Source organism: Mytilus trossulus, chromosome 11 (genome assembly GCF_036588685.1).
Source record: "Mytilus trossulus isolate FHL-02 chromosome 11, PNRI_Mtr1.1.1.hap1, whole genome shotgun sequence".
NCBI lineage: Eukaryota > Metazoa > Mollusca > Bivalvia > Mytilida > Mytilidae > Mytilus > Mytilus trossulus.
In genome coordinates, this window is record NC_086383.1 from 23,665,825 (window position 1) to 23,737,913 (window position 72,089).

The 72,089-nt window shown below is 31.7% G+C and overlaps 1 protein-coding gene across 1 annotated transcript; it reads left to right on the forward strand.

Annotated features, from left to right (window-relative positions):
• Nucleotides 1-15,286: 15,286 nt before the first annotated feature.
• On the forward strand, nucleotides 15,287-21,693 carry LOC134690898 (uncharacterized). The gene is made up of 4 exons (XM_063551060.1): nucleotides 15,287-15,410; nucleotides 18,394-18,884; nucleotides 19,754-19,906; nucleotides 21,268-21,693. The coding sequence occupies exons 1-4, from the start codon at nucleotides 15,302-15,304 to the stop codon at nucleotides 21,544-21,546; spliced, it is 1,032 nt and encodes a 343-aa protein (XP_063407130.1). The 5' UTR covers nucleotides 15,287-15,301; the 3' UTR covers nucleotides 21,547-21,693.
• Nucleotides 21,694-72,089: the final 50,396 nt, after the last annotated feature.

Below are 72,089 nucleotides of genomic sequence, written 5' to 3' on the forward strand. Positions count from 1 at the left end.
TATGTCTTACTTTTGACACCTAAGAGTGCGAAGGAGTTTATCAATTTTATCATGTACAGTGAAACCTGTTTAACCGAACATCTTCGGGACTTATGCTCTTGTTTGATTTTGACCGATGTTCGTTTTAAACAGATTGACAACGAATACAATTAAATATCACGGTGATAAAGAACATGTTTGGTTTATATAGGTTTTCGCTTTACGTAGGATTCGGTTTAGCCAGGTTTTACTCTATTTCAAAGTCATTGATAAAGACCAACATTCAGTAGGATAGTCAAATTCGAATTTCCCTCTCTAAACATATTTTTTAAAATTCAACACTATTTATTTCAGTTGTGATATAATATTACGATGATAATTAAAAGAATTTAAGACGTAATTTACTAAAATAAATTGATACACTGAGGTAAATTCAGTTCGCTACCTCTAGTCCAATATTTAGACCAAACTATTAGATATGGTAATTTGTTTTTGCAAACCCCAAAAAAAATTCTTTCCTCAGCGGATTTTAACCGATGCTTCTGGGATATCGTGACATTAAACATTCCACCAGATAGAAGAGGTGCCATATATAAATCTTAATAGTACTAATATAATTATATGGTCATGTTTTTTTTTAGTTTCGAGTTTCTTGTGTATAATTCGGAGTTTAGTATGACGTCCATTATCACTGAACTAGTATGCATATTTGTTTAGGGGTCAGCGGAAGGACGCCTCCAGGTGCAGGAGTTTCTCGCTACCTTGAAGACCCATTGGTGGCATTTGGCTGTTGTCTGCTCTATAGTCGGGTTGTTGTCTCTTTGACACATTCCCCATTTTCATTCTCAATTTTATTTTAAGTTAAAATATTGAAAACATTTTGGATAATATTTTTACTTGATTGCTTTTAAAAAAATATTTGCCCCTGTATGATATGTTTTAAGTTATAAAAATAATGTGTTTTGCTGTATTAAGAAATAAAATGTATGCATTAGAAGCAATTTGAAATTGTGTTCTTCATCAATAAAGGCAACAGTAGTACTATTGTATACCGCTGTTCAGAAGTCATAAATCGATTAAGAGAAAAAAAAAATCCGATTTACAAACTGAAACCGAGGGAAATGTATTAACTATAAGAAGAATACAACAACAAAAAATGAACGACAATGCAACACAGAGAAATTACCTATAAGAAAAAAGCTGCTATATTCCTAATTTGGTTACATGATATTTAAAAAAAAACATGGTGGGTTGAAGCCAAACCTCGCGCTTTATCATTTTTATGTCAATGTTTAATATACCGCTAAAATGAAAACATAACATGACAGGTATACAATACAAATAAATGCAAGAACACTCAGGACATAGAAATACATAAATTGATAATATTATTATACATTTTGACATGCTGACCACAGAATATCAAAGAATACATGACATGACTAAGGACAGTATACAAAAACAGAATAACAGAAGTACGAACTACGCGTCCCTGAAACAAATAATAAATTTTACAATTGTTTTGAATTTGTATTCATTTAAATGTAATAAAATAATACCGGGATGTTTTGATATAGAAATGCAGCATAAATAATATTATTCATTGACTGCATATTGAAATAAATGGGAAAAGCTTTAACGTCGGAAATTATCATTGGAGACATATGGTGTAATTTCCTATATGCAATAGTAATTTCGACAGATTTCGCTAACCTACATCTGTCGAGGAGGACCAAATTTCAGACAAGGACAAGATAAAATTAAAATTAATAACCAAGTACAAAAGCCTTAAGAATCCGAGGCTAGACAAAACTATCAAATTTTATTACACTTTTTCATTTTTTATGTTGTAATGATAACATGTAACGTCACTTGTAATACTTCTATTAATCATAACAGTTCAATAAATATTCATATTTCAATTAAGTTACTTGAGAACATACATACTTATTTTTCTTGTACTATAATACTTCGCCCCTGGTCCTTTATAAACACAATTCGGTATGAATAAACTGATTAACGTCAAGGTAAAGCGTTTCATGCTTATAATGACGAATCCTTGCAAAAGAGAAAAAAAAAACAATTTTAAAAAGATAGAGGCAATTTTTAAACGTTTTTTTTTTTATTAATTTTTACAACGAATGCTCAAAGGTTTCTACGGAAGCCCATTAAGGACCTCCCAAAATATAATTTGAATTCGTAATCACGATTTTAAATCGTGTGCGTCTGGCGTATAAAATTATAATCCTGGTACCTTTGAAAACTATTATCACGAATTGTATAATTCGTTATTACAAATTTAATTTGTGATAAAAAATTGATGAAAATCCTTATAACAGATTTTGTAATGCGTAATTACGAAGTAAATTTGTAATCACAGGATTTGGCAAATTGTTATAACGATTTAAAATTGTATGATTTGTTATAACGGATTATATTTGTGATAACGAATTTTGTGGGATTATTTATCACAGGTTTTTTTGTTATTTGTTATTTCGGATTAGAATTTATGATCACAGATTTATAGCTCACTTGACCTACAGGGTAAAGTGATCTTTATCTTCACTGTTTATTAACTTTTACGAACATTTTCTACACCTCTTCCTTGGCCGAAGTGAAAAAACCCTGACCACAAGCTATCTAATTTTAACGAATTCTTTTTGCAAAATTAGCAAAGAGGTTGTACATTTTTATAATAAAGGATATTATGTCTGTTTTTAGACCGAAAATGACATGAACATAATCACTACATCCATTGAAGCCGGGAGAGTTGCAACCTCAGTTGTTAGAATTATCAATGTGTGTTTCAACTGATCGAATGGAGCTCAATTTGCATATGAACAGTCTATTGGAATATGTACGTGAGTATGATGTGACCTATTAACTGTCATTTGGTATCTGGTTGGGAATTGTTTCATTGGCAACCATACCTGTTATCATCGTCTTTACTAACACGTTAAAATAAAAAAAAAATCTGGCTCACCGTATCGGTCTTGTACAATGCAGGATATATATATATTTATCTTACCTCCTATACATTTCTAGGAATATGATTGGTTAAAAGCGATCGCGTGGAGACCGTGTATATTTCATATTAGGTTTGTAGGGAGGCGGGGCTTATTTCATACACGGGAAGTAGTTGAGTTACGTTCCTTTCTATTCCATATTAGGTACTAAGGGTGGCGGGGCTTATTTCATACACGGTTAGTAGTGGTGTTAAGTCCCTTTATAAAAAAAGCGGTACTGAGAAAATATCTTTAAGGTTTCAACAGACGAAGAGACTGATGATTAAGATGGAAGTAAATTAATAAAACACATTTAAACATAACAAGTTGTTATTGTTGGCATCTGCTTTAGTAGGATCAATGGAAGTAGTTTCTTAATGCTAACAGTATTGAAGACTTTCTCATTTTTATAGGTTACTAGTCTAAATGTTAGACGTTAAGATAGTCGGTAAGATAAATTCGTAACATATTGTGCTAGTGACGTAATACGGTATACATGGTATCAGTAAATTTCACATGGGGAATCGAGCTTCGTTCTCATCCCATATGGAATTTACTAAGCCCAAAATATACTGTATTAAATAAATGAATAAGACAACAAATACACAGTCTTCCAATGTCGTTATATTCCTTGTCGAGTTCCAAATCCCCCTTCGACAACCGAAACTGTAGACAGTTAATGAAAACAGCAAGACTACGCAATAAATATAGAATTATATGTGCATTTGTGTGTATATACGTGGCATCTTTATTTAGTAATACCTTGTCTTTTGAAGCCTTACGTGAATTAAATTCTGCCAATCTTAATGATAATCCTTGTTACATTTACAACATTTAATATGTGCTCCAGAGGGTCTCTTGTTTTTTTTACGATTCTTTGTGATGACTTCTGTCCATTGACCAGATATAGATAGTTGTAATTATCATATGCCAACCGTCTACAGAGAGTACCAAAACAAATGAAATGGAATCATGGTTTTAATTTCTTCCGCCATTCTATGAGTTTGTCCTGCTATAAACGACTATTGTAACTATTACAAACATCGCAGACTTACTATGTAGTCTGGAAGAACATGATTTATTTACTTATTGTGATTAGCTTTAAAATAGTTTTCAGTCACTAAGAGTACATTTTGACTCTGGTGGATCGTTGTGTCACAAATGTGTCATTGGCATTCATACCTTTTATTTTCATATCGATCAATACAACTTTTAAATTATATGAAAATTCGTTTTCTTTGTCATTGTTTTTAATCATTAATATTTCATTTTTCTAGCAATGTGCAGTTTACTGTCTATATCCATACATAGGAGTCAAATAACCATTTGTCACTAATTCTCAACATCATTGAACATGTTGAACTCTTGAAGAAAGTGTTATCACTGGCAATCATATCAAATGAAAAGCAAAGAATGAAAAGTCGTCACGTCAAGTACAAGTTTCATTTCTTTACATTTTTTTAGCGTCACTTGTCGCATCTGGCGCATACATACAAATTCAATCCTGGAATCTATGATGAGTTTATTTACCTTGTTTCTACTTCGTATATTCATTTCAGTAGTAACTACTTTTATATTGGTTTGGTGGAAATCGAGAAAAGTTTATTAAACAACAACTGTTAAATGGTTTGTTTGAAACAGTTTCCATCCTAAATGACCAGTTATGTTTTTTTTGTCTTCGACTTGTGAGCGCTTATGATTTTAAAATGTCTCTTTTGGATTTTCTGTCGTTTGTTTTAATACCCACTGTGACAATTACTTAAACAAAACTAAGTTAACTTTAAGGATTCAATTGTTCCAATATACAAAAAAAAGTATAAGGCATGGACCTAATTAAAGAAACACATTCTTTAGGTGCAATATGTTTACATCGTTGTAATTTATAATTTACATAACAACAACAACAACAAAAGCAACGCTAGATAGTCTTTTTAATGTTAATTAAGCTTATTATCTTTTAATAGTAAAAAGCGCAAAGCGTGGAACTTATAAATGAACCTTATCAATGGATAATAAATCCTATATTATGAATTCAATCTGGATGACAAATCATGACCTTTGAATACCAGTTCACTTTTGATTCAGGAAGAATTTTAGAAGATTTCATCCGATTATTAACAAGAATATCTCATATTTACATGTCGGTAACACCTTTTTTAATTAGAGATTGCGTCTTAAAATATTGATCATATCAATTTACTCACTGAACTCATGCTGTTTTAAAACAAAAAGTAAAATAACAAAAACAAAAACGAACTTCGAAAACATTCAACTTTTTGTTATATAAGATATCAAAACTAAAACTTCGATAGTGATCCATGGAAGGTGACAATGCTGTTTATGATTAAGGTCATAATGTTGACTATATAGACATAAGAAGATGTGGTATGAGTGCCAAATGAGTAACTTTCTAATGTAAGTCACAATTTGTAAAAGTAAACCATTATAGAGTCTTCAACACGGAGCCTTTACTCACACCAAACATCAAGCTATAAAGGCCCCAAAGGTTATCAAAGGAACCAGGATTATCATTTAATACGCGCGTTTCGTCTACATTAGACTCATCAGTGAAGCTCAGATCAAACAAGTTTTAAAGCCAAACAAGTACAAAGTTTAAGAGCATTGAGGAACCCAAAAATGACATGTCTCAGCCATAAACTACATTGTCATTCTTCACGCATCTCAATCAAAATCTCTTTATGAATATAAAAAATGAATCTCGTAATCATGACCAATTGAAATTTTGAACATTTATTCTGATACCCCAAAAGTGGTACCTGCTGTAAAACTATCTTCTTAAAATTGTTAAGTATATAAGATAATACTGTTCACTATAAAGATTGTGATATAGAGTTATAATTAGTAATGTTAAAAATGTAAATAATGTAAAACAAATATACAAGGAAATTGAAAAAAAAAAGTAATTAATAAACAAAATTGTAATCTACTAATCGAGTCTTTAGCCTGTGTTTAAACTTATTCTTAAACGCAAACATAATTTTACATTTAAATGTAGATAGAAATTATAAAGTTGACTTGCAAGGAACAAACCATTAATCATTATATGTGTACATATAAATGTAAGGGTACAGCGAAGTTAACAAACCCAAGTCGTTTTCTTTGACAAATGCCCGTTTAAAGTTAGACATTTGATTAAATTTCAGTTGCACTTTTCTGTTTGATAACTATTGTTCCGGCGTTTTCTTGTCACTTTCATTTTTTTGCGAATATCTTTGAACTCTATTAAAAAAAATGTTATAATTCGGTTGCACCCCCCGTTAAGTATAAAATTATAGGAAAGGAATCGTGCTTCAAAAGACGTGACAAGATCTTTTTGAAAATTGACATACTAGTAGGTGTAATGGATGTCAATTTAAAGCCACGCCATTTTTGCAAGTTAAATAGAATAAAGATAATATATTTGATGGGACAACTTTGCAGTCTGACATACGTTTTCTCAAGGGATAGTATGATATCGTTTGTACAGAAAGTTCAATGGCCTAGTTGTTTCTTTACACGGTGGAAAGAAAGCCACATATCTAATCTTAAATGGCTTTACAAACTTTTGGTGTAGATCTTGATTGTTTAAAAGTTGACGCAAATGTCAAATTATTTTTTAGAGTCGAGTCATCTAACGGATGTTGTATTATAAATAATCTTGATTTATTTGTATTTTTTAAGAGGTGAAGAAGCAATTTCTCTTGATTTTATTTTTTATGACAAATCTTAAAAGTCTGTACTTAAGTTCACAGTACAACATACCCTCATGTTTGTTTCGATACTATTTTTACCTATTTTAAGACATGTTCAATTTGTAAATGCATAAAGACCACTACAAAATCGCCATTGTTGCAGATTTTTGCGGTATATGAGTATACAACTATACAATTGATAAATCGGAAAGTTTTCTATAAGTTGTAAATTTATTTATTCTGTCTGATAAGAGATGTCCTATGATGTATAAAAGGAATGAAAAAGCAACTTGAAAATTTAACTATTCGTATCAGGTTGCCTTTACCGACAGCTTTAGGAACTGAAACAGGTTTTTAATGGTAAAATTGAAACAAAAATGTTTAAAGTGGCTGATATTAACTTAACATTCCAATTGCAGTTTGATTTCAGGTTTTGAAACTGTAAACATGTTAATTAACCAAGAACATTGACCCTACACCTTTTTTCGAAAAAAAAATTCACCAAGAAGTACTGAACTCCAATGAAAATTCAAAACAGAAGTCAAATGGCAAAATCAAAAGCTCTAACAAATAAAACGAATGGATAAGAACAGTCATGTTCCTGACTTGGTACAGACATTTTCTTACGTAGAAACTAGTGGATTAAACCTCTTTTTATAGCTAACTAAACCACTCACTAGAAGTTGCATCAAATTAATGTTTCAAAAAATGTTTTCCCATCAGTTTATTCAGTATATGCGTTTATCTTTTGTAAGGACTTTTGTTTTTAAATATTTCATATAAAAAAATATGTGTTTCGACTGTTTTTCAATATGCAGGAACATTTTTTTTAAGTATACAGCTAATTTTCTCGGGAAACAAACTAATCTTTTTCAAATCTCTTCTTTAACTGTTGTTTACTCAATATATTTTCAATCAAACAATTAATTTAAACAAATATGCCCAACAAATTCACTGACACAATTCATGACCAATGAAAGCATGTGTATTTTGTCTTTCTAAACGACATCAAATTAATTAGATTGTAAGTTATACATCAAGAATGTCAACATGAATGAATTTGTATAGGTTGATATCAACGAGGACATATGAATAGTGAAACCAAATGCATACAAACCATTAAAAATAAGCAAGAAGCGGCATACAATCGATGTTTAAAATCCACAAGAAACTGCATTTAAAGTAAATATCAAATGGGAAGAAAGAGAATGAGAGTGTGCTATTTGAAAAACGACAAAGATATATTACAATTCAACAAAAGAATAAGGTGAATGTAATCTACTCTTCCAGACCAGCAGAAATCAGGTGGTGTTGCCCATCACAGTTATAAATAGTAAATAATTAATGTAAATGCAATTGGTCTTTTATTTTCAGTTTTATGCTTCATTTTTTTTTGTGTTTACAAATGTACCTCTTTCTTGTTGATCTAATATTTTGAAATCCACCCAGGATTGTTTTATGAATTTTCATTTGATTTAATTGAGGTCCAACATTCCAAATCGTTTGAATCCATATGTTCTTTCTGAACTTATTGCTAAACTACTTTTTTAATACAAATTGATTTTTCTGTTAAATAATTTGTAAATTGATTGGACAAATGGTACGACTTTTAGAAAAGTAAGCGTTATTTCTTTGTTTTATCAATGTCATTTTCTGATGAAATGACACAATCGAAATGAATGATTTTTTTTATATCTGTGTGTCATGACTTTATGATCGTTAGTCAAAATCATTATGACAAAGTCTTTTAAGAAGTCATAATTATTTGAACCACGTAAACATCAGCTTGCAGGTAAAATACACAGAACTAATTCAAGCCGACCAAGTTTGAATAAGTCAGTTGATCATAAGGAATCATGAGTGCCCAAGATAAACCGCTGCCCATCAATAAACATCAGCTGCTATCGTCTTCTTAAAGGTTCTGTTTTTGTTTGTTAATTTTAATTTGATAGAAGTTGCATAAACTGCACTGCCTGACCCTAGTGTGTTGTCAATGGTATTCTGTTTGAGTGCGATATATATCTGATCTAACAAAATTCATTTATAACCACCAATATGGATCTTAATTAAAAATTGAGTATTAGAAAAAAATACCTGTTGACTATATATTCGAAGATGACTGATACCTATGCATGAGATTTAACGCGGTGCTAATTGTGGTAATATTTTTAAACTTAGTTTTGATTATCACTTGGTATCACTTGATTTATTTTCTAAACTTAAGCGTCCAACACTGTACTTGATTACCCTTAACTTTTGTCAAAGGACATATATGTATGTCTGAAGACGACAAATCTTGAATGTAATACAATTTATTAATGTCAAAGAATGCGAATCTAATAAGGTATTGGTCGAATAACTGACATACATTCTGCGATGGATGATACCCATCGGGATTATCATAAATATTTTAGATGTGTACTATAATTGCACATTATTTCATTCAGATTACCATTTTATTGTATTAGAGTGTTTGTTTAAAATGATGGTTTGTGTCTGTAAGCTGTTCCTTGTCGCAAATATCTTCATCATGTACACCAGAGTAGTGCATGCAACTTTTAAAAACATTATAAATCGTTATCATATACCAATTTACATAAAAAAAATCTAAATCTAAAGGTTTGAAAAAAAAGATCTTCAGACGAAACTTTATTATATATTATGTGTACATCAACCTGGCTGAAAAATGCTTTGTTAAATTTTTATTTATACACCATTGATATTTCTGAAGACTGATTTAAAAAACACGTATTAGCGAAATTTTTTGATAAAAGAGGGGCGAAAGATACCAGAGAATCAAATACGTAGATTAAAACTTAAACTTTACAATGCCTTGGCTAAAAAAAGAAAATGACAAACAGTAGAACAAAATTACACAAAACACAACTTAGTCTTAGCAAAACGTACCCCACAAAACACCGGGGTGATATTAGATGGATAAAATTAACTCCGGCTACACATGTTGCGATCCGTCGTGTTGCTCATGTTATCACAAAGACGGTAAATAGTCTAATTTGGTAAAATATAAACTGACTAATATTACATGGTGTTTTTTCACACTATAAAAAAAGCTGTTGTTAAACAGTGCGAATACATGTATGATCCGTCATTTTATCAAATACCAGTTTTTAATATTTGATTTATATAATTGGTTTATATTCATGAAAAATATAAAACGGTCATTATCGACATCGATATCATCTAAAGTTAATTATTTCTTATTATACATGTGTTCACACTTTATCAAAAGCTGTTGTTAAATATTATGTACATGTATGCTTGTCCTTCTGTCATTTATCAGTCTGATAGAACGAAGCCATTTTAATGTTGGATTTTTAAAATTGGGTTAGATATAAGATAATGGAATACAATGATTTTCGAAATCGACAGAATCTCTATGGATTAATAAGTTTACTTATATAAAAATAATACATGTATTCAACACTAAATTGGTGATCTATATCGTTGAATAGGACGTACGTATATGTATATTTGTCCTTTTGTCATATATTAATCTGACGGAATCATGTTTTTTTAAATATCTGATTTATACAATTGGTTGATATATATGACAAATGTAAAATTATGATTTTCGAATTCGACATAAATAAAGGCAACAGTAGTATACCGCTGTTCAAAAATCATAAATCCATGGACAAAAAACAAAATCGGGGTAACAAACCAAAACCGAGGAAACGCATTAAATATAAGAGAACAACGACATAACACCGAAACGTAACACACACAGAAACGGATCAAGCATCAGACAAAACACCACGAGAATAACAAATATAACATGGAAACCAAATACATGAATTTGGGATAGACAAGTACCGTGCCACGTCTTATCTCAACCGTTATGGGTTGTTAAGTTGCCTCATACATGTAATACTTGTTTTTCAGACTTTCGCAAAAGCTGGTGTTAATTGGTACGTCACGTATGTTCGTCCTTTTATCGTATATCAGTCTGATAGATAAATCCAAATTGATTGATATTTATGACAAATGTAATACGATTAATATTAAACTCAGATACCTCTATGGGTTTATAAATTTCATAATCATACATATACATGTTTTTCACAGTTTAGAAAATATTGTTGAAAATCCCTTAGGTTGGTCTTTTTATCAATGACTAGCATCAATAGAAGATGTGTTCTCTTTGTTGAATACTTAATATTGTACTTGTTTGTGTATAATCCATTAGGGTTAGAACTCCCAACAATGAGTACATAACAGAAACACGTCATTCAAGCATGATCATGGTAGATCGTCTTTTGCAGTTAAATGAAAAGTTTCTACTTCAATAACAAACTGTTGACTTTACTTTACCCGTTGTTTCGTTTTTCCTTTCTATTATTTTTTATGTATATATGTGGAAAAATTACAAAATGAATTAATACGAATGATATGAAAGGATATGATATTAACCGATATTTACCGAATCCCTTCAAAAAAAATGAATACACGTTTGAATGCTATGTTTTCATATTCAGCAACATCGAACATTTTTAAAAAAGGTACTTGCATTTATTAAAAATATAGGCAGGTGTGTCTGTCCTGTAGCAAGAAACTAAAAATAGCATAGTTTATCTTCGAATGATATCGAAGTGTACCACAACACAATCTGAAGTTTTGACCATGGAACCCAACAGATGATTTAAGATATAGATTTTTTAATTATACAAAGAAAGCCTCAAAAGTTATAAGTTGACAGCACACGTATCAGCACTTGTCTTTTATTGTTTTTATTATTTTTCGAGCGTCACTAATGATGCTTTTATACCTCAGAAATAAATCACCTTAGCTGTATTTGGCAACCCTTTTAGGAAATAGTTGGTCATCAGTGCTCTCTGACCTTGTACTTTATTTTGTCTTTCATTGTTTTTTTTTATTCGAGCGTCATTAATGAGTCTTATGTAGACGAAATGTGCATCTGGCGCATATAAAAAAAATCGATCCTTGTTTCTATGATGAGTTTATACATGTACTACTTTAGAGCTGGTTGATTCCAATACATCAGATAATGTATTTTAAAACACCATAGAAGATAACTGTTTGAAAATTTAGCCCTGTTGCAAAACATCTGTACATTATTTAAGGTTTTTTTTATGAAATACGCCGCATATTTTTGCACCTATTTATAATACTAACTTTACACCAGAAATAATGTAAAGAATTGAGTTCCTGAAAACACTTTGCATTACTGTTAAGAAATATTCATCGAAATTACATTTGTAAATATACGTATCATTCATTATAGTAATTCAATTTTTCATATTTACTTATCTATACCAAAAAATATAAAATGAATTGGGTTAACTCTTTTTCTTTAAGCCGTTGTAGTTTATATATCGTCGTATTTCTGAAATACAAAGGAAAGAGAAGGTAAAATCATTAAAATTGATTGATACGATTTACATTATATGCATTTGCTTATTAATGTATTCACATATCTACGGTGAAGTAACACACAATGTAGGTTATACAGGAACTACTAACAATGAATTATCTACACTTTCGAACTAATTATTTACAATTTTAGTGTAAAAGGTTAATGCCTGAAACAAAAAGCTAAGTGCTCCCAATCAATTAGTGTCAACTCAATTTTGAAATTGTCTTTGTTTTCGGAAACAAAAATCAATTACCTAGTTGGATGGTGTCATGGTTATAATTACTAGAGTAAGAAAAAATGCAAATGAACTATTTTTAACGTAAAAACTGAAACTAATTCTTACAACATATTGTGTTTGAATCAATTTTTTAAAACCTTGGAAGCATTTTAAGAACGAAAAAAATACAAAGCTAGTTAACTGTTAAGGAAATGTGATGCTTGCCATTAGTTTGTACTAAAAAGATGTTTTTGTCAGATGTAAACCATTCCTTTGTGAGTGGGTAGCATGTTGTAGGTGGGAAATGGGAAAATATAGAGTAGCAATAGAAATGATATATAACAAATGAGAGGAAACATGAAAACACTTTACAGTTATACACTTAAATCACCAGCTACTGATAGAAAAGACGAAAGCATATTTTGGTAACAAATACTCAACGTTTAAAAAGCTTACGACCGAGAGTAACTCAATTACATGTTCTCTGTTAGGTCAGGTTATAATCTGTGTTGCAGCCGTATACATATGGATTTATCTTATAACCTTGTGGTCGTGTCATGGGATAAAAGAGGGGCGAAAAATACCAGACGGATAGTCAAACTCATAGATCGAAAATAAACTGACAACACCAATAGACCAATAATACTACATAAGACACAATATAGAAAACTAAAGACTAAGCAACACGAACCCCACCAAACCACAAACTAGGGGTGATCTCAGGTGCTCTGGAAGGGTAAACAGATCCTGCTCCACATATTGCACCCGTAAAAATCTTTCGACATTTTTTATCAAATGGTATATATGCAGTAAATAATGGTATAAGTAACCGTTAACAATTCTAAGGTTGTGGTGACATTTTAATCAAGCATCGTTTATTAGGCTCCTCAAGGTCCAAACTTAAAGGCATTTGTCAAATAAAGGCAATTATGACGAATTGGATAACATGATGGTGGAAAATCTACGTTGTGAAAAAAATCGAAGGTACTTATTAATTTTAACATGTTTAAGTAGGAGCGTCTTGTTTAGTAAAACTCAAAGTAAATTGAATCTCCGGTTGCCGATTGTCATAATTGCATACTTGTTTTATTTCAATCCAACTTGGTCGATTTATGGTGAATACTGGTGCATGGTTGTTGAGCCTTTCAAAGCTAACTTTGCGGTATGGGCTTTGCTTATTGTTTAAGACCATACTGTAACCTGCAGCTGTTAAGGTTTATGCTGTTTGGTCTGTTGTGGAGAGTTGTTCCACATGCAATCATTCCCGATTTTTGTAGTTTATATTCAAAATATACTAAATTGAAACTACCAGACCAATTATAACATTATGTCCACGTTCAATGACTTGATGATAAGCGATTGTTAATTCATTTTATGTTAAATGCTATTATCCAGATGAGTTCTCACGTTATTAGGATTTCAATCAGTTTCAGGAAATGCAAAACACGATCTCTTTTGGAAATACACCGTGGTATATATGATCATATTTGATAACCAATTGTAATAAACCGACAGGAAATGGTCAGAAAATTACAAATATCAAACTATCAGAATCGATGATACGTTAAGAATTTAATTATTTTGAAAACAAGTAAATATTTATCAAAAGGCAGAAATCTGCGAAATGTAAAAGTATCATGAATGTAACCTTAAAATCTGATGATTATTGCACATTTATATATATGAATAATGACAAAACAATAATTTGTCCCAAGTACACGGCTGCCCCACTCGCACGATCATTTTTTATGTTCAGTGGACCGTGAAGTCAGGATCAAAACTCTTATTTGGAATAAAAATTAGAAAGATCATATCATAGGGAATACGTGTACTAAAGTTCCAGTTGATTGGACTTCAACTTCATCAAAATCTACCTTGACCAAAAACTTTAACCTGAAGCGGGACAGACGGACGAACGAACGAACGGACCCACATACCAGAAATCATAATGCCCCTCTACTATTGTAGGTGGGACATAAACATATCTCGTGTTTGCGCAGGAAGTGTTCTACTTGTTAAGGACGAATAAGGGAAATAAGGAACATATACATCCATGAAACAGTAACCAGAATACATATACCCATCCTGCGAGGTCAACATTGTCTTCAATAATATTTGCAGTATTACAATATCATTTTGTCCTTTTTTAATAAAATTTCGGCATCTTTTGTCAAAAAAATATACGTCATTTAGTCTTTGAACAGAAAGTTCTATAAATGGTGAAAATAGGATTAAAAATGATAACGTTATGAAAAAATTAAATCTTCATCGTCTGAGGGACAGCCCCATATATGGCAAAATTAGTGGTACTTTGGTAATTTGTATAGCGGTTATTTTTCTTTATAATTAAAGCAGATATTACAGTAGGATTAAACATGCCCCTTAAATACAATTGCCAATATGCTAATTCCTATGTCGAATCAACGGTTTGTCGGCAAATAAGTGAATTGCACATTTTTTATGGCTTCTGCTGGCCATGGTATACAAATAAACATTGTCTGCTTTAAAAACTTACTGCCTTTTTAATTTGAAAACACTTCTTTTTTTTAATAAAGAGATACGACTTACAAAGATGCCTATGCATGGCGGTAACGGCGCGACTACAAACGTTAAATTAGTCTTCACGTATTTCACTCCAACGTTGAAGTACAAACAGCTAATGTGAGGGTACCTGAATTACGCCTACCTGATTTTGACAGTTGTTTCACCTACGTTTATTTATGAATCTAACAAAACTTTCCATACTGTTTTTATTTTGGTTTCCTTTAGAAGAGCAAACTGAAGTTAAAAAGTTGAAAAATTATGACATATCATGTACCAAGGTTTACAGTATTTTCTGTACTTTGTCTTTTAATTGATACACAAGATGATAATATTTGGAAAAAAATATAATTCTAGTGTTATACAAATTTAATAAATCATTTCGTATTTCCTTTCATTCATTAAGATATAAATAGAACTATTTATAGATATGATATAAAGTGTTTACGTTGAATATCAAAACGGAAACAAAATGGAGGCAAAAAGGAAAACAAATACAACTTCTTCCTTTAAATACTTAAAATTATGTTCTATTACCATTCTGGTGATGACAATATGTGTATATTCGTGGTCATTATATGGTAAGCACAAAAGATCTTATGAAAAACTAATATTAATTTCAATAATTAGATGACGGTGATGTCATGTCAGTGATTTTGTTTCTGATGTTAACATAAGGGATCTAAACGTTATAGATTTGGCATATATCTTCAAAAAGAATTGGAGCTTTAAAAAATTGTTCTAATAACGCAGGTATAGAAATTTAATTTGCTGTTATGACCATATCATATATGCCTACTTTCATTTTCATTTTGAATTCCATGTTATAAATACACTTTATCCATTTATCGCTATTTATAGTCTAGTTAATCTGTTCTAAATAAAGGTAAACTTCAAAACTTATTGAAACAATTAGTTATCAATTTAATGGTAAAATATGTAGATCATAATATAAAAATTTTACAGTAAAATATTTTGAGGAAAAGGGTCCTTATGTGGAGAAAATGAGATTTTCAATCGATTTGTCTATTTCTTGTCATGATTACAGAAAAATACATCATTAAATCCTGATAAAACTGGGGTTGAAAATCTATTTTTGAAATGTTATTTCTTTGTTTATTTTTTATATGAGGGCTAAATCGTAATGGTTGGCATATTGAAACATTATTAAACTTCTAAAACTGAATTTGAACGCATTATATCTTTCTTGTCAACTATGCAAGTCTATGTTTGGTTAAATAAACAATTACAGCCTTTGTATGAAGACGATACAAGAATATGTTAACCTGACAGTAGTATATTGACTGAGGACGAAGTCCGAAGTCGATTTACTTATTTGAGTCAGTATACATCCTGCATTGGCCTCATTCTATAATATTATTGTTATATTATTAATTTCCGACTGTATTTGTATCAAAATCGTCATTGCATAATATTCTCTTACTTTGATCATTTAATTTTGTTGGAATTCTATTGATATCATATTGTCTCTTTTACAGTCCATTTTATTTTTATGGTGTACATCTAATGTATTTGGAGAATATTTTCCAAATAATTGATCGGACATATACACCTTTTAAAAACTTTATCAATATCATACAATTCTTTAGTTGACGTCACAAAGTTTATCGAGTTTTAAACCTTAAAAAAATAGCGTGCAATATCACTTTAATTTGCTATCCACATTTTCTATCTACCTTCGAAAATATAGTTACTTGTTTGATATCCCTGAACGAATCAAATACGGCAGAATATACGAATTACTGATATTAATGTATATCGTGTTTTTTATTAATTGGTTATCTAAAAATAAATCTTGAAAAATCTATCAATTTGATATTTTGTTAATTCTTACAAAGAACAGTTTAGGTGTATGATTAAATTTGAGCAACATCAAAGTTTCTCAGACAAATGGTGGTCCTGTGTCCTCATTTTCTTTGACATCAAGGTAATTAAGTTAAAGTTTTCAGTTTGAACACGGAGACAAAAATTCTATTCTAGCGACAGGTACATTTACGATTGTCACAATCAGTCTTGCCGTTGCAATTAGAGTAAATCATCTCCAGGAAGGATTCAGGTGATGTCTGCTTTGTCATTTCAATCAGGAGTTTATCACTTTTGATAGTTCAACCCCATTACTGGGGGGCCATTTTCTCGGTAGTTTTTCCCCTCCAGTAATGTCAATGAAGAAAAACTCACATATAATGAAATTTCAAGAATGGGAAATTGGTGGGAGAGTCTGAATTTGCAAGACAGAAGATCTATTTAGTGCCATGACTTTTGTTGAGAAACTACTCCAACAAATTATATCCAGTCATTATCAGGACATGCCACCAGACAAGTTAACGAGTGCTTCCTCGCCAGCCTTGCAAACGTCATATTTTCTCATTGGATTCTGTAGAATAACTTCTCCTTGAGTATGAAGATAATGGTCTGGTTTTCTTTTCTTGAATATGTCAGGTTTGCTTTTTCAATGCAATCAGCTTATCATTTTACAACCAGAAATGTCACGGAACAACGCTAGTTGAAGGCACACATATTCACAAATAACTGGTATATATCCCAAACCTTTTTTTCTCCGAACTTGGCTTGTCAGTCGTAAAGAATATGCAATTGTACACATAATTAACAATAAGTCAGTGTCTTCTCAGTATACCACAAATTCTTGTCTGGTTGTTTTTTTCAACAGCTTTCTTAACTATAGGTAAATCGACATCTCGGATACAAATTATTGTCCATCGGCAAAAATATAATTTCTGTTGTAATGAGTGCTGCTGATGTTTTGAAAATGTTGTTGTCTTCGACTGATTTCTTTAGTTAAGATTCTTTTCAAAAATTGTGAAAAATAGTACCCGCAGCTTTTTGTTTTAGTTTTTATATTTTCCTTTCCATTGAGCTCTATGATTTAAATGAATATCTCATAAATTAAATTTCTTGTACCTTCCGTGTCATGTATGGTTCACTATGCTATACTAATCTTTCGTTCGGTTCATTATGTTAATTGTGTATTGTCATTTCCTTTTTGAACACCAAACTATATAAACAGGGGTTTTGTTTTCACTTTCGTTAGTATTAACTCAATTTACTCATTCGTCAGTCTTTGTAATTTATGTATATATGCATATTTTATCCTGCTCATTATTATCCCATGATGTGTGCTAAACACTCAAGCATTTTACTTAGCCATCAGTAAAAAAGGTGATGAATTATACTATATGCAGCCCCCTACATTTATAACAGATGCTTCCTTTAAAATTTAGATAAGAAATGGTATGCGTTACTTTACATAGGAGGCATTCTAATAAAAATTTAAAAACAAATGTGCGACGCTAATTCGATTCCACACAAGTGTATACATAGTTCTATTTTATTTTAATGCGTTCTTTTGTAAAGTTATCTGTTTTATTTTTCTATTTTTAGCTTTGAACACTGAAACATCATGCTGCTCATTTTATTTACGAATATTTTTCTTTAAAAAAAGTATCAAATATGATAAAGGAAATAACCAAATACGCTTTGCTAAATAATCACTAACAGGATGCCCTTATTTTGATATCTTTTCAGATAGATTATCTAAAAGACAACAGACCAATGAATCTTCAGTATGGAGTTTGTCGAGCCTGCCATGGATGTCGAAAGATACAAACAATTTAAAAAGTTTACTTGAAATAGTAAAAGAAGATCTACATACAATTTATTTCGTACTTTTTTCATCTGTTTGTTTTCTTGTTCCAAGGGAGACAACCTCAATTATATCAGCGGTGTTTATGACAGCGACAATTGTTACATTTTATTATACAAAACCAATAGCAAAAGACATTGATATTGAAAACGATTTTATTATCATTAAAGAAGAAACCAATGTCCTTAAACGTACCAGAACTAAAGTTACAAATGTGACATCAAACATATATCCTACAAAATTATATAGCTTATTATCATTTAAGAAAATTTTCTTTTTGATAGTATTTGTAATGTTTTTAATAAGTATTCCAATTGAATATGTTCGACTATTCCAAACGGAAGCAGCTAAAAGAATGGCAGTAATGGGGAAGGTAAGTTTAGATACTAGTACGTGTGCAAATATTTATTTTTTAAAGGCTTATAATTCGATATAGTTTTGACAATGTCCCTACTACAAAATATCATGATTAAGGAATTTGAAATGTTAATGTGAATGTTTTTTTTCCAATTTTAGATGTATCATTGCCAAAAATGACAAAATCAAGAACTCATCTGAGAAAATTTTTTGATATGAACCTTGTAATGGAGATATGTGCCCAAATTAGAAGTTATCTGCAATGTTGGATATCACATATAAAAATGTTATTTTTTATTAAGATTCAAATGGATAGTGCATTATATGAGAACTATGGTCTTATAAAAACATATCAGCAAGGTTGGACAACACTTAAACATGTAGAGACTTATATTCCCACATACATACATGTACCATGACACACTCATTACATTTTCCTGGGAAATCAAAATTACGGAAGTATTAATAAAGAATTGGTACTTTATTCATTCATCTATGACTTATATCATGTATATTCAATTCATCGTAGACATTTATAATCATGGTACCTTTGATAACTAATCATATTGTCATGACTATATTAGAAAAAAACAAAATCACAAAATTACTGAACTCCGTAGAAAATTCTAAAAGGAAATTCTCCAATCAAATGACAAAATCAAAATCTAAACATATTAAACGAACAGGTGACAACTGTCATATTCATGACTTGGTACAGACATTTTCTTATTTAGAAAATGGGGGATAAAATCTGGTTTTAAAGCTAGCTAAACCCTTCACTTGTATAACAGTTGCATCAAGTAATTATTCATTCAAATGTTTTTTATGATAATGAGTCAAATAAATAGAATACCACATCAAATACGTTTTTAAATTTTACTGCAGGGAGTTCCAAGTGAGTGTTATCCAGAACAAATGACGGTCACAGAAAGTGTTAGGTATTGGATGGTGTCACAGTTGTCATGGCAACATGATCCTTGTGAGAAATATCATACAGCTATATTAGTGGATCCATTATGGGAGATAACTCCGCTAATGGTAGGATATCTAGATAAATATTATCTGACTGCAATAACGTTTACAACGTTTTCTCAAATTAAAACAAAGTCACGCCTGTGTTTTCATGAAAAATCTTTGTAATGAGCAGGACAAGAGCCAAAATATATCCAAAATGTAGACCATAAAAAATGTATTAGAATCATATTAAAAACAGTGTGGTCCTGGCATTGATTGACGACCTAAATTATCCCATTGACTTGACAGATTATGTGAACGTTTGTCTGTAACGACCATTGCTCACTTCTTACTTATTATAGAAATTAAACTGTGGGGTCACCAAAGGTTCTTAACGCCTTTAATAATAAAATAATTCGAAAAATTATTCAGGAATAACCTTCATATTTTGATTTATATTATTGATATAAATCAACAAATTGTATTATTCCGGATTCGTTTTTCGAATTGCTTTATTTAGGTGTTGAAAACCTTTGGTGACCCCACAGATTCAGTGTCTTTAAAAAAGAACATAGTGAGCAGTGATTGTTACCGACAAACGTTCACCTAATCTGTCCCAGTCAATGGGATAATTTAGGTCGTCGATCAATGGCCAGGACCACACTGTTTTGAATATGATTCTATGTGCTATTCATTTGCTATTAAGATAATTTTTAAAATCTATTTTCAACTGTTTGCATATAGGATAATCTCTCATTCAATCAACCATATAGTTAAAATTAAACATAAAAACAATAATTACAAGAAAGAAGATAGTGATTAAAAGATATACTGGCAGTAGCAGATATTAACTTTCTAAGCTGATAGCATGGTCTGCAGATTTCATATCACAACATACCGTAACCAATAATCTCATCACAGATACCAGGACCAAATTTAGCATATACGCGCGTTTCGTCTACAAAAGGCTGATCAGTGACGCTCGAATCTAAAAGAGTTAAAAAGGCCAAAAAAAGTACGAAGTTGAAGAGCATTGAGGACCAATAGTCCTTAAAGTTTAGCCAAATACAGCTAAGGTAATCTTTGCCTAAGGTAGAAAATCCTTAGTATTTAAAGAAAATAATTATGTTGACTCATGGCCAATTCGTCTACACTTTAAAATCTAAAAGACCATTAGTAAAAACAAACAGCATGACATATTTGCACAAATCTTAAAAGTTACATACCTATCAACCTTAAAAAATTTTAAACTAAAGAGGCACTAGTTTTATTGGTTTACATTATAATAATTGGAACAGAAACTATAAAACAGGTTTTTGGTCGTACCAAGTGTACAAGTAAGTTGAATATATAATCCTTATCTTGTAAACGAAGCATAGACACCATTGGAGACAGGATCTGTATTTTAATTCTGTCAAGGCATAACATGTACTTTCTTTTTCCAGGTTCTGTCATCAGTGATAACAAGATCTCTCCTTCATCCAATAGAACTTTTCTTTGAAGGAATTGGAAAAAGTTTAAGACTTTTCTTCAATGAAATACCAGCACAGTGGCAGCCCGTTATGCTAATTATTATAGTTGTAGTATCTTTATTGACAATAGTAATTATGTGTGGATACAAAATAAAACTACCTTTTATATTACATATAGAACCAAATACTCCTTGCAAGACAAAAATTAAAAACGGTCATGATTCTATAGATGGCCATTCAAAGACAAAATAATGTTGATAGAATAGAGAGAATATTCGAAGTAAAAATCATGAACAAAATAAATTAGATAAAATATTGCGTTTTACCGAATTACATTGTACCGACAAAACAATAGTGTTGGATGGGAGGCTGCAAAACAATGTCTATGCAATAACTCTTTATAAAATCTTTGACGACATCTTTTTAAATATAGATACGCATCATATTGATTTATGTGACTTGATGAATGTAAAGTTTGATATTCACGATTTTGGCTTTTTTTGTTGAGATGTAGGTTTTAGTAGAAAGAAGCGATATTTACATTGATTGAATATTTATAGATTTACGTATTATTTATTCCAATATTATTATTGTATTCTATATTTTATATTTGTGTATATATATTGCTGTAAAGTGGAAGTAAAAAATAAAAAAGTCGTGCAGGAATATGACATTTGTTTGGTGAGTCTATTTGATTACGGACCGTACGTTTTGAATTTCATTGGAGTTGGTTTTGTTTTTGTTGTATTGCTTGTTTAGGAAGTAAATACTAGTAATCAAACATATATGTGTTTGATGACCATGTCTGTTAACAAACACGGCCAAAATGACAAAAAGTTTAAGACGAAATAAAGGCAATATAGTATACCACTGTTCAAAATATAGCTATAAAACGATTTAACAAAAACATATATGTGTTTGATGACCATGTCTGTTAACAAACACGGCCAAAATGACAAAAAGTTTAAGACGAAATAAAGGCAATATAGTATACCACTGTTCAAAATATAGCTATAAAACGATTTAACAAAAACATATATGTGTTTGATGACCATGTCTGTTAACAAACACGGCCAAAATGACAAAAAGTTTAAGACGAAATAAAGGCAATATAGTATACCACTGTTCAAAATATAGCTATAAAACGATTTAACAAAAACATATATGTGTTTGATGACCATGTCTGTTAACAAACACGGCCAAAATGACAAAAAGTTTAAGACGAAATAAAGGCAATATAGTATACCACTGTTCAAAATATAGCTATAAAACGATTTAACAAAAACATATATGTGTTTGATGACCATGTCTGTTAACAAACACGGCCAAAATGACAAAAAGTTTAAGACGAAATAAAGGCAATATAGTATACCACTGTTCAAAATATAGCTATAAAACGATTTAACAAAAACATATATGTGTTTGATGACCATGTCTGTTAACAAACACGGCCAAAATGACAAAAAGTTTAAGACGAAATAAAGGCAATATAGTATACCACTGTTCAAAATATAGCTATAAAACGATTTAACAAAAACATATATGTGTTTGATGACCATGTCTGTTAACAAACACGGCCAAAATGACAAAACGTTTAAGACGAAATAAAGGCAATATAGTATACCACTGTTCAAAATATAGCTATAAAACGATTTAACAAAAACATATATGTGTTTGATGACCATGTCTGTTAACAAACACGGCCAAAATGACAAAAAGTTTAAGACGAAATAAAGGCAATATAGTATACCACTGTTCAAAATATAGCTATAAAACGATTTAACAAAAACATATATGTGTTTGATGACCATGTCTGTTAACAAACACGGCCAAAATGACAAAACGGTTAAGACGAAATAAAGGCAATATAGTATACCACTGTTCAAAATATAGCTATAAAACGATTTAACAAAAACATATATGTGTTTGATGACCATGTCTGTTAACAAACACGGCCAAAATGACAAAAAGTTTAAGACGAAATAAAGGAAACATAGTATACCACTGTTCAAAATATAGCTATAAAACGATTTAACAAAAACAAATTCGAATGAGAAACCAAACCCAACGGAAGCAAACCAATTCGAAGAGGAAAACAACAGAATAACAGAAAAAGTAAACTAGTACAAAAACAAACGCCACTATACATAGAAACGGACTATTTTATAACAAGTACCCTTCTCCTGACACTGCACAGGACATTTTAAGCAAACACTTGGTGGTTAAACATGGTTTTATAGCTAGCCAAACTTCCGGCTAATATAGCAATGTTAAAACTACCGCTGAAATGACGACATTACGTGATAGAAATGCAATACATATAAACGAAAGAACACTCAGAACAGAGAAATACATCAAAAAATAATACAATAGTACAATATACAGCATGCAAACCACAGAATAACAATGGACACCTTACACACAAAGCCACCACGATAAAAGTATGAACTGTGCGTCACACTAAAAAATCAAAATACAAGAATTAGAATAAATTTGAAATGTTTTTATTTGATGTACTTTTTAACCATTATAAACATATTTTTATGGAATTATATTTTCACTTAGTTATGGTAAAATTGAGAATGGAAATCGGGAATGTGTCAAAGAGAAACAACCCGACCATAGAAAAGACAACAACAGAAGATAACCTACAGATCTGCAATGTAGCGAGAAATTCCCGAACCCGGAGGCGTCCTTTAGCTGGCCTCTAAACTAATATATACTAGTTCAGTGATAATGAACGCCATACTAAACTAGCTCCATATGAGATGACAGTGTAACGGTTGTTTTTTCTCTTGGATTATTTTTTTATATCGTGAAAACCCACTAACAATTAATTATTTTGAATCAACTGCTGCTAGTTGGACCATGCACCGTGTGTTCTCAGGATTCATATTTTATACCTTGTTGTGGCCTCTATTGTAAGAAAATACATTTGAAAGGAATATTGTTTTCCTTGTCGGCTTGATCAGGTTTTTTTTATACCTGCTGAATATCTCAGACTAAACCTAAATCGGCCTACCACAAGTCAGCCTACAACAAACTCAGACTATATCAAACTCGGCCTACCATTATTTATATGTAGACATATATCGCACAAACTCAGACAACGATTTGTGCAATTTATTGTGTTTAATATTTGACTTGAAAGAAACCTTCTTTAGATGTAAAAAATTATATACGAATTTATGAATTAACGAATTGTTAGCGATCTAGATTTAGCATATAACAAACAAGACAGTTTCAAAATATTAGACCATGAAAAATAATAGCGGGACAGAAAAAAAACTATTCTAATTACTCTAAATGCTGGACATACCGATACAAAATGGAATTCATTCTCAACATATTGCATTTTAGAATAACATATTACAAGCGACCAACCTCAACATCAAGTTTCAATGTACCACTTCGTAACTTTGTAAGAATATTTAAAAATATCTTTAATGTAGCTAAAATAATTCACAAGACAAAAATGAAATTTTACACTTCTATATACACCTTATTTCTCACAGTCACTTATATTTATGGAACATTTTTGTAAATATTGGTCTTTAATGTGTGTCTTTATAACATCAAACGATATATAATTATTATTCTGGCCAATCCAAACATGGTTAATTCCGAGATTAAACAAAATTCACGAACAGAAAATTTACCTAATAGTTTTTACCTTGATTTGCATTGAGATATTAAATTGTCTACATATCATGTATATGTCAATTGTCAAGCTAATGTTGAAGAAGTTCGAAAGATTTTGGAAAATAAGATAGTATCGTCTGCAAAAATTATCGAATGGGTTTAAAGACCGTTCAGGTTCACGACATCTTCACTATCTGAATTTAATTATTGCAGGATAACTGTGTCCGTGCAATTCTATAAAAAATAACACTTGCTATAACCAATATAATTGTATGTTGATGTGTCAGAAGAATACATAAAAAAAAATTACCTTAAGAGAAAATACTAATTTCAAGTGAATTTAGTCAGAATACCTCTTTCTGACAGTTTTGTAAAAAGAAATAACTCATACCTCACCAGTCACATATTTGTTTTATTATTATTATTAGTAATGTTCAGAACCTTTCCTGAACAACTAACAATGAAATGAGACAATATCTGAAAAAGTCTACTTTCCACGTTCCATATTTCACCAACAAAAAACCATCTTTTTTGAAAATTTTAAGTTTCAGTATTAACAAGAGAATATGATGCAACAATTGTTGCCAATTGAACTTCTTCTCATAAAATATTATAATTTAAATGTTCCACTCTCCCCCCTCCCCAAAAAAAAGGCTTCCGATTTTCACAAATATGATAGATTATATAAAATAACTTGTGTCCTACTGGTCTATAACAACTAAAACATGTGTTAAAATTTGCATTTTTAAGGGTCTTTTAAATTTTGTCCCCAGGGGTAATTTCCTTCCTGTTACCACTCGTTTTTTTTCACCTGTGGATTCGTTTGAAAGTCCAAGACTTTATTCCTTGTAAAGCAATGAAAAGAGTATCATTTCCTGAATGGCCGACTCCATATATATAGGCGAATGACAGCCAGTTTGAAAATTCCGAACTCCCCAAAGATCAAAGTTTAGAGAAAACTAATTGTATTGTTCTCTCCTTTTTGTGTACCTTCTGATAATATTTCATTGTCAGCACTATAACAGTAAATGTGTTTTTATAGTATCTTATTAAATTGATATGGAGTTATACTTCTGCATAATTTGAATAAAAGGACAAAAGGTACTGCGTTATTCCTTTCTGCTACGTTCTGTCGTGTTACCTGATAAAAAGTAACAGCATAACCATAATCAGTAACAGGAAGGATGTTTAATACAATTTCACGGATGAATCAAAAAGTTAATCTTCTATATGCCAACCATTTCATTTAATATAAGTTATGATCATCATATTAAATGAATTTCAAAATAAAATACAGTATATTGAATTAAAACAATAGTTTTTTTAACGTTTGATAACAACAGAGAACCTTTTGCAATTCTAGTATAGTAGATGGTAACAGAAAGGAATTTATTTGAGACTTTTTCATTACCTAGGCATATTTTCCATCGTGCAAATACAGTTTCACAGGATAAATGACATTGGTTTTTGTTATCTTCCAATTGGGATCAATCTGACTTGATCTATTTTTTCTTAAACTATGGAATAACGCAATTTTAGAAAATAATCCTTCCTATCACCAACTCTATCATGTTACTGTTGTCGTGTTAGTGTTTTCCTATCACTGTTGTCCTGTTAGTGTTGTCCTGTTACTGTTATCCTGTAAGTGTTGTCCTGGTACTGTTTTCCTGTTACTCAAGTATCGTTCATGTTACCGACATATCTGACTATATTTTTGTATAATTTGTAACCTTTTGTAATACAAATGCTAAAATAGATAAGTGGCATTTGATTAACGATTGCAGGTTATACTAGTAAACCACAAATAACATTTTAAACTTATTCTATATTCACATTAGAAACCTTTTAAAATTGTTTCATTTTTGTAACAGGAGGACATTTTTTTTCTTATTGCCAAAAATAAGACTTTTTCAGATATTACCTCAAATACCGTTTTAATCCTACAAAAACTGTTCTGTGTTTTGTAATTTCCAGACCTTCCGGAAATTATCGCTTAATCCTCAAATAATTAATTCTACCTGTTTGTATTCGGAAACAGTAACAGTGAACATAAACTACAATGAACCATCTCAATAATCCTAACTTTAAAACATAAACAAGAAATAAAGCTTTGCCAATAATAATACGACAATTAACCCAAAAGATAATCTTAAACAATTTAAAGAACTTCCTTTGATTTACCAAAGTCATTATTTACTTTAAGCAAGTGAGTCCGGCTCCGAAAAGTCTGCTAAAATGAAATATTCCTTTTAAACTTGAAAAAGCTAAATTAACTAAATTCCTTACCAGTTTAACCTTTTAAAAATGATAAGTTTCTAAGAAAAATTAACCGTTTTGACTTAAGTAGATAACGAGCAAAATAAAATACTAAATGTTTTAATCAAACTATTAAGCAGAACTGACGAAAAGCGTCGAATTAACGTCAATGTTGGATTGTTGTCAAAGTTGGTAAGATTTTGGATCGCGCGCTTGCCATCCAACTAAATATATACGCATTGTTTGAAAGTTTTCTCGTAGGCAATAATACCACTGATGTGACATCTTCTGATATCTAATTTTACACAATCTTGATAAAACGTTAACAATTTTATAATTATGTAGGGGATCATAATTATATGCAGTTTAGTAACAGTTATATAATAAACACATTTTGCATGGTACTAAAAATAATTCTATGGTTACTAAAAATACATCAATAAAACTTCTCTGAAAGTCATAAGACGTACATAACTGTAACCGTAGAGCATGTATCTATTCTACAACGTAGTAGGTCCAGTAAGGCCTCTTGTTTTCCCCCAAAATATACCAGATTTACAAAATTGTTAAAAGGTAAACTTTTAGTTATTCATTGGAAAGACGAATGCTTCTGCTACATGAATATTGGCTCCTTCTGGCAATACAATACACATATATCGGGTACTAGCATCATTAAGTCATGCTTAATTACTAAAATCTTCACATTTTTAGCATTTTAGTTAAATTCTAGACGGTAGGCGTCTTAAATGAAAGTGGCCACATTGGTCATGTTGGTATTCATTTTTAATATTGAAATGTAAGTTGTATTTGATGATAATACCTACAAATGTACCATATACAAAGGTTGAGGATGAACACGGATGCGTCAACTTTCATTTTTGACAAAAACTATCTGAAATTGACATTTTTTGCAATATTTGATAGAATTTTTAGATTTGAATCAGAGCATAATTTATGACGAAATTACTTAAAACGTTCACACAAACTTATTGAATCAACTGAAATAGACATTCAACTGTTTAAAAAGTGTTCAAAATCTTTCCGTAGATGAACCATGAAATTATTGCATACGTCGGCCCTTTCCGGACCTACTACTTTATATCGTCACCACCGTGATACAAATCCCGGTCGCCTGCGTTAAAGTCAGTGCGTGAACCCACTGCGATAAAGAATCGATTTCCTAGCTCATTCGATTATGTGTTCGAACTGAACAAAGAAGGGGAAACAACCCCGCTACACTATTTCCCCTGGCGGCAAATGTAAACCGAGATCATGTGTCTACTCTACATATTTATATTGTCACCACCGGGATTCGAACCCCGGTCGCCTATGAGACAGTCAATGCGTCAACCCACTGCGCCAAAGAATCGATTCCTTATCTGAATTGATTAAAATTGGTTTTATATTTTCTACCTGTACTAAGGAGGGGAAACAACCCCGCTACACAACATTGCAAGACGTTATGTGTGTCACCGGCGGACCAAAATGATAAATATCTAGGAGAGTGAGCATTCAACGAAACATCTGCAAAAAATGAAGATGTTGACTACATATGCTAAAAGGAATTACAAGAGGTATGTGAAAACAGTTGCCACAACGTAAAAATCGTGGTTTTTTTTGCAAAATCGTCCCAAGTGACACATGGGTTCTACTGCGCATATCTGTACATTTCATTCGTTAAATTTAAGCAAGGTGCGTGGAATTTACTACAATCTACAAGAGGTCTATTACAGTTGCTTAAATTAGATCTTCACAAAAAAACATGACATAGTTGTAGATAATTCAAAAGGCCAATAGTATGAACAGGTAAATTACCATGAACTTCAAATTGTTTATACCATTTTCAAATGACAGTAATTTGGTATAACTAGAAAATATTGTACTTGTTCTAATTTTACTTAATTATATGTTAATCAAAACTTTTTACTAGGACTTTTTGCTTCAATTGTAAATATGTTACATACTATAAATACTACAGGTAGTATAGCACACGTTATTTCACAATACAAAATATAAAACAATATGCTTTATTGATATTAATTAAAACATAATATCTTGTCCCTGTCTATGTAAACTTATATGTATGTTACACATGTCACAATGAAATACATGTACCCTTGTTTTCGTACTCTACAGTATGTTCTAGTTCTTCTCTTTTCAGTAAAATCACCCCCGTGTGGGAAAATCTAAAACGCATCATTAATATCTCTGCAACTGCGAGAGATAAAAGATAATTGAAATATATTTTGAAAGCTGATATTACAGTCTCTTAGTTGAATTAAATAGGGATATCAAATAATATATGCGTTATTACAGAAAAGTTGACCGGAAGTTTTGCTAAGCGCGACTCTGGCAATCCTTTTTTGTTTTACCTTAAAACTTAGTTTCACCTCTAAAGCATATAACCCGGTCAATTCTATAAAAAATGGTTCTTTAGAACAATTTAATAACTGATAATACAAATAATATTACGTAAAAAGGACAAAAACTTGAGCGGACCCCAACCCCTACTCCTTTTTCTGAAAAAAAATCAGACTCCTGCAATTTAGCTGCGAACATTTCTAATATTCTAGTTTTTCCTGCAATATTATTACAAACATAATTGTTTCTGCAACCTTGCCGCAAGCTTGAAGCAGAAAGCTGCAAACTCCTGCAAAAATTATTCAAATAATTTTTCTAAATAATACAGATATAATGTACAATTGTAAATGCTCTTTTGTTCAGACGTTTGAAATGTCCGGGATGAACTTATTAACAGGTCACTTTGTTTTTCCTCTGGTTTAAAAGTTCCACCGGAGAAAATTGACTAGTTGAAAAGTTGGAACTTATCGACCAGGCAGAAAGTTCCGTTTGGAGAATTGATGCAAAGTAAAAGCGCTATATATTAGCATTGAACCTTTTCAAAGGGAAACCAATATACTGATCACAAAAGTCAAAAGGAACATTTAGCCACAAAGTTTCTCTTTGTTAGGGTTAGGTTAGGGTTAAAGTTTGGCTAAGGGTAAGGGTTAATTATTCAACTAGCTACATTGTTCCGGGACATTTCAACTAGCTACTTTTTGCCGGAACTTTTCGACTGCACTCGGAATACAACGGCTAGTTGGAAAGTTCCATCAGAACGAAATAACTAGTTTAAAAGTAACTGACGGAACAAAGTGGCTGTTAACTATCAGTATGTGACACAATAAAACAAATAAAATTTATTTATTAAATATAGAATTATTAACGGTTAATTGAACTATAATGTATTTTTTTTGATTTGATATTGAATATACACCAGTCTCAAAGACATTATTTTAGTGTGACATGAATATTAGTGATAAATCAGTCAATACCCAGGACATCGCAACATATCTATGTGAACATTATGTCAAAGAGATGACTTACAACAAGACATAGATTAGTACCTTTGTAGTAATCCTCGGTGTGATAGGGATGCTGAAGTAGATCGATTTCCCAAGGACAACAATAATTTGGCATCTCCCCTACCCCATAACGGAAAAATCTGACTCCTGCCAATAGTTGCTGCTGTTCTGCAGCAAAACTTTTGCAGTCTTGCAGCGAACACAACATTGACAAAGTATGTGTTTTTGCCTATTTTGCTGCAAATTCGCTACAGATTTGTTGCAAACAATTTACCATACAAATAAGTGTTTGCTGCAGACCTGTTGCAAATATTAATATACAAATGAGTCTTTATTTGATATTTATTTTGTGCATAGTTACTGTTAATAATTAATATTGTCACATAATTCAACTTGAATTATAACAAAATAGTAGTTTATAAGTTATTATCTCCAAACAGACTTGAGTGTACTGTTTTAACATTCATACCGGTAATTGTGAAGGGAGCGAATTGTGTATGATAGTAACACTTCTACGAAGATTTCTTCCTTAAAAATAACGTCTTTGAAAAATTTACATGTTAATAGCCAACCTAAATGCTCCCTGAATACTAGCACATCATGTGTATGCAGAAAACATGGCTCAACATGATTTTTCAAATTTCAAATCTTTATCTTCCATGAAGTTTGCAATAGGAATGCTAAGTCTTTTTATGTTATGATTGCAATACTCTAGCAAACATTAAAAAATAGTATAAGATTCCTGCAACTTCGATATGAATATTCGTAATATTAATTGTTCTGCAAACTTGTCACCAGCTTGTATTTGAAAGCTGCAATGTTTGCCCTAGCTAGAAAACTCTACAACATTACTCAAAGTATGTATCTTCACTTGATAATTAAATAATAACTATTGGATTTTAACGACCAAATTAGGTGTCAAGCAGTGTACAAAAAAGATAATTACGTTTATACAAATTTCAATTTTATTATATTTTTTTTTATAAGTTCTTGATCTACATTTATGATATATGCGGAATTATTTCCGTAGTTATGTAATACTTGTAGATTATCGGTTATCGTCTGAACGAAAACGCTTAAGCCGGGGACGGCAAGAACGAGACAAAAACATTCGAATTGAGATGACTAATATGATAATCTCTTTATCGCTATTTTACCGATGACGTTGTCAACGTTATGTCAATTTCGTTAACAATGCTACGTGCCTCCTTACTTTACAGCGATAATTATCCATCTAAAGCAAGTAGCATGATATGAAAATATTATCACAAAAAAAAGTTCAAAGGAAAAAAGCACAAAATGTTAGTTACAAACATGTATAAACAAATTGCCAATAATCATTTCTGGGTGTCATACTAAAGGGTTGTTGGATTATTGGACCGTCGGAGCAATGAGTTGTCAGAATACTGGGCTGTTAGATTATTGGACCGTCGGAGCAATTGGTTGTCAGAGTATTGGGCTGTTGGAATATCGGACTGTGTTTGGTTAAATACAAATGTGAATTACTTGTGTTTCAAAATAAACAGTTATTCCTTTGTTTGTGTAAATAATCTTATCTTTAGATGGATGATAAAATTAAAATCATTTTATTAATAAGAAGAAAAAGGTACAACTTTAGCACGCCTGGATGTAAAAAGGATGTATCCGACTTATTTTTTCACGATATTAATTTGCCGATTACGGTATTTCAACACAACTGTTTATGAGTAAAAAAAATAAATAAGTGAACGTTATCAAAACAACAGTTATATTTTCGAGGATTTTTAAAAATAATTATAAGTATGCACCGTCAAGATTAAAAAATATTTCTATATTTCCTGATGCTTTTTTGATTTGACGGGTCGCACGTACATGTGAAACAGTGACATGCCTTTTCGAAAGTTACAACATTTCCCTGCTCTAAAATTTGTAAATGTCGTTTTCAAATTGTATAAAACTGGTAAAAGATGTTATAGGACTGTGTTCAGTATAAAAAAGGAAGATGTGGTTTGATTGCCAATTAGACAACTGTCAAACCTTCCTTTTTTATACATCTTAAATGATTTCAAGCGAATGTTTTTTTTTTTTCAAATACATATTAATTAGATATTTAAACTTCATATCATTTTTCCTTTGAAAGGACGGCAAATAATATTTTAAAATGACCAAGTTGCCATACAGAAAATTTGTCAAAACGAGCAAGTTGCTGTACCCTAAATTTTTCTTATGGTCTATATTCTTTAAAATACATCTCTTTGACAACAAATTTCAGTAAATATGATGCTACACTATAATAATCTAAAAATAATGAAAAACAGTATACAATGGGGCGACAGAGGACGATTGATCTCGAAATTTTCCGGTACAAAGTGGCAAGTTTTGGAGTATAACACAAACTATTGTCTTAATTATGTGCTTCTCGGCCTTATAATTTAAAGAATGATATATCAGAAAATCATTTCTTAAGCGGAACCCTCATCAAATGAGTGGAAAATCTTTCAATTGAATGAATTCTAAACTTGTTTACTTTTTTCTATTTCTCTTCGCTTCGTTAGTACCCAATTTCCGGTGGCGATGATACACAGTGTAAAATAATAAAATCTATCAAAACACAAGATGACAGAATCTTGGACAATATGTTCTGCAACAAATAATCTACAAAATAAATACAATGCACTTAAATATTGTTCTATATAAAACTCGAATACAAATACATTGTAACAGACGTATGGGCCAACTGATCGCACCTGGTAAGGTATCATTCGGATGTGGAAGTCAATAAACCACCTAGATTTCTCAGTAGACATATCAACATTGTCAAGTCGAAGTATTTGTAAGAGGTTGCTTCAACAAACAATGATGTGCGGAATCAGATTTATCAATAAACCTTAATATGTTTAATGACCTGATTCAGAGATGACAACGGAAATGCACAATTGATACCCCACAATCCCGCCAACTTCAACTTGTATGAATACTTCTGTATAATACATGGATATGTATAGGCAAGAACAACACGGTGGATGGCACTTACGCAAAAGGCTCTGTCTACACCTCCGGAGCACTATATTTCATCCTTGAGTAATTGTGCTGTTCGTGTTGTTTAGTGTTTGGTATTTTTATGTTGTGCTTTAATGTAAATAAAGTTTGATTGCCTTCAAATTCGCTGTCTTTCTGTAACGATGTGCTACGATATTGAACAAGAAACAACATATATATAACAAAACGTTTATTTACTTTTTGGAATTTTGAATCCTCAATGCTCTTCAACTTTGTACTTGTTTGGCTTTATACTTATTTTGATATGAGCGTCACTGATGAGTCTTATGTAGACGTAACGCGCGTCTGGCGTACTAAATTATAATCGTGGTACCTTTGATAACCAATTGATTGTCCCTTTGGTATCTTTCGTCCCTCTTTTAAATACATATATGGACTGAGAATACACGTTAACACACACATATATATATATATATACAATACAAATAACATAAGTGACGGCTAGCTAGTTTACTTGTTGTATAAAAAGAGGTTCCATATCTGCAAGCCAAAGTATGAGCGTCTGCTTTTTTCAAATCATAAGAGATAGACTGCCTTTAACCTGATGAGTGACTTCATATCTATAGTCCATAAGGGGGAAAGAGCACAACAGAGCCCAATGTCAGGCATCTGCGTGAAACAGGAAGTCCCGACAAGAATAATATCATGGCCAGTCTCGGAAGAAAGATTTACTAATATAATAAATGCTAATTTTACCTAATTTTTTCATTTAAACAATATTTTCAACAGGCAAATGAAAAGACTACCATTACATTACACTGTTTGTCTTTGTATAATGTGCTTTGTCTATGTCTAATGTTTTTAGTCTTTTTTTTGGTCATCAGTTCGATTTAACTATTCATTTGAAATACTACGCATCTGTTTTCCTATACTATAAAATATTTCTATCGTCCTTAAAAATAATAGACGGAGGATATTCAGGTCCTTCACTGAGGAGTGACTTTAAGTCTCGGTCATGGAGGATGTTTTGCTTTCACGCTATAACATAGTAACGGGGGATGGGTGGGTCTGGGGCGCATACATGTATAAGAAAAATTGCAGTTTCATGACGCGGATGTATTGTCACTGATATTAACATCCCTACACACTTAACTATAATTGTACACATTCTGCGTTATTTTGCTTACAAAACAAATAAGAGTGAACTTAGTATTATCAAATTTGCCAGTAATTTGTTCTTTTAAACAAAATCATGTCTGGATATATTACCAATTCCAAAGATATTATCATTAAGATCGAGAGGACAGTCTGTCTGCGATTGTTTAATCCAATTTAATTCAATTATTTTCCGTGATCGTACAAGCTTTGTATGATATTCCCCCGGCTACCTATTAACTAGCTGAAGTATATTTCGTTTTGCAATGGTTATGGTATATTGATTGATTGTAATTTGTTTACGTCCAGTGAAAAATACGTTTTGCATGCTCACGATGATAGTAAAATAAACAAAGACAACAGGAAGGTCTTTAGTCGAAATGAATGTCTAAAAAGTTTCAAAATTAACGAAAAATGTGCAGCTATTTAACGTGGACTTAATTAAATTGACGGGGACAGGTGAGTCTTTGTTTTGCATTGCACTTGTCGATAGAAGGGAAACCACTATTTTCCTTTTTTTCAAATGTTAATATAAGATTTTGTACTAATTTAAGATACAAGTAAGTGTTTTTGAAGATTGATACGTGTAGATACCCTTTTGTTATTTCGATTTTTTTCATTTCGTAATTTAATTTTATTACGCGTATTTACATTTGAAAGAAGCAGAGAATAGCGTTCAGATTGTAAACAAGCACACACGAATTGACTGGAGTATAAAGATAAAACTTTAATATACATGTATATTGTCAAATGAGGCTGAATAGTAAAATATGATTTTTAGATAAATATTTCGTAAGAAATTATCATAAAGATGTCTTTGCTCGCTTTCATATCTTGTATTTTGTAAGAGCATAAACCTGAAGCTTTTAAATATCGTCCCGAGAACCCTTAAATCCAAAACATATGAGTATGTCCAAGTGAAGATAACGAAAGTGGTTTTGACTTCATTGTATATCAAAGCATAAACCAAGGTAAAATGACCTATCCGATTGAAGGTACGCAAATTATATAAGAATAATTAGTCTATATGTTAAATCATAAATATTTACCTGTTGTTTCTTAAGGCATCACAGGGCGATGAGGTGATCATTTCGTTCCAGGGACAGCTCTTAGTAGGTCTAATTGGTCCGCATTAATTCTTGTCCGATTGTATCAATTGATAATGGCAATCATAAGTTTGGTGGAGGAAATACCTGGAGAATCGCTTGGCAATTTCAGGTGATACTTTAAATTTGAGGAGCAACAATCTGGTGAACTTTTTTTTATCTTTTACGTTTGAAGTTTGGAAATCGACGTCATGTTTTAATTTAAGAGTTTATCTGGAATAACCTTCATCCAAAGTATTCAAATTCGTTTATCATCTTTAAGACATCAATTTCCTGAAAAAGAGTGAGTTTCAGTAATAATGAAATACCGTTATAAGATATACAATGGCAAAGGAAGATATTAGTTCCCATATAAATGATATATTAAGCAAAAAAATCACCACTTGAATAATATCAGTGTTTTGTTGTCCAGAAAAGCATCATATTTACTGACCTTGTGTATCATCTTTATAACATGTAAAAGTGTTCTTTGTTTTTTTTATTTTGTTTAAAAATCACTATTGTTGTATATTAATTTTTTGGTATTATTCATCTGAAGTGGCAAGGTATTAAATTTTTGTATTTTTGCTTTTCATTTTTGCTTAAGCTGGAATCACACATTCATGATTTTTACTGCCGTCCTTAGACTAAAATTTGCCAAACCTGTGAATCGTGGATGGAAAATTCAAACTTTAATTGAAATTTGTAAAACTAATAATTTAATCACGACAACAATCAGATATAGTTCATGAAGCGTTGATATGCAACCGTTTCCAAGCGAATATATCCTGATAATCCCGTTCTCAAATCGCTTCTAATCCAATTTATATACTTTGCCTGGTAAAATTCGACCAAGTCTGTCACGACTGCGTCCCGATTCTACCCAAAGTAATCCTACATATATCAGACAGTGACCAGACAGTTAACCGACGCTGACGGAAGTTATCCGTTCGAAAACTGTCGGCAAACTCGGAATGATCAGGTACTGTCTGAACGTAATCCTATCATGGTCCGCTCTATCGCATTGCAAACGGCTTTTTCTGGTTTTGTATTGGATTCTGTAATTGGCGGGACTCTGACGTGGGTATCATTGAAGAATTTCGTATTATTAACGGGACTGTTCTGGAACGGTTATGGCAAAAACGGTTCACAATCGACAAGAGCTGGGTGCAATCAGGACTCAATCGGCAGAAAAACAGCAATGATAAAAATCACCAGATCATTACCTTTCCACAGGACACCGTCTAGTATTCACAGACAATTGTTAAGATTTTGATCCGATACAGTAGAATCCGTCATGACATAGACACGCTTGAAATCCGACTAGACAAAATAGGCTCAATTTCCCCGAATGTTACGGGACGAACCTAATTGTCGGGTGTTTCGCCGAACTATTCGGATCCCTTCCTGCCCGTATGAATCTGCTACGAACTTAGGCGACTGCGTTCAGACATTGATAAGAAATTCCAGGTAATTGAGGATAGTAATCCGACTTTTTCACTTGTCATGTCATATCACTGTCTGATTCCAAACGAGAGTAATAATCGGTAATGTTTGAATCCCGCATTATGCTCTTTGTCGATATGCCTTTCTGTATATATGTGTTGACATCTTTGTAAAATTAAAACACCTTGATGATTATTGTACCCCTATTTATGACATTTGTAACTTGTATGTCTGTTTGTTTGTTTTGTTTACACATCGATGTCAATATAATTTGTATAAGACTGTCATACAAGTGACGGGTTACGCTAGCTGTAAAACCATGTTAAATTAATTTTTCCATATAAAAAATGCTTGTACCAAGTCAGGAATATGACAGATATTATCCATTCGATTAATGGGTTTGAAAGTTTGATTTTGCCATTGGATTAGGACTTTCCAATTTCAATTTTCGTCGGAGTTTTTTTTTAGGGGGTATGTTTTTGTAATACATAAATTTACCATTGACTTATAAATAGGGTAAGGATCATTGTTTGTTGTTTTATTAAAACATATACATGTATTTTGTAAACCAAGTCAGGAATACGGTCACTGTTACTATACTATACTATAGTTCGTTTCTGTGTGTGTTACAGTTTAACGTTGTGTTTCTTTTATGTCGTTTGTTTCTTCTTATATTTGAGTGTGAATTCACATTATTATAAGACGTGTCACGGTACTTTTCTATCCCAAATTCATGTATTTAGTTTTTATGTTATATTTGTTATTCTCAAAGGATTTTTGTCTATGCTTAGTACGTTTCTGTGTGTGTTTAATTTTAATGTTGTGTCGTCATTCTCTTATATTTAATGCGTATCCATCGGTTTTGCTTTGTGACCCGGATTTGTTTGTTTTCGAATTATGAATTCGAACATCGGTATACTACTGATGCCTTTATTTTTCCAGTTTTTCTGCTATTTTCACATTTCCTGATCGGTTTGTGAACAATATTTCCCCTCACTAGAATAGCTGTTCTCGGCAAATGATTGTTTGAAATGTTGTTATGACGTCTATTGTTTTTTTGTATTCTTTTGAAGTTTACTATTATGATTTCATGAAAAAAGGCGACAATGCCTGATGACGTCGCATATAAAGAACACAACTTTCTAAAACAGAAACAGAACAGAAAGTATACAATCATTAGAGAAACAGATTCCATCAGTATATTTAAACGTAATATGGTCACTAACACTATACGGTAATATCTCTGTTAATCAGCTAAACGTTTGAATCACGTTTTATTTTTAGGATATATTAAGCTTCTCAATGATAAAAATAATTATTACTTTGGTCATGAAATATTTCATGTACAAACAAAACCCACCCTTTATCACTGATCAATAGCTTAAATACCTTCTGTATACCGCACATACCGCACATACATTCATTTCTATAGGAAAAAAAAAACATAATCAAATTATTGTTATTTTAGGATATAATTTAAGATAAAGTTTAAAGGGACGTTTTTAATACCAAATATATATCATTACTGAACAGTATAAAAACACGATATAATTGGCAGGTAATTTAAATCTTTACAGATCTTTAAATCACAAAATATGTTTTTGTACGATAGTCTAATTTTCTGAACTCAGACTCGAGAATCTAAATATACATCTTCGTAATATGTCTAATATATCGTGTGTATGATGAATATTTAACAGAACCAAGATGGACGCGTCTTCGAAGTCTTCCTTGAGATACATAATAGTTCTGATCATAGTGATATTTATGTATGCGTGGTCATTACATGGTAAGCATAATATATCTCCTAAAAGACGAGTATTAAGTATCAATTTGAATAATTAGATGACCTTGTGATGTCATCATACAAGCAAGTGATTGTGTTCCTAATGTTGACATCAGGGATTTGGATTTTTTTTAAACGTCTTAATTGCTGCATATATCTTAAAAATGTAATCGGGTTTATATAACAATCGTCTTTTCCATGTGTTATCATAATGTAGGTATAGACATTAATTATGCTTTTATGACCATATTATATTATGCCTACTTTCATTTTTACTATCGATTCTATTCAGTCATTACGATTTTAATACGATTAGTTACACTTCGATTTCAATCTTTCTCACTCTGTTCGCTTTCATTATGTTAATAGACTAGCCCCATTACATAAGAATTAGTGACATACCATTACTTAAACGGCCCTTTATATATAGCCGACAGCTCATTTGTCGGAAGTCGGACATCCCATTGTTTCAACAGCCATTTGGTCCGACAACTTACATATCCAACTGCAAAATATTCTGACGACCCATTGATTCGAAAGTCCAACAATCAATAAGCATGAAACTTCGAAATAACTATTGGCAATTGTTGTGTACATGTATGTTACTAGTAATACATATATGTGACGACCCGCCATGACTTTTGCAGGCTTATGGAGGTAGAACGTCATTGTTAGAAAAAACATAAACACTTTCCTTGGCTTCTTTTTTGCGGACGCCGAACTATACATTATATATAAGTTTTGAAGAAGTTTTAGCTTATTGTTTGAAGTGAAAAATATTTCAATCTTCATTTTGAATTAATACAAAAAAAAATGATTTCAGCTCTATAGATTTCCTTTCATAAATGAAGTATCAAATATATTCATAATATATGCACCGTATCAAATGCATATAAGAGAACACCTACTTAGAAGCTGTTACGCGTCGCATACTATGTGAAGAGACATGCATAATAAATCCAAATTAAAAAAAAGGAATTCTTAAAGCTTACTTTGACAAATATTAAACATATTTCAACAAGTTTAAATTACATGTTCTCAATTAGAGCTACATACAAAACAAAAATGCTCAGCTCTAAATATTTTCTTTCATTAATGAAGTCTAAAATATATTCATAATAAATTCACCGTATCAAATATATATATGGGAACACCTCATAAACTGCACGCGTCACAAACTATGTTTATGCCCGTGTCACACTGTCCCGATTTTTACGCCGATGGCAACACGATAATGGAAATTTTCAAAATCGGGACTGATCGTATCCAGATCGGGCTATTCGTAGTGCCATCTTTAACCATCGTAAAACCATCGGCCACTTTTTTTAGCCTTCGGGGACAACTTCGGGAAGGGTTCTAAATTTTTTAACATGTTAAAAAATCCCCGAAGGTGCGTCCGATGTTGAGGGTTCGTATTGAGTTCGTATCACCATCCTCACCATCGTAATATCACCGGGAATGCATCTATGAACATCGTATTGCATTCGTGTTTCCATCGGGCAGTTTTGACCATACAATGTCTACACGAATGAATCACGAAGCTACCCGAAGGTCTTACAATGGCAACACGACTTCGTGAAGACCTCGTAATCCCGTCGTGTTGCCATCGAATAAAAGAACGAAGGCGACAAGATGGAACTACGACGGCAATACATCCAGCTACTAGTAATTGTAAGTTAATTTTCGCGCTAAAATACATTTAAAGTGCAATGCGCGATATGCACTGTACAGTCTAATACGACAGTTAAAAAGACGTTCACAAAAAATGGAGCTCATATCATATGATTTTATGAGAACAACAAAGGCGACAGCGTTGGTTCTATTAATTCAAATGGAACAAGAAGAGCAGCTATTACAGGCTCCGGATTTACTTTTACAAGTAAAATATTATTTTTTGTCAATTTTTCATATCAAGTAACATAATGAAAATCATAAACGCGCATCGTACTACAACACTGCAGGTACACGAATATAGGGAAACCAACTTTTTTCTTCATTATTCTGATTTTTATGTATCGTATGAGTTGTTGTCACACGAATGTTTACTCCATAACCATTTTGTTTTCTATATGCCATATTTTGCCGCATTTGTTGCTTTCCCCACATCCTTCCTTTTGTCTATATTATTATGATATTCTCATGGACAGAGCTCTTTTTGAATAAAAGGGATCAACGAACCCATAACCTTACCTTAAAGATAGATCAGTAAACATGGGCATAATTATGGGTGATTATTTAGACTAGTGCACACATTTTACAGTAAAAAAAACCAACAATGCCGAGCGTGGCATCCCCTCGTATGTAACATATTGGGGACACTATATTTGTATATGACACATGCAGAAAATGGTTAATTGAATATGCATACATTGTACATGATACATAAACTTTTTTTTTAGAAATCAACCAAAACATTCAGTAACTGGAAATACCTTTAATATTGTCTTTAAAACCAGTAGGTAAAAAATTAGCAACCAATTTCCTGTGTATTATGTTATTTCAAGGAGAAAAAAAAACAAGTCCATCTGCATGACCTTGACCTTTGGCCTTGAACGTAAAATATGTCAGATTATTACAAGTAGGAACAATATACCAAACGTGGTTAAAATCTTTTGAAGCATATTGGTTTTAGAGTGTCCACAAGGTTGATATTGCCTTGTATAACAACTGCCGCTGTGGCCTTATCCTTTGAACTTTAAAGTCAATAGCGCTTAAATATTCTTAACGAGTAACACCATACCAGGTTTTGAGCATTTTTGTTCTAGAGTGTCCATAACAATTTTATCTACACGCAACGTACATGTAGTAGGCGAGGGGCTAATAAACTAAGTGTTATAAGGATTAGAGAAAAAGATCGATTTTCCGCCTTGAATGGTAGAATTTAAATGCATCGTAAGCTGTACACGACGTGTTTTAGGCATCGTATGGCCATAGCGCAATCATCGTAATCCATCGTGTAGCCTTCGTAATCCATCGTGTAGCTTCGTGATCCATCGTGTAAGCCTCGGTTGAGATATGAAGCTTAAATATCCGTCTTCGGTTAACCTTCATATGTCCATCTTTTGCCATCGTAAATAATTTCGGCACCATCGTATAGACCTTGTTATTAATCGTACTTGCTTCGGTCACTTTTTGGTATTTTAACGATATCGGGACCAACTTCGTACGAACTTACAATTTTCGCATTGGTGTCCATCGTATATAAAAATCGGGACAGTGTGACACGGGCATTAGAGACATGCATAATAAATCTCAATTGATTTTATTTTCATAGTTCGTTATCATGTTGTTCAGTTATACCACTGTCCAAAATAAGGGGAAGTGTTGTGATCCCGCTAACATGTTTAACCCGGCCACATACTGTATATATTTGCCTGTCCCAAGAGGAGCCTGTAATGCCGAGATTGTCGTTTATTTTAATGTTTCATACTTTTTTAGCTCATTTTTGGTACATAAATTAGGCCGTTAGTAATCTCGTTTGAATTGTTTTGCATTTTCATTTCGGGCCTTTTATCATGTTTATTGCTGACTATGCGGTATTGACTTTGCTCATCATTGACAGCCGTCCGGTAGACTATAGTTTTTTATTTCTGTGTCATGTTAACTCTCTTTGGGAGAGTTGTCTCATTGCCAATCATACCACATTTTTTTTGTATATCATATAAAAGTCCATCTTGCTCACTTAGTCTATGATAATATTTCAACATTGGTAAAATAACCGTAAAATACATAGGAAATCTACCTAGTCCCAACATCACAGCTACATGTATATTACTTGCTTTTTTGTGACCTAACAGTAGAATACTTAGAAAAAAACATTTTCTAAAATATATTAATTTCTTTCATGCATGCAACTGAAACAGTGGTAAACATGGCATTGCCAAAAATTTCACAACCATACCAAAGAATTTTCAGAGTAAATTTGTCCTGTAGTATAATTTGTCTACACGAACTTTCCCCCTAGTTATTCAAGTTTATCATCATTATTTGACTAGTCCTGCAACTTTTCCTGGGAAAATACGTCCATGGTTAGAAACAGTTGTTTGGAACTTTTTTCCTAGGAATACAAAAGCAAATATGATTCACATCAACTCGCTATGAATATATATATTTTGAAATTTTGCGTCTAATATGAAAATGTATATTTATATGACATTTCGCCCATGCACCTATTTGTGGAAAAACTTTGATTCGTCGAACATGTCTTTTGTTTTCAGTCTTTGACCTAAATATTTACTACAGAATGCGGTTAGTGTCTGGTGGATATTGACTTTGAAATCGAGCCAACTTGTTATAACGACTTACCTTATCTTACACGTTATACCATCTTATTTAACTTGTTTTTCGACTTAGCCGCCACGATTAGACAACTTAGAAAACTCATTAAAACGACAGCGGTTCGCATTTATGAATCATACATTAATTACTTATTTGACGCATATTTGTTTTTAATATAAATAAGATTTTGAATTTATATTTCCTTTTGTTTTGCATATTTATACATACTCCTTTTGTTGAATTTCTTTCCGTTTTTGTTTCCGTTTCCTTTCTATATTTTATCATATCCCGATGCTTTCTTTGTCGCAAAATAAATAGGTGGTTAAACATTTATGATTCATCTTTTTCTCATTTCCGTATTTTTTGTAGCCTTATGTATCACTATCCTTTGTTTGTTATATAAATAATTGCCTACAAAAGTTTTTCTTTATTGTAATATTTATTGACACATTAATTATATATGTTGACTCTGACGATTTAAAACTAACAGATATACAACGTTCATTGTACAGTACTTGCAACCTTAGGCGTTACTATTTTAGCGAACGAAGCCTTTAAAATACCAAATTACAAAAACAAATGCTGTTTTTTTAACAAGAAATATAAACAATTTTAAACAATGCAAACAACATTACATTATATTTTTCTGATAATCTTTTTTCACCTTAATAAAACAATAACTACTCCTAAACAATAAAAAGTACAATAATCCAATGGTGGTAAACATAAATATATTCTTTAAAAAGAAAGAAATAATTTTAAGCTGATTTATTCTTGAATAATTCACATTTTCTACAAAAAACATATAAAAATCATTTATAACAACTGATTGCAATTGAAACTACAAAATTTTCCAATATGAGAAGAAATATTTGCATTTTAGGCAACGCGTACAAAAAAATAATATCTTTTTCCTTCAAGTAAGCATAGTTTATGAAGAAAAAGTAATGAAATCATATGACGGTTAATAATTTGTATCAAAATAAACCAATAACTGAATTGTTATTCCACAATAATAAAAGTTTACGTATTTTTCTCATTATATCTCAATTCTGATAAGTAGACTTGTATCAAGATGGTAAAAATAACTGATTTCAAGTAAAATAGTATCATTTTTAATAAAAAGAAGAATAATTTTGGTACTTTTAAACAATGCGCATAAAATTTTAATATGATTTCTCTGACATTCTTTTAATTTTATGAAAAAAAAACACTACTTTAATTTATAAAAAGTACAAAAATCCATTGGCAGTCAATAATTTTCAGTAAAATGAAGAAATATTTGCGTTTTAGGCAACGCGTACACAAATTTTGATATCTGTTTCCTTAAAGTAAGCATATTTCATGAAGAACATCCAATCTTGATGTACTCAAAGTACTGAAATAATATGACGGTTACTAGTTTGTATCAAAGTAAATCAATAACTGCATTCTTATTCCACAATAATAAAAGTTTAAGTATTTTTCTCATTATATCTCAGTTCTGATTAGAAAACTGGTATCCTGTTGATAAAAATAAATAACTGATTTCAAATAAAATAGTAAAATTTTTGATAAAAAGAAGATTAATTTTGGTAATTCTAAACAATGCAAACAAAATTTTAATATTATTTCTTTGACATTCATTTAATTTCATGAAAAAAACAACCTATTCAAAACTATAAAAAGTTAAAAATTTCAATGGCGGTCAAAAGTAACCATTTTCGTAGGAAGAAGTTTATGTTAACAGAGTCATATAATACAGTATCTGATAATAACAATATTTAATACCCAACTGTTAATCACCACAAACAATTTAACTCTCTAAGCATCTTATTCTGTTATACTATTTTCACTTTTTTATTGCCACTTATGTTATAACAAATTAACGTGTAAATTAAGGTGTCTTCGTAGAGGTCCGCATTCATCGATTGTAAACACTGTCGAGTTCGGTTTACAAAATAATTTTCAATATATACGTATCCGTCCGATCCGTGCATAAATTTAATTTACTGATGGATCGGTGACAGTTTCAGGGTAACTCTCACATAGGTAACTTGACTTATCTAAAGGATCCTATGGGTCACCGATTACAGATCACTCATCGATCAGTCAAACATCCGTCACCGATCATTCACCGATTAGTCATGTTCAAGTCAAACAGTAACGCCTAAAATTGCAAGTACTATATAAAACTGCAGTCAGTTATAACTGTTCTACAATCCTGACAGGTTTCGTCAGTTTTACGGCTTGAACAGTTTTAGACCGTTCGGATTTTGACTGTTCTATTTAGAACAGTTCTACTGAGAACTGTTCTAGGTAGAACTGTTCTAGGACAGTTTAGAACAGTTCTATGACACAGATTATTCTGACTGTTTTAATGAGAGATAAGAAGTTATATCCACTGTATATAACAATAGCAATACTCTTGTGAAGTTTTAAGATCATCAAAAAAATACTGTAGGAAAGAAACGGAACTTCGATCTTTTGCACACAAAATGTAACGTTTGACTCTATATTTTTGTGTAACAATGGGACAATTTAGTGTAAATAAATATATGAGTCTAAATTTAAAACAAAGTTCGAACCTATGATTTTTTTGTTTAGAATTTCGGGTTTGACGCTTCCTCTGTTTTCCTCTAGGCTTTCCTCTAAGCATTCCATAATAGTTTTATCACTTACAAATACACATTTTTACATGTTTACTGTCTCTAGTTTGCTATAAATCCCAAATAACAATAACACATTTCACAATTCAATTTTTCTGCCATTTTCATGGCCGAAGTATTAGGAGAAGTGAAAAGTAGTGCGTTTTTGTATGTAGGTTCTGTGTCGTCCTTTTTTATTCAATAAAACTTACTTTGACATAAATAAAAGCATATAACCTGGTCAAAATCTATTAAATGATCCTTTAAGTCAATTTTATGACAAATAATATGATATGAAAAAATATGTAAATTCATAAGGTATAAAAGACGAGAAAAATTGACCGGGACCCTTCCTTGTATTTACATTATGACATAAACATTTGAAATTTGAACTAATATTCACCAAAAATATAAAACCTGGTCAAAATCAAGAAATTATTAATTTATCTGTAGCGGTTGCAGAAGTATAAAGTATAATTTACGAATTTATCACTACTGCGTTTAAGACCTTCCCCCGGGCACCATGGCCCATGTTGAGAAGGAAGACCATTAAAACACTGTATTGGTTGAGATTCAATTTGAGCATTATCCGACCCAGTTTATTAGCCTGGTTGTGACGGGTTTTACAAACTCTTACTTCTAGATCTTAGCCTTCCCCAAGACATTCACAATGCAATAAAACATACGAACACAACCACTCATCTGAGTCACTCTTCCTCAAAACTAAAAAAAAATATAAAAATTAAAGTACATTACATATAAATTGTAACATTCAACATTCAATGTTTAAATATGTTCAGTTCTGTTCTGTTCGGAGTACTCCCACTTGGGATATAGGCTAAAAGTGAAAACCAAATATTTACATGCCATTATATATTTACATAGTTTGGTGGGGTGCTTAAGTTTAAAAAAAACTTTATATACAGGTTTTATAACAAGTATTTAAAGTTCAGTATTTGAATATCTTAATTGGTACACAGTATGAAAATATTTGAAAAAAAGATAATACAGCGTAAAATAAATATATATAAACTAATATTTTCATTTCTTCTTTCCTCATGTTCCTTACATTTATTCTGATAAAAAAAATGTTAATAGTAATGATATAACGTGAGTATGTTAAATATTAAACAAAACAACATGGCCGTGGAGACTAAACAGGAAACAAATACATATTCTTCCAAGTCTTCCTTGCGACACTTAATTTTATGTTGAACACACAATTTCAATATTTAGATGACATTGATCTCACCATACATGTCTGATTTTGTTCCTTATGTTGACATAATGGATCGAGATTTTTTATATTAACTCCGCATATACTATAGAGGTGGATCAAGTACTTTAAAAAAATTATATCTAATTTAAAATCTGTATTGAAGTAAAGTGCAGTATTTATAAAAACCTGTGATTTGTTCGTTAAAATCCCAAAGTTATTATTTGAAAATCAAGTGGAGATAATTACTCTCAAAGTCTTCAATAATTGTCGCCGTGCAGAAAAATCATTCCTGCAGATGACGGCCAGGCACGAAATTACGAACTTGTGTAATTTTAATTTATGAAAAATAAGTCATTGTCAGTGTTCATTGTTTGATACTTTAGATAATTCCAAAATTTCCGAAAACAATTTTCTATACTGGAAAACTATGTATTGACTTTTGAAAAATGTAACTACTTATAACCAAATTTATATATAGGCATTAGGATTTCTTTATTAGTTGCTTATGGCTGTGAACTGCAAGTACGCTTTTGTCTGTATCTATTGTCTTTTTGTTGTTGGCATGTACAAGTACCCAGCCACGTCCACTTATATCTTAGTCCATCTGATGAGTTAAGCCTTTTTCAACTGATTTTTGTAGTTTGTTATTATGTTGTACTGTTAAATAAATGTCCAAAGTAAAGAGTATGAATGAGATCTCGATACATGTTTAACCTCGACACATACTGTATGTATGTGCCTGTCCAAAGTCTGGAGCCTGTTATTCAGGGGTTTCCTTTGTGTATGTGTTAATACTTTTCTCGTTCATTCTTTGTACATAAATAACACCGTTATTTTTGTCGTTTGAATTGTTTAACATTGTCATTTCGGGGTCTTTGGATTATAGCTGACAATGTGGTATGGGCCTTGATCATTGTTGAAGGCCGTACGGTGACCGTAAGATGTAAAATTGCTGTGTCATTTTGGTATCTTGTGGAGGTTTGTCTCATGGTCAATCATACCACTACATTTAAAAGTCCTTATAGTCTAACAATATTTTAATATTGTGAAAATAACCGTAAATTACATAGAAAATCTACCAAGTTCTGACATCACAGAAACATGTATATAACGTACTTTTTTTTGACCTTTCACTAGTATACTGAGATTAAAAAAAAGCTTTTCTAAAATGTATCCGTTTCTTTTCATGCATGCAGCTGAATAAGTGGTAAACATGGCATTGTCCCAAGTTCACAACCATAGGCCAGATATTGATCCATCTAACACTGACACACCAATTCCGAATGGGATAATATTTTTTTTTTACATCCCAGCTGTTTAAGATTTGACGAAATACCATTTACAAATCATAAAATCTAGTTTAGAACGCCAGACAACCAAATTATAATATACTTTATATGTTGCTTTATAATGATAACCTTTATAACTCCCGAACACGATGATTGAATATGAAATCATGTCAACTCGCACCACTGGGAAATCCACCCACACTAAATCGCATATTTCTAAAACAAATCGTCCCGCTCTTGTTTACCAAATAGCCCAACTTGTGAAAAGGGTAAAATTCCATTGAAGAATCAGTCTGACAACTCACTTATTTACGAAAAGGGTTAAACCCCACTGAATACTGTCTGCCAAATCGCCCGACTGATGAAAAAAATCTTGCTCCCTTTAATTATGTTAAAGTACTCATAGTTGGTATCCAGTCGTCCTGTTGTAGGGGTATGTGACATTGGTTGATATGCTAAAGGTCTTGACATCGAATCCCAGCATAGACAATGGATTTTGTCTACATTCATTTTGATAGATAGTCTTTTCCGTATAAAGACGTTTTATAGTGGATAAAACATTTCGGCCAAAATGTTACAGAACAAGGAAAAGCAGGGAAAACAATGAATCTGAAGCTGGAGTGATCTGAGATCACCCCAAGTATAACAAAGGAACTGGGATGTAATATCAGTTACACAGTGTGTAATTGTCCTAATACGAGAATTTATCGGGTCAATAAAATTCATATGGGGTGAGGCGAAGCTAGACCCGATATGAATTTTATTGACCCGATGAATTCCGTATTAGGACAATTGAACACTGTGTAACAAATGTATCCTGATTTTGTTATATTACATATTATTATATTTAAATTCAATATAATAACAATATCAACAAAATATATTTTAGATATTTAATCTAAAACTGTGAAAAATTAAAATATTAGGAATATGAAGCAACTCATTTAATTTTTTTTTTAGGTCAATGGTAGAAGGGAGATTATCCCAATTGACGTAATAAATAAGGGAGATAATTCCTATTGACATAATAAAAAATTGTACTGAAATTTATTAGGACAATATCAGCCAATCAAATTGCGAGAAATTACTCTAAATGAGGATAAAATGATTTATACTATTGATTTGATGCGGTCCACTTAGTTACACAGTTTAAATAAATTATTTTTGGCAGTTACAATGTATCTTTTGTCCATTTAAATCAACACAACTCAGTATATGTATTATATTAGGGGAGCCTCTCAATCTTTTTGCCCCAACTTAATATTGTTAGCACCTTGTACAGGAAAGATTAAAAAATGAATAGCAACATCTAGTAAAGTTTTTCAGTTAATATTGTGATACATAAATTATATTTATCTAGGTCCAGTCATGCTCAAACACTTAAAGACTGATGCAAAAGTTTTCTGTAGCCAGAGTAAAATTTGTAGTGTAAATACAGCCCTATTTTGGAAAAAAGTTATGGTGAACCTTATAAAATGTAAGATGTACGAATACATTTGGTCATTGCTCCAAGTTAAAACTCGGGACCGTTTTATTCAAGGATTTTAAAGAATATTAAAGCAAAACTAATGAAATTAGAAAAAGCAAATACGTTTCACCTAATCATCAACTCGCTATACACAAATGATACACATATATCTTTTGAAAGGAGTATTTTTTTGCCTCAAATTTCAGTTTCATCTGACGAAAAATTTGGACCACTTTTTAAACACTTAAGTGTCTATTTCATATGATTCAATTAATTTATATGAAAGATTTTAATTTATTTACTCATTAAAAACGATCTGATTCAAGCTCAAATACGAAAAATCTACCAAATTTGCGAAAAAATGTCACTTTTCAGATGGTTTTTGTCAAAAACGAAAGTGGCCGCATCCGTGTTCATCCTCAATCTTTATATATGTTATGTATTATCATCAAATACAACTTCGATTTCAATATTTTGGATGAACACGAATGCGGCCACTTTCGTTTTACACAGAAACCGTCTAAAATTTAACTAAAATGCTGGAATTTTTAAGATTGCAGTAATTTGACATGACTTAATGGTGCTAGTACCCAATATATGTGCAATGTCATGGTCACAAAAAATATTTACCCTTGCTGTACACACCGTGCCAAATGATAGTCTATTAACGTCTGTTCAAAAACCTTTAGGAATTCATCATATTAGAACTAAATTATACTCCAATCCATTGTCAAAACTTTCTTTACCATTTCAAGATGCCAAAAATACTTCCGTTACTGATTCTCGTTCTGTTTTGTATAGATTAGTTGCAATTATCATGGACATTGCTAACCATAGACTATTCAAACCCGTATTGACTACATCCAATAGTGAGGGAAAACGTTACTTTTTTAAGGTAGAATTCGCCAATAAAGGTTTAGATGCTGTAAATATTGGCAATGTTTTCCATCAAAAATCTGTACAAAAAACTATACCGGATTACTTCAAAAATAAAGCTACACTTGTTATTTCTTAAATTTACACCAAGTCTATTGCATCAAAGATTTTCAAACGCAAGAGAGTTTTAGAGGCTTTTAACCTCAAAGATACAAAATCCAAGCCTCCGGTTTGCTCATGTGCATCTTCTCAATACAATTATAGTCCAGCTGGTCATATTATTACTGGTGACCTTGGTATTGTTACCAATGAACAACTAAGAGAGTTGCTAGCCAAGGGACCAAAGTATAGAATCCCCCAGCCCATCAACTGGAAAAAGAATTTCAAGTTACTGATGGATGCAGTTGAGGACTATGCAAGCAAATGGATAAAGCGCGAACCAGACGAACCCGAACTGGACACTTTGTCTGAATGGATCAAAGCTATTCGATCATGCATTCAGAGGCGCATACAAAAACTAAGATGAAATATGAGTACTAGAGTTTCTAACCCTTTAAAGAATCCGGAGGTTGTGGATGCTTTATCCTCTTTGCATCACAAATATGTCGTTGTTCCGGCAAATAAAGCCTCCAATAATATTGTCTTCATATGTAAAAAACATTATATGCAACGTCTCACTGCAGAGCTTTGAATTGATAAAACTTCTGGTAATCCTACATATTCATTAACATCATTTACCAAGGATGAAATTTTACATTATCATAAATCTGTCCTTCTTTCTTTTGGTATCAACATCAAAGAAAACGAAGAAAACTTGCCCTCATTATACTGGATACCTAAATTACACAAAACTCCAAATAAAGAACGATACATAGCTGGGTCTTCAAAATGTTCGACTAAACATCTTTCTAAAGTATTGACTTCTATTCTTTCTGCAGTCAAAAATGGGCTTCAAAAATATTGTGAGGAGATATATTCTACCAGTGGTGTTAACCAGATGTGGATTCTCAAAAATTCGATAGATCTACTGCTTTACCTTCGATCACAATCTTTGCAATTTTGCAGCAACATAAAATCTTTTGATTTATCTACGCTATATACTACTATTCCCCATGCTCAGTTGAAAGATCGACTTCACCATCTCATAAAACAGAGCTTTTTCTATAAAAATGGGAATCGTAGATACAAATTTCTCTTTTTGGGATACAATAATTCATATTTTGTGAAGAATCACACTGAATCTTCCAGAAAATATACTATAGATGATATTATTAAAATGCTGGACTTTTTGATCGACAATATATATTTGTTGAGTTTGGAGGATTTATATTTCAACAGACAGTCGGTATTCCAATGGGTACTAATTGTGCAGCCCTGCTGGCTGATTTGTTTTTGTATTCGTATGAAGCAGAATTTATTCAGAACCTTCTATAAAACAAAAAGAAAAAGCATCTTGCAAAATTTTTTAATTTTACTTTCCGATATATTGATGATGTTTTATCATTAAACAACCGATACTTCAGCCAATACTTACATCTCATATATCCCAGTGAACTTGAAATTAAGGATATTACTGATACTAGAAGGACTGCTTCATACCTTGATCTTTTTCTCAATATGGACGCAGATGGACGACTTCACACGAAAATCTATGATAAACGGGACGATTTCAACTTCCCTATTATCAATTTCCCATTTCTCAGCAGTAACATACCCTCTGCCCATTCGTATGGTGATTACATATTACAATTGATACGTTATTCGCGTGCTTGTTCACACTATACGGACTTCATATATAGGAGTGTGCTCCTTACGCAGAAACTGCTCCAACAAAGTTATGAGGAGGTCAGATTAAAATTGACACTCCGTAAATTTTATGGACACCATCACGAATTGGTGGATCCATATGATGTCTCTTAAACCAAACTAGCTAAGGACATTTTTACCACATGGTAGATAGTGGTTTGTCTTTATGTCGTCTAATCTTTTAATAACCAAACGTGACTTATTCCCGATTGAGACTGTTTTGCTGAATGTGAATTCGCATTACTATAAGACGTGTTTCTGTACTTGTTTATCCCAAATTCATGTATTTAGTGTACATGTTTAATGTTATATTTGTAATTCTCATCGGATTTTGTCAAATGTGTTGACGTCTTTTTATTATATTTAGGTGTTACGGATAGAAAAATTAATCACCGCCTTTATTGATTATATTAAATTTTGTACGATTATTTACGTTTGAAGTTGGATTCATAACAAAGTGGACATATATATATATTACAGTTAATTGCTATTAATAAGAATTGCAATATGCATTTTGTTTAAATGAATTATCAGTATTTAGTTCTAATACAATCTTAAATTAATCCTAATTCTATCTCACTTTTGAATGATAGTTTTTCATATGTGACGTCATGCGGTTTCTAAATTTCATAATTTCAAATGTGGCATAACGTTTGTGCCTTTTCGCCATCGTTTGTGACTTCATATTTTTTCAATTACGTTGACGCCTGGACTGATTCGGGTGTGTCTATTACTGTGATAAACTTAGCATTATGTATTCGGGTTTAGTTTTCTGTAATTAGTTAATACTTCAGTTTCATTATGTATATCTCTTTCATATTCATTTGTTAAAATGTACTGTTTGCAATAGCATGAATTGTTCTATATAATAAGGATGTTCTTATCCCGTGCATAAGAACAATACCGTATTTGGCAAAACCTTTTCAACTTTTGATCTTCAGTGCTGTACAACTTTGTACCTTTTTCACTTTCGATATTTTATATCTAGGCGTTATGTATTCGGGTTTAGTTTTCTGTAATTAGTTAATACCTCAGTTTCTTTATGTATATCTCTTTCATATTCATTTGATAAAATTTACTGTTTGCAATAGCATGAATTGTTCTATATAATAAGAATGTTCTTATCCCGAGCATAAAAACAATGCCGTATTTGGCGAAACCTTTTCAACTTTTGATCTTCAGTGCTGTACAACTTTGTACTTTTTGCACTTTCGATCTTTTATATCTGGGCGTCACTGGTGAGTCTTGTGTGGACAAGGCGCGTTTTTGGCGTATTGAATTTTAAACCTGATGCTTTTTGTTATCTATTAATCATGTTTTTCTTTGTCTAATATGTTCTCCTATTTATTTGTATTGTAGTCCTGTAATATTATGTTGTCATTTCAATGTTATATTTAACTTTGCCATTAAAGTGCGAGGTTTGGCATGCCACAAAACCAGGTTCAACCCACCACTTTTATTCCCCTTTAAAAGTGTCCTGTACCAAGTCAGGATTATCGCCATTGTTATATTATTGTTCGTTTCTGTGTGTGTTGTATTTTAACGTTGAGTCGTTTGTGTTTTCTCTTATTTTTGAGATATTGAGATAAGACGTGACACGGTACTTGTCTATCCCAAATTCATGTATTTGGTTTTTCATGTTATATTTGTTATTCTCGTGGTGTTTTGTCTGATGCTTGGTCCGTTTCTGTTTGTGTTGCGTTTCGGTGTTGTGTCGTTGGTCTCCTTTTATATTAAATGCGTTTCCCTTGGTTTTAGTTTGTTACCCCGATTTTGTTTTTTGTCCATGGAGTTATGAGTTTTGAACAGCGGTATACTACTGTTGCCTTTATTTATTGTCAAAACAACCCATATTTATGTAGCAGAACCATTCTACTATCCAATCAATAACTATAAGTTTGCATTTTAACAATTTTATAAAACTGCTAACAAAGAGGGACGAAAGACACCAAAGGGACAATCAAACTCGTAAATCTAAAACAAACTGACAACGCCATGGCTAAAAATGAAAAAAACAAACAGAAAAACAATAGTACACATGACACAACATAGAAAACTAAAGAATAAACAACACGAACCCCACCAAAAACTAGGGGTGATCTCAGGTGCTCCGGAAGGGTAACCAGATCCTGCTCCACATGCGGCACCCGTCGTGTTGCTTATGTGATTACAAATCCGGTAAATAGTCTAATTCGGTAGGTCAAATTCATGAAAGGGAAGGGGATTGTAGTTACGACGTTAGGAACATATCCGATATCATTTGTGAAACGGTTATTCCATAACGGTCAACCAACTCGTGATGGCGTCCGTAAAATTTACGAAGGGATGATTTCAACTTCACCATTTGGAACTCTTGGTTTAATAGCTTCCTTGTGAGCAGTAACCCTCTATCAAGAAAATCATGATAGGAAATGCAAGCACGGGAATATCGTATCAATTGGGAGATATATACCCCGTATGCAGGTGCTGCTGGAATGTTGCTACTTAGAAATGGAAAGTTCACAATTGGAAAGCTGAAATCATCTCTTTTGTCGTAAAGTTTTGTCTTCAACCGACCTTCATTGTCAATTTCTAGATGTAAGTCAAGATATGAAGCCGACTTAACTGTATCTGTAGTATCCTTTATCTCCAATTCGATGGGATAGATGCGATCCACATAGTCACCAAATTTTGAATTGTTTAGTGAAAGAACGTCATCTATATAGCGGAAAGTAGAGTTAAAGGATATTGCTAACTTCTTATCTTTCTTCCTAAGAAGTTCCTGTATGAAGTCAGCCTCATAATAATAAAGAAACAAGTCAGCAAGTAGAGGGGCACAGTTTGTTCCCATTGGGATGCCGACAGTCTGTTGAAAAACACGTCCTCCGAACGTAACAAATATGTTGTCAATCAAGAAATCAAGCATCTTGATAATATCGGTTTCAGAGAATTTTTTGTTTGAATCAGAATGGTTCTTTACAAAGTATGATTTATCCCTCCCTAAGACAAGATACTTGTATCTACGTTGGCCATTCTTTTTTATGAAGCAAAGTAATACCAACTCTTTTAATTTGTCTTTTAGTTTGGAATGTGGAATACTTGTGTAAAGAGTAGAAAAGTCAAATGTTTTAATACTGTTACAAGATGAAAGAGAGTTAGATTGTATGTACTCTAAAAGATCTTTGGAATTTTTAAGTATCCACATCTGATTCACGCCACCTCTAGAATAGGCAGTTTCACAATAACTTTGAAGCCCGTCTTTGATTGCTGATAAAATGGATGTTAATAATTTAGAAAGGGGTTTCGTGGAGCACTTGGAAGACGCAGCAATATACCGTTGTTTGTAAGGACACTTATGTAGTTTAGGTATCCAATACAGTGATGGAAGATCCAGTTCTTCATCTTTGGTTGAAATACCAAAGGAACAAAGAACAGACCTATGATTATCCAGGATTTCCTCTTTGGTAAGTGTCGTGAGGGTATATGTTGGGTTTCAAAGTGAATTGTGGGGTCTTACTGAACCTACTCCTTTTGCGGCTTATATGCAAATTTGTATATACGAAATTTGACAATTGCGGAGAACCGTTGATTCGTCGAACATGTCTTATATTTTCAGTCTTTGACCTAAAGGCGGTTAGTGTCAGGGTGGATATTTTTTTTTATTTTAACTCGCTATATCAACTTAGCAACTTGTTTTGAAGACTTTAAAAGATGACTCGATTAAGCTACTCAGCTAAATCGTTAAAACGACAGTTTGCATTAATAAATCATACATTAATTTCTAATATTAATTAGATTTTGAATTTATATTCTCCTTTTTTATGCATATTTATACACTTATTACTCCTTTAGTTGCATTTCTTCCCGTTTTTGTTTCCGTTTCAGCAGGGTTTAAGAACATCAGTTTTTTTAACCTGTTAGTCAAATGCTTTTTTTTTCAAATATACTTTTCACTTTTTTGGTCTTTTGAAAAATATTGTTTGTTCTGTTTTGGGACCCCTCTACAACGAATTTTTTGCATAATTGCGGGTTCAGATGATGGGACTGAGGTGAGAGTACTATAACACATATAGTTATGTCGGAAGAGAGGTTCAAAGTTAAGTCTTTTTAAATAAGCAATTAAGGCAAAAAATGTCCTCTTGTAGCAAATTCAAGAGAACGATCTTTCATTCAGCATGAAACTATGAATAAAAACATATATAGATCATTGCACTTCAGCGTACGGCCCATTGCAGTCCGGTGTAAACCATCGCACTTCAGCGTGCCCATCGTACTTCAGCGTCCCTATCGCACCTCTGAGTCCTACATATTTATATGCATAACTATTAATTTTGTAGTTACATTATATCATAGATCAAATACATTCTTTCTGTGTATATGCATTTGTGTTACTACGTCTTTTGATTGAGTTAAGCCATTCTAATATACTTGATATTTTATAGTGTGGCTTTTTACATTTTGATGCTATATTGTTGTCAGACAAGGGTGAAGGTGTGGTACCATTAAAACTTTTAAATTCGCTTCAATTGTTTGCACCTGTCCTAAGTCAGGAATAAGATGTTCATGTGGTTTTTAAGTGTTTCACGTTCTCGATTTTTATGTAGATTAGACAGATGGTATTTCCTGTTTGAATAGTTTAACACTAGTAACTTTGAGGACCTTTATAGCTTGCTGTTCGGTTTAAGTCAAGGCTCCGTTTTGAAGGTCGTACTGTGACCTATAATGGTTTACTTTTATAAATTGTGACCTGGCTTGAGAGTTATCTCATTGGAACTCATGCCTCATCTTCTAATATCTATGTGTAAGCATTGGTTCAATCACAGAAGTAACCTTGCCTGGGAGTCAAGCAGAGAGGAACAAAGACCCGAAAGGGCAAATTAATTGAAATATGAAGGATTGCATTTAAACCATTCCATATGCAAGTCTCAAAGCTATCTAAAAATTGAAAAAATATATGTTTTGTTTATAAATAGAATTATGTACATAACTTAATTTGTTTTCTGTTATGTCCTACTTGTATTTGTTTCTTCATATATTGCAATGAACCATGAACATTTCCTCCAAAACCGTAAATATGAAGTGCTAGATTAAAGAGTTTTCAGAACGTTATAGACAGGGTTTATGACAAATATGTAAATTGTAAGCTTATTAATATTTTATAGACCATGCAGGGTTTAAAATATTTATTTCAACTGAAATTTTTGACAGAAAACGGGTAATTGTGATAAAATGGGTTTATTTAGTGTATCCATTGTGGTGCACATAACATACGCTCCGTTGAACTAATAATTAACTGACAAAACCAGGAAAATGTTTTCTGGTAAAATGTAGAACTAAGCCATATTTTACAGAAGAGTCTTATGTAGACGCATCTGGCGTATTGAACTATAATCCTGGTATCTTTGATATTTATTTACAGAATCTGCCCAAAAAACACTTACAGTATGCCTTTTTTTAATATCTTTTAAGAAAGAATATTTCAAAGACAACAGACCAATCAATTTTCAGAATGGATCTGGTTCAGGCTATCGTGGATAAATAAAGATATCGACAATCTCCAAATTCTACTTGAAATATTGAAAGAAGATCTGTATACAATTTATTTTGTACTTCTTCAAGCTCTCGTAACATGGAGAAACACTATTATTATATCAGGAGTTTGTCTGACATTTGCACGAATTTTGAAATATTTTTATATAGACACAAGAGGAAAAAAGGACAGTGACATTGGAAACAATTTTAAGGAAAGTGGACAAAACATAGAAGATGAAATGGAGAATAGAAACCAAAATGAAGCTAAAAATATGCCAAGAACATATATATATGATCCTTATCGTTTATATAATTTGTTATCCAAGTTATCATGGAAGACAGTTATTTTTAACATAATGAAGTTTATGTTGTTAGTCAGTTTTTTAGCAAGTCTCCATCCTGAATATGTTCGGTTGGTCGAAACTGCAAAAGCTAAAAAAATGGCAGTACTGGGTAGGGTAAGTTGGATTACTTTTATATGTGAAAATGTAGTTGTCCATCCTACAAAATAAAAGTAGTTGAATTATAAAATTAGTTTTCTCACAGTGACAGAGACCTGGATAAAGATTTTTAAATGATAATTTTTCAATTTGCGTTTTGTTTGACTATATTTTTTAATATAACAAATATTGGAGTATTTTACCCAAAATAACCAACATTCCCTGTAAAAATACACAAACAAGACATTTTTCAAGCCAAATCCTCATTTGCACCATATTACCGTAAAATCAGGAATATGTGCCTGTATTTGTTATTGAGATGTTTATTTATGCCCTATATGTAAACTTGATTATTGTGATATCAGGAAAATTGTATTAACACAAATCATGCAAGTTTTTGCTTTTGGGAAATCTGTCCTTTTGCAACAATATAAACATATAAATAAAAATTCTGAATTTACAGTTTTTGGATAAATGATTTCTTAATTTGTATAAATAATTTGATCTTTTGTCCTTTTTTCAGCTTTTTTAAAACCGGTTTTTTTCTTAAGTAAATTTTGATAGGTTAAATATTTCTCAGTGATGTCCTGCCATGGCTTAGTTTGAATTTTGTTTGTTAGCTTGTTGGTCATGAATGTTTGTCTCTAATATTTAATTAACTGTGCATTTGTATTCAGATATCGCAGATCAACGCCACTTTCAATAGCACGTTTTTGTTGGTAGCTGGCGTACCAGAGACCCTTCACATTCAAATTTGCAAACCTAGTCAATTTAAATTGGAGCCAGATGCACTATTGCCATAAGCCAGTTTTACCTCACAAACTCGGTGTGTTATGGAACGCCGTAGCTGTCTTATTTGTTAAATTTTATACTTTGATGATGTTTTGTTACTATATGATGATATTTTATTTTTAAATGATGATACTTTATCATTTTATGCTAAAACTTTGTCATTGTATGCTGATATTTTATCATTGTATGCTGATATTTTATAATTATATAATGATATTTTATCATTATATGTTGCTGATATTGTATCATTAAATGCTGATATTTTATCATTATATACTGATTATTTGTCATTATTTGTTGATACTCTATTATTTTACGCGGATACTTTGTCTTTGTCATTATGATAATAAAATAATAGAGTATCAGCAAATAATGACAAATAATCAGTATATAATGATAAAATATCAGCATTTAATGATACAATATCAGCAACATATAATGATAAAATATCATTATATAATTATAAAATATCAAATAATCAGTATATAATGATAAAATATCAGCATTTAATGATACAATATCAGCAACATATAATGATAAAATATCATTATATAATTATAAAATATCAGCTGATATTTTATAATTATATAATGATATTTTATCATTATATGTTGCTGATATTGTATCATTAAATGCTGATATTTTATCATTATATACTGATTATTTGTCATTATTTGCTGATACTCTATTATTTTACGCGGATACTTTGTCTTTGTCATTATGATACTTTGTTGATATTGAAATTTTTAGTAGACTGGCTATGTTTGTAAAATGTGTCGTCAACAACACATCCAAATTCGTAAAACATTATAGGTCAATGTACAGCCTTCAACTCGGAGCCTTGGCTCACACCGAACAACAAGCTATAAAGGGCCACTAAATTACTAGTGTAAAACCATTCAAACAGGAAAACCAACGGTATTTGAAAAACGAGAAACGAGAAACACGTATAAATTACATAAACAAACGACAACTACTGTACATCAGATTCCTGCCTTAGGACTATATGTTTCACGATAGAGGCAAAGGTAGCAAAAGTAACCACGACTAAAGAATGGAAAAACTTTGAGGAGACATTTTTGGAGACATTCTGTGTTATTTTTACAATCTTTTTTCCATATGGACGATGAAGGTAATATAGACCATTTTAATACTTATCAGCACTACGTTGCCTTTAATTTTGATGGAACAAAAATTAGACTAAAATTTAGGCAGGAGCTTAGTCCAGTTATATGACCGGAATAAAACCCTCATATTTTCTGCATTGATGGACATCTGGCCAATAGCAGATCACTGTATATGTTTACCACCACTGAGTCCTTCACACAAAAATTTGAAAACTATATATACAGACAGTATTGAAAAAAATGATAAGAATTAAGAACCAATACTAATTTGGGAATCAATAAAGGGTAAACCAAGATTCTTATAATGATCTCTAAGCAGCTTTGATAAGCATGTATACCCAAATTAATTAAGGAATGACTGTAATATTTTTTTCTGTCTATGAAGAAATAACATAAAAATTTAGTGCAAACTGAATAACGCTTGTAGACAGAAAAAAATATTACAGTCATTTCTTATAATTCAATTCTAAATTCCATTTCAAACCGTAGAAAACCATGAAAAAACGTTGATGACGTCACGGTCACATTACTAAATTTTGTCTATGGGCTCATAACAAAATAACGTCAGCCAATCAGAAGACGCGTTACATCCAAAATTATATTATTTAGTATTGTAATTAAATAACCTGCATAACCATGATCTTACAAATATGTTTGATTCAAGGAAACTTATAAAGCGATCTGCAATTGGCCAGATGTCCTCAAGGTCAGAGGAGATGAGTGTATTGTTCCAATAATGTAACAAGACCACCTTACTAGTTATCATTGTAGCCTCCTATGTAGTCCGTCAAAATTAAACGTTAAGTAGGGAACGTTGCCAAGTGCTTTTGACTAAATGGGTATATAATACCTTCATCGTCCATAAAGACCCCAAAAGACAGATTGTCAAAATAACACAGAATTTCTCCAAGAATGTTTTTTCAAACTCTTTCTATCCTTTAGTCCTGGTTACTTTTGCTTCCTTCCCTCTATTGTAAAACATATAACCTTGAAAAGACAAAGAATCATAATTACAACAAGCTATAACATTCAATAAGTTGTAGACATTTGTACTGTCATGACTGGGTTTGAAAGAATTTATTCAAGTGATTGAATGATAATAACATGAATAAGTAATTTAGATTATAAAACTTTTAAAAGTTTTATTTTTTCAAATTTTCTACAGGGAGTTCCCATACAGTGCCGTTCAGCAAACAAGTTGACATACACAGAAAGTTTTAAGAATTTGATGTCGAATCTCTTTTCGTGGCAACATGATCCTTGTGAGGAATATCATACAGCTGTATCAGTGGATCCATCATTGGAGATAAATTTCTTTATGGTAAGATATTCAGATATCAAAATGAGAAAATGTTGTATGATTACCAATGAGACAAATCTCCGTAAGAGACAAAATGACAAAGAAATTACCTTTTAAAACTAACAGCCTGATATATGTATAAAATAACGAACGATGATATCCAGGTATAAAAAAAAGATGTAAAAATAATATGATTGCCAAGAAATATCTCTTCACAGGAGATCAAAACCTAAACCAAAAGTTAGCTATAAATTTCCCAAAATGACAAATGTAAACCAATTCAAATATTTGAATGACTCACAATATCCCCCTTTGTGGAACTGGAGATATAGAGATATTCTACAATGTAGAATCATGAGGTTAAAAATTGGCAGCAATGACCTAAATGTACCTTTACACATTATTTTAACTTTACCCCCACATAAACCTATGTGCGTTTTTCTTAAAGAAAAACCATTTTGTAAATTAAAGAAAGTTGTTTCATTATTCTGTGGAAAGACCTGTCGGTCTTGTTCTGATTATTTTTCTGTTTTTGTTATCTTCTGCAAAATGTTACGTGCCCTGTTTGGGGTTTCGCAAGATGTCACTTATATATTTTGCATATGATATCGAACAGTTATTGCCCTTTTGAAACGGAGCGTTTTTATGAGTAAATTAGTTAAAATCTTTCACATAAACTAATTAAATCAACTGAAATAGACACTTTAGTGTTTATAAAGTGTTCAAAATCTTTCGTCAGATGGACCTGGAATTTGAGGCCAAAATCGGCCCTTACCGGACCTTTCAAATTTTTACTTTTCTTTGTTTTTGTCAACTCCTCTGTCACTTTTAAAGATATATATATAAGAGATAAAGTGGAAAAAATAAATATAAAATATAAGATTTAGTGTAATTTATATAAATAATTTGTTTTCACCTATATTACATACGAAACTTACAATACTTAATTGAGAAAAATGAAGTAAAATTATTTACAAGTAAGATGGACTCAACTTGTCACTGTTTCGATTATATTATTATAAGGTAAAAGGATAACTCAGACATCCTGCACACTTAAATCATATGATATCTTTCCGGTTTGTCTGTTTCATACGAGTGGCCTGATGGTTCTGTCCGAGTACTTCTGCTGCTTCCACTATAATAACAGAATTACAGGTGTCATATCCCTTTGTCTTGTGAGATGGTGATTGTCCTCGTACAAATTGTAGTGAATACGTTAGTGACACATCTCCATTAATCCCGATAGGGATTGCACATGGATTGTTCTGTACCCTTGCTATATAAGCTAATCTCAAGGGGTTCTTCGAATTCGTATAACATGTATAACGTAGAATTGAATCAATACTTTCATATTATCCTACAATTACCACGAGAGTTTCCGTGCTTATTTATATGGGTATATACATTTTTGTAGTTATCAGAGGTACCAGAATTAAAATTTAATACACAAGACGTTCGTTTTGTCTACAAAAGACGCATCAGTGACGCTCAGATCAAATAAGTTATAAAGCCAACCAAGTACAAAGTTTAAGAGTATTGAGGACTCAAACTTCCAAAAAAAAATGTGCAAAATACTGCTAAGGTAATCTATTCCTGGGATAAGAAAATCCTTAAGTTTTTCTAAAAATATAAAGTTTTGTTAATTCGATGACACATTACGTCTTAATGTATAATTATTTTTTTCTTTTATTCAAGGTACTTCCAAACGTTTTATTAAGATCTGCCTTTCAAGCAATAGAACTTTTCTTTGGTATGATGGGTAAAAGTTTAAGACTTTTCTTCGCCGAAATACCAGCACAGTGGCAGATAATAATATGGACATCCGGTTTGTTTTTGACAATTGTGATGCCGATCGTTTTAGCTATTAGGGAATGGATAAAACGACCCCGGAATCCAAATATAGAACCAAACACTGCGGCGAATAGGACAAAAAGCCCAACAGCTTGTAACATCGGCAAAGAAAGTGGACACAAAATGATTGACTTTCAAGAACACTCCCAGGACAAAGATGAAAATAAAAAGCAATTCGAGCAGAATGGCAATGAATTTTGTGATGATATTGTACAGGAGGATAGAGTAAAACTTGAAATTTCAAAAAATCGAACAAAATCCCTTACTGCAAAAACTTTGGAAATCAGAAAAAGTGGCAACAAGAAACTTGACAATAATTCTGGGCATCAAAAACCCATTCTTAGTAAGGGTGGTAATATAGACAAAAAACAACCTTCCTCAAATAGATTTGTAAGAACCCCACACATAAGAATAGTTAATACAGGTGACAGAACACCACCAACACCGACAAAAGCTCTACATAAGAAAACTGCTGGAATTGATGACAATATGCCTCGAAAACCAACAGTAGTTCTACATCAGAAAACTGCTGGAATTGATGATCGAATGCCTCCAACACCGACAAAAGCTTTACATAAGAAAACTGCTGGAATTGTTGACAATATGCCTCCAACACCGATTAAAGCTCTAAATACGAAAACTGCTGGAATTGATGACAGAATGCCTCCAATACCGATAAAAGCTCTACATAAAAAAACTGCTGGAATTGCTGCCAGAATGACACCAACACCGACAGAAGCTCTACATCAGAAAACTGCTGGAATTGATAACAGAATGGCTCCAACATCGACAAAAGCTCTACATAACAAAACTGCTGGAATTGATAATAAAACTAAAAAGACTACAAAGGCATAATCAAAATTTGCATGTATGTACTACAGTTTTAGCGTATCAAATTTATATTAGATTTTTAAAACATTATAAAAATAAATAAAAGTGTTGCATGTGTTGAGGGCTTTGAAAGAGTCCATTCATGGTGTAGAGAATTGCATAATAAATGTGACAAATGAATATGTGATGTAGTATTATATGTAAAGTGTACGTGCACTAATATGATGTAAGAGTTTAACTATCTATAGAAAAGTAAATTACTTTGTAGTAAATTTAATTAATACAAATGATACAAAACAATTGAAACTAAAAGTAAAGACTATCGTGGTGAATAAACTTTTCAGACATCAGCTCTTCAACATTATTATAGTAAATCAAATTAAATAATGTTGTTGCCATATAAATCAAAAACATGATCTGTGACAAACATAAAACGCATACAAAAATACACAATACAATATTAAAATACAAAATGTATCAAATTATTGTTTTGGGTCTCCCGTCCTCAGTTATAAGGACTGTCTTATAAAGGAAACTGTATTTTTAATTTGACTGTGAGATGTGGGGTTTAGTATTATTTTATGTTTAAGCATGTCGTCTTTAGCAATATCTTTCCACTCTGAATTGTTTTTCATTAACTCAAAATATTTGTTTTTATAAAATTTATATTTATAGCATTTGAGAAAGAAGTCGTCGTCATCTACCTATATCAAGTCAGGAAGATGACAGTTGTTTTACATTTTTTGATGTATTTGAGCTTTTGATTTTGTCACTTGATTAGTGACAGATTCCGTCTGAATTTTTCTCATTTTACTTTTTACACCAATACTAAGGAGTTTATAAAGAATAGGTCATGAGAAACAGAATTGAGTATTTAACATAAGCACGAACAATAAAAATCAGTTAGAAAGGCTTCACTCATACAAATGTACTAAATCAGGAGCCTCTGGCCTTTGTTAGTCTTGTATTTTTCTAATTTTAGTTTCTTGTGTACAATTTGGAAATTAATATGGCAATCATTATCACTGAACTAGTCTATATTTGTTTGGGGCCAGTTGAAGGACGCCTCCGGGTGTGGGAATTTCTCATTACATTGAAGACCTGGCCTCACGGTCATAAAACTTTCGAGCATGATTTTTGTACTCAGACTCGAAAATCAACCAATCAAATTGCTGGATTTCATGTTTCGAGCATGATTTTTGTGCTCAGAGCACTGAGCAAAGTTTTATGCCTTCAAGGCCTGTTGGTGATCTTCTGCTGTTGTTTTTTATATGATCGGGTTGTATCTCTTTGACACATTCCCCATTTCCATTCTCAATTTTTTGCATATGCATGTTATATCCATTGTTCATTTCAGCCCGATCTCATTTTGACGATCAAGTCACGTATTCATTTAGCGGTGTTGGATAATAATATTGCTGCTAGCAGTGAATATTATTATTAGTTCAGTCAAACTAAGTTGGAACCTCAAACGTATTGCAACAGAAAACGTTTTAGTTCTTATCTATAGCATCAAGCCCCAAATAAACACAGAAAAAAGTCCCATCAGATATAATTTGAGAAAAACTCAAATTTTGTTTTTAACATTGGAAAGGGATATAACTCTGCACTAATTGGTCTTTTGTGTAAATTTTTTCTAAAGATTTGTGTAAAATATTAAACTTTGATTGAATTACAAGTTCGTATTTGACTATATTGTTTAATCTCTGCTCATGAAATAGACAAAACCGGAGTGTTATGGATATTTTCTCTTTTTTATGAACATTTTTCATTAAAGCAATTGAAAAATTATGGCTTAGTGACCATTTTGAAAAAAAATAATTTGAATATTTGGTATTGTTTATACCTGTAAATTATATTTGTTCAGCATCTACCTTGTGTAAGGAAACTTAAAACCACAAGAACAATTATTGCTTATTACGTTTTATTAAAGGAGTAGGTCCGGTAAGACCCCTTTCTGGCCCCAAAATATAGCAGTTTAACAAAATTGTTAAAATGTAAACGTTTAGTTATTTATTGGACAGCAGAACGCTTCTGCTACATAAATATGGGTTGTTTTTGACAATATAATGCTCACAAATCGTGTAATCCCACCATTAAGTCATGCTAAATTGCTGAAATCTTCACAATTCTAGCATTTTAGTTAAATTTTAGACGGTTTTCGTGTAAAACGAAAGTGGCCGCATTCATGTTCATCCTTAATATTGAAATGAAAGTTGTATTAGATGATAATACATAACATGTATAAAGGTTGAGGATGAACACGGATGCGGCCACTTTCATTTTTGACAAAAAAAACATCTGAAAAGTGACATTTTTCGGCATATTTGGTAGATTTTTCACATTTAAGCTTGAATCGGATCGTTTTTAATGACTTAATCAGTTAAAATCTTTAACATAAACTAATTAATTCAAATGAAATAGACACTTAAGAGTTTAAAAAGTGGTCAAAATCTTTCGTCAGATAAACCTGAAATTTGAGGCCAAAATCTGTCCTTACTGGACCTACTCCTTTGAGATTCTTTGACAAGCTGAAAAATCTAATAAATGGCCATCTTATGAATTATGAAATCTAGGTTGTAGATTGATAAAAGATATGAAAACACCTTTAGATTTGTTTATTATACTCTGAAGAAAGCTAAAATATCAAGAATAACTACATTATGTTAAATAGAAGCAGTAAAGTTTTAGTTTTGTATCATTTTTTATTGATATTTCTGACTTTTTTGCAGAATTTCAAATTCATGATTTTTAAGTGTTCCTCAAGTTATATTTTATGGGACTTTTTTCTGTGTATATTTGTGATACATGTATAATGCCGGAGATTAAAACCTCATAATCTTCTGTTGAAATTACCTCAAGGTTAGGATCAAATTTATGCTAGATTGACTGGACTATATCTGGTCCTGGTTTTAAATGAATTTCTAAACTTTTAGTATTATTTATTTCATGACTTTAAAACAGTTCTTTCAACTTAAATTGGTTGCCTTTTTCAATACCAACACTGACATTGATAAAAAAAAATATGTTGTTGATGTCATAATGACAAGAAAGTCAGTTTCAGTGGCGGGTTCAGAGGGGGCGTAGAGGGCGTATTTTTTTTGGACTTTTTGTTTTTGTAAAATGATTAATCAGACTAGACTTGTGCCATTTCCCGTATATTTTAATTTTTATACGACAATTCTTTACTTATAAAGATATTTTTCGCTGGTATTAAGGTAGATTCATGGTATACCGCCATCTTGGATTGTACAATCACAGTACAAAATCGGTCTAGTTATTTGCCTAGATCTGCAAATTTAGAGACAGATTTGCAATACAATGGTTAGAATGTTTTTTTTTCTATTTAAAGATAACTTTTTATTTAATTGTATTATACAAAATATTTGAACAAATAGGAATTTTTTGGGGTTAAAAAATCATATTTTAAACTTGAGCCATTTAAGGGAAGATAACTCTTTTAGTACAAAATTTATACTGGGCTAATAGGGAAATTTTTAATTTTTACTTGTAGCAAGAAAACAAGTTCGGTGACACCATGTTTTCTTTTTATTTTCTTAAATCATATTATGAAACCTTTCTTCTCACAATTTTTTTTAAAATTCTATCTCATAGAATTTTTTTAATGCACACAAATGTGTTTTTTAATGGACAAACTAACCAAATTTTGGCAATTTTCAACGACTCATAGCTTGGAAAATAGCACTGTGACCCATACTTTTTATTACATTTTTGAAAAGAGCATAGTAAAATGTTCATTTTGGCAAATTATAAAAAAATTCTGTCTCAAAAAATATATACTTGTGATCTACCTTAACTGATTGTCAAAGTCATGTTATTTGCTATGGTGGAGTTGACCAGTTCGTCAAAAAAGTCACTCAGTCATTTTGCAATCAAATTACAGTAACACATTGCTTTAAAGGCTGAGGATGACAATCATGAAACCTTCAAGGCGACACAGATTGGAGCAAGAACGTATTGACTTCTATTTCACTATTCACCAAACAGACAGAAAGTAATACTCTATAGACTACTACACTCTTAGGAAAAAAAATTCAACAGCAATATTATTTACCTACGAAAACTTGTTCCCAGCTAATTTTAAAATAACATAGTTGAGTAATCATTTTTATGATTCCCAGTCAGTATAAGCTCTAGAACTGCAGATTTAGGGTCTAAGGTACGAACCATTTGATTTGAAGAGGCAGTCTGAGATATCTGAGAGAGAAAAATTTTACTCTGAATTTTGCCTTTAACAAAAATTCTGGTCGTACCTGGATTGAAAACAATAGATTTGTCCATTTATTTGCTATTAGAAACAAAACTTTCCAACACAATTAGTTAGCATTAAATGAACATGGGCGTATTTTTTTGTGGCCGTGGTTTGCATGTCTGACCGGAATGTTTGTTTCACCAGACATTTATTGAAGACCAGACTGTAACCTGCCTGTTTGGTGTGACCTTTTCAAATGTATGTCACCATTTGTCGACCGTCATTCATAAATTCGTTGTCATTTCAGACTCATTTGTAGGCTTTGGTTGATTTGGAACCCCTCACTTCCCTTAATTTTGTGGAGTGAAACAATTGGATAAAAACTGCTTGTTTGTCTTTTTTTAACTCGTGTCGGTCGTATCATTTTCATCGAATATCACGCCGTATATCTTGTTTACAAGAAGAAATCTGCGAGGTTATGATAACTTACCTTACAACAAGGTATCTGAGCGTCACTGATGAGTCTTATGTAGACGAAACGCGCGTCTGGCGTATAAAATTATAATCCTGGTACTTTTGATAACTATTTACGCCACTGGGTCGATGCCACTGCTGGTGGACGTTTCGTCCCCGAGGGTATCACCAACCCAGTAGTCAGCACTTCGGTGTTGACATGAATATCAATTATATGGTCATTTTTATAAATTTTCTGTTTACAAAACCTTGAATTTTTCGAAAAACTAAGGATTTTCTTACCCCAGGAGTAGATTACCTTAGCCGTATTTGGCACAACTTTTTGGAATTTGGGGTCCTCAATGCTCCTCAACTTTGTATTTGTTTTGGCTTTTTAACTATTTTGATCTGAGCGTCACTGATGAGTCTTATGTAGACGAAACGCGCGTCTGGCGTATAAAATTATAATCCTGGTACTTTTGATAACTATTTGGAAAGAACACATGTTAAACGCCAAACGGCAGAAGTGTGGCAAGTTGACTAATGTGATAGTGTCGGAGAGTATTCTGGATCAAATTTTATATTTTTATGTTCACAACTTCATGCCAACCATTTCAGATTGTCATTGTGTACTGGAATGGGAAATGACAAGTAAATTTACTGTTGATGATAATTATTGTAATGATAATATGTTTGATAAATCTCCAAATTTCATATAGTCAGACGAATCACCTACAACCTTTCAGACAGCTTTATTATTACCAGATATACAAACACAAATTGATACATTTGATAAACGTATAATCAAAGAGTTTCAATCCTCTGTCGATGAGGCTGCAGCAGAATTATCACATATGTTCTTGTCTGCTGCTACTAATTCTTTAAAAAGAAAAAAACTAAGGAATAAGAAAATAAAGACAAAACAATGGTTTGAGGAGATTTGTACCATCTCCGAAACAAATTAATAAGTTACGGTAAAATATATTCAAAATTTCCTTATGACCCAATAGTGAGAGGTCACTATTATAAGCTTAATAAGTAATATTCTAAACTTAGAAAATTTAATTATAAAGAATATAAAAAATCACTTGTTGAGCAGTTACAGAATCTACATGGTGATAATCCTTATATCGGAAGTTAATTAATGATTTGAAAAAAATGATAATAAGGATCATAGTTCTGGTGTGGCAGAATTTGCGTGGGTTTCACATTTCAATGGATTATATCAATTACACGATTCATTTAAAGAAAGAGTGGCTAAGTTGAAAAAAAGGAAGATAATCTTGAAAAAATGTTTGTTTTAATAATCTTGATAAACTTATAACAGAGAAAGAAATCTATTTTTCCATTTCTGAACTACGTTGTAACAAATCACCAGGATTGGATAAAATTTCAAACAATATGATTAAACACAATCAAAATGGTTTACTATCGTCTCTTTCGAAAATATTTTATTCTTGTCTGTCTCATGGAATTGGACCGAAGGTTATATAACAGTATTTCATAAGTCAGGTGAATTCACTGACCCAAATAATTATAGAGGACTAACCATCACTAATGCAATAGATAAGCTTTTTAACAGTATAATAACTATAAGGTTGAATAGTTTTTTTAGAAGAAAATAATGTAATTAATGATTGTCAAATAGGTTTCACAAAACAGGCAAGAACATCTGACTATATGTTTGTTTTCAAATGTATTTTTGATAAATACTGAAATACTAAGGATGGGAGAGTGTTTGCTTGCTTTCTTGATTTTCATGGAGCTTGTAATAAAGTAATACATACAGGAATTACAATTAAGCTGTTAGAGATTGGGGTTAGTTCAAGGTTTTATAGCATTATAAAGAATATGTATCTTGAAACTGGATCTTGTATAAAAATACATGATAGAATAACTGAATTCTTATAAACAAAGCTTTGTGTTAAACAAGCAGATAACTTTCAGTCCTAACTTGTTTAAAATATTTATAAATAGCCTTCCAGATTTTTTTACACAATTAGAGATCTATCCAATTATGCTGGATGGCAAACTCATTATTGCCTTATGTATGCTGATGACATTGTAATTTTATCTAACTCAGCAGAAGGACTACAAGAAAAATTAAATAAACTTCATGATGTTTGCAATGATTGGTGCTTTAATATAAATACTAAAAAAACTGAAGTGTTAATATTCAATAAGGCAGGCAGACATATCTCCCAAAAATTTATTTTCCACAAAGATGAGCTGGAATGTTTTTCTAATTATAAATATTTGGGTATTCAATTTAATGCATCATTTTCTTTTTCATATGCTCAGAATGATTTATATCAAAGAGTCTTGAAAACATACTTCAAACTATGTAATGATGTTTTGGTGCATAACATAATAATCCTACTGTTAAAAATGCAATTCATGTTTTTGACCATACAATAAAACCTTTACTTTTATATGGGTGTGAAATTTGGGGATATTTCAATCCCTTTAATACACGTTTAAAAACAGAAAACATATCGGTGGATACAATTTACTCAAGGGTACTTTGTGAAAAACTTCATATTAAATTCTGCGAATATATTTTAGGTGTTAATATGAAAAGTACAAACTTTGCAGTTTTGTCTGAACTAGGCCTTTTTCCACTTCACTATGATATAGTCAAACATGTTTAAGAATATTGGCATCGTTTAGAAAATATTGGCTCATCATTTTCTTCGTTAAAAGCTGCATATAATTGTTCTAAAAGGCTTTTTGAAACCAAATAAATCCTCTTGGTATGGATCAATTAATATTTTAAGGGAAAAATTGTCAGGTATAGAAAAGCATATTCCTGAAGAATATTCAACATTTAAACTACACTGTGGTCAGATTGTTAAGGGATACTATACTGCATTGTGGAAAAAAACAGCTAGATATACATAAAGATGGTAAACTACGAACTTATGTAACATTCAACTTCGGTTTTGAAAACTATTTGTCAATAATCGACATTCTGAGCAAAGGAAATGTATTACTAGATTA

Coding starts and splice junctions, on each gene's coding strand:
- LOC134690898 (XM_063551060.1), top strand. CDS start 15,302: ATGGAGGCAAAAAGGAAAACAAATACAACTTCTTCCTTTAAATACTTA. Junction 15,411..18,393: donor ATATTCGTGGTCATTATATG/GTAAGCACAAAA, acceptor ATATCTTTTCAG/ATAGATTATCTAAAAGACAA. Junction 18,885..19,753: donor GAATGGCAGTAATGGGGAAG/GTAAGTTTAGAT, acceptor ATTTTACTGCAG/GGAGTTCCAAGTGAGTGTTA.